The 72,089-nt window shown below is 44.3% G+C and overlaps 2 protein-coding genes and 3 pseudogenes across 4 annotated transcripts; 3 read left to right on the top strand and 2 right to left on the bottom strand.

Annotated features, from left to right (window-relative positions):
* Nucleotides 1-1,767: 1,767 nt before the first annotated feature.
* LOC136494441 (uncharacterized) lies at nt 1,768-10,662 on the top strand (annotated as a pseudogene).
* Nucleotides 10,663-13,543: 2,881 nt separating this feature from the next.
* LOC136541982 (PHD finger-containing protein 5-like) lies at nt 13,544-23,268 on the top strand. Of its 3 annotated transcripts, none has more exons than XM_066534218.1 (4): nt 13,544-13,814; nt 22,131-22,216; nt 22,569-22,688; nt 22,753-23,268. In XM_066534218.1, exons 1-3 carry the CDS (start codon nt 13,752-13,754, stop codon nt 22,657-22,659), a joined length of 240 nt encoding a protein of 79 aa, XP_066390315.1. In that variant the 5' UTR covers nt 13,544-13,751; the 3' UTR covers nt 22,660-22,688; nt 22,753-23,268. The 3 variants fall into 3 exon arrangements, with proteins under 3 accessions (XP_066390315.1, XP_066390309.1, XP_066390302.1); XM_066534212.1 differs by having other exon boundaries at nt 22,569-22,684; nt 22,746-23,268; XM_066534205.1 differs by having other exon boundaries at nt 22,569-22,664; nt 22,746-23,268.
* Nucleotides 23,269-25,730: 2,462 nt separating this feature from the next.
* LOC136494457 (uncharacterized) lies at nt 25,731-28,114 on the bottom strand (annotated as a pseudogene).
* LOC136494450 (PHD finger-containing protein 1-like) lies at nt 27,435-38,739 on the top strand (annotated as a pseudogene).
* LOC136510565 (uncharacterized) lies at nt 32,952-34,939 on the bottom strand. Its single transcript, XM_066504976.1, has 2 exons — nt 33,758-34,939; nt 32,952-33,662 (listed from the first exon to the last, which is right to left on the bottom strand). The coding sequence occupies exons 1-2, from the start codon at nt 34,538-34,540 to the stop codon at nt 32,952-32,954; spliced, it is 1,494 nt and encodes a 497-aa protein (XP_066361073.1). The 5' UTR covers nt 34,541-34,939.
* Nucleotides 38,740-72,089: the final 33,350 nt, after the last annotated feature.

Raw genomic sequence — 72,089 nt, forward strand, 5'->3', positions numbered from 1 at the left:
CCGGTCATGTTGACTGGACGCACCGGTCAGTACACCCCCGAACTCCAGTGGTTAAGAGTTGACCGGACGCTGACAGCGTTCGATCAACACTAACCGAATGCGTCCGGTCACGTTTTCCTCTCACTGGAACCTTACTGATGTCGACCGAACTCTAGACCACCAGCGTCCGGTCACTTGCTGAGCAGCGTCCGGTCAGTAGCCGGAACCTGATTAGCGTCCCGTCAGCATTGACCGGATGCGTCCGATCAGGATTCTCCCTCTTTGGGACCTTACTGGAGTCGACCGGACGCTGGCCCTCAGCGTCCGGTGCCATGACCTCGCAGCGCCCGGTCACTTTTAGACGCTTTCACCTTGGTCAAATGAACTGATCGGACCCTGAGCTAGCGTCCGGTCACACCAGAGCCAGTGTCCGGTCAGTATTTGACCCTCCATTCACTTCCAACTCTCGAACACATGTGAATGAAGTTTGCTCCATTGGATCAAAGGGCTATTGTGGAGCTACCTAGTGCTAGTTTTAACAAGTGTGCACCACACCTAACTCACTAAACTCACCTAGGTCAAGCTACCCGTTCATACCCCCTTAATAGTACGGCCAAAGGAAAAAAACAAAGTCCTAAACTACTCTAAGTGTCTCTCTAACTCCAATCGACACTTAGAACTAGTCCATCCTTAACCTTGTCGTCCATCATTTGAAAACCGAGATGATTTTTATCGTAGGGGCATGAGAACCTTGATTGCTCAATCGATCTTCATTACCGTGACCTAACTCAATTGTTTATGCAAAACATACGTTAGTCACAGTAATCATGTATTGTCATTAATCATCGAAACCTAACTTGGGGCCTAGATGCTTTCAAGCAGCTCGCGAGCTGGCTCGTTAAAATAGTGAGCTAGACTTCCAGCTCAACTCGTGAAAAGGTTAAATCGAGCCAAATCGAGCCAAGCTGAACCGGCTACGAGTCGAGCGAGTTGGCGAGCCACGAGTATTTTGTCCAGCCCTGCTTGGATTGGCCTCTACCTCGACACGAAAAAAGCCTACATTGTCGTATTAATCAACCTCATCAAAATTGTTGCACTTGCACCACCTATTAGTAAATCTCACCAACATCATTCCATGCGAAAATATGCATAAGCCATGTTCGGCTATTTTTTATGTACACATGGAATAAATCAATATACTTTCTCAACCAAAATTTTGTTTATTTCTTTCGACCCCAGATTAATAAACCTTTAAAGTTTTTTAAGTTAAATTCTTTTAAATTTGACAGAATTTATAGTATAGACATAAACATTCTGGCATCAAATATAACACAATCACTATAAAAATACATATCATGATGTATCTAATGATAAAAGTTTGCTATCATAACTATTAACCCTATTTTATATAAGTTATATCAAACTTAGAAAATTTAGACAACTCGCAACTCTGATCTATCGAGGCTGCTAGCACGAGCTGTCATTTCCAGGAAGGGCCTGAGGCGGCCGATACATATTTAAAAAAAACAAAAGAAAAAGAAAAGGAAAAAAGGAAAAGGAAACGAGCAGTGAGAAGGCTTCAGATAATCAGATTTGAGAGGCTTGACTTGACCCAAACCCAACTGGCCGCGCACACGCAGACCCAGCCTTCGTTCGTCGGCTCGTGGCTTCGTCCTCCTCGCCGCGCCCACCACCCCGCACCCCGTCGCCCGCACCACTTGCCAAGGCGCCAAGCCCTGACCGATCCTCGCCTAGGGGTTCCGGTGACCCCCGCCCACCCTACTCGCGATGTCTGACGTCACCTCCGACATCGGCGCAGAGCCGCCGCTCGCCGCCGCCGCCGTCGCCGTCGCCGTCGATGCCGCGCTTCCAGCAGCAGCCGAGCGGGCGCCAGCCGCCCCCGCCCGGCGCCGACCCCTTCGCCTTCGGTGTCGTCGCTTTCATCGGCATCTGCTTCGTCCTGGTGAGTCGTGACCTTTTGGCCTCTCCTACCTGGCTAATCTCGCTGATTTCCACTTGTGATCATTTCCCCCGATCGCGCGTAGGTAGATGCTCAGTCGCGTGCGCGCGCCTCATTGGCTGGTCCTGGGCTCGATCGGTGCCGGTGGGGAACTACTGGGTACTGTCGCGTGGATTCGCGTTGTCCTGCTGTGGGGTCCGGGGTTAATGGTAGGGCGTTGCTTGTTTTCGAGTTTAGGTTTGGTTCATTGGGGATGCCAGTGCTGATCTGGTGAGTGCCTACACTCTGCATAAGTGATGCGCATGGTTGAATTGATTGGGGGCGTTGGGCAGGCTGATATCAGCAGATTATCTCAGTTATCCATTATATTTTGCTGAAAATGAGTAGATGTTTCTGCCTTTTGCCACATTTGTTAGGGGCACTGTGCCTTCTGATACTTCTTGCTGCTCCTAATACCTACGGAGTACATGTTTACCACCAAACAACACACTTTAGCTCCAAACACGATCTATTTGGTCCTGTTGGGGGAATTTTGTATAATAGTTTGGAACTATTGATTGTATGGCCCAATTCATCATTTTCATCTTATATTTCTATCTTCTCTCACAGTATTGTATTCTTGTTTGCCTGTGTTCATCTTACTCCTCTGTGTGATGTTACTTGTACATTTTTATGTTCGATGACATCTGAAGTATCACCTTAGGACTAAACTATGTCCCAAGCAAAGAAAAAAAATCTTGTACTACATGATGTAGTTTGTTGCCTCTTGGGGTTTAAGTTTGGTGCCTTGGGGCTGGAATTGTTGGTTCTGTCAGTGCCCTTCAATGATGACATTGTGTATGCTTGAATTGATTATATTGTTCAATCATTGAGCTGGTCTCAATAATGCATTACATTTGCCAATAACGAGTCAATTTATGTGAGTTTCCATATTTGTTTAGTGGGCTGTGTTTGTAGATATTGCTGATTGTTTTATATCGAATTAAACATGTTAGCAGGTATCTGTCTTGAGTTAATGTCAGCAATGTAATAATTTTTAAGTTCTAAGTATGTCTCTATCACTCTTGAGGCCTTCCTTTTAAGTTTTTATACAATGGTCGAAACTATAGACTGGGGTCTTTATCAAGTTTCTGTTTCATGTCATGTGTTATTGTTTCTATCACTCTTTTTGCCCTTGTCAGTCTTCCTCTCTTTATAGTTTATATTGCAACAACCTTTACTTTTCAATGTTCTATGACAACTATAGAAGAGGAAACATCTTTGTACTTTAGAATGCTTCCTAGTTGGTTTGCATCCCCAGTTTCTCACAAGTGACTAGGTAATGAAATTACCTTCTGAATCATCCTACTTTTTTAATTTAAATACTTCTCTGGATTACATATATTGATATATACACCTACCTGTTTTCAATGCGAAATATATTTTAGTGGTACTAGGTGATAGCTTATGCAAAACCCTCTTCTGAGGCTATGGGGTGAACTTCGCAAGGAACATTGAATTAATACTGTTGCAAATTCACGTTTAGTTTATCCAAGATGTAGACATGCTTTGAATTTGATGCCCTGCCTTGGTTAAACAACAATATGTTCTGAAAATTAATCAATTTTGACTCATATAGAATGCAAAAGGTCAACATACATCATTTTGCCATCTAGTTAAATACTGTTGGCCAAACTTCCTAGTAAAATAGTAGGAGTTTTGCAAGAATAAGTCACACTATCCTGATAGTTTGGACAAAGGATACGTCATAGACTCTGCAAGGTCCTTTATATCCTTTAAGATTTAAGATTTATTATAAAAGATGGCTGCATGTGCTTGTATGCAGGATCACACTACTAAAAAATGTTTAAAGCAAGGTAGTTTCTGCTAAGTAAGAAAATTCATCAAGTTAAAAAAATGGTTCAACAATGTACACAGTTAATCATGGCCTAGTTATGAGCTTTGTTTATTTTCATTTTTGAACAGAGGCATGTGAAGCTAGTGAAGGAACAAAGTTGGGATTGAGTACTAATGTTGTGGAGAATTCTATTATTTTTAGGACAATTCTTCACATCAATCTGAAACAGTATTGCTCAAGTCCTGCCAAGGCACTAGGCACTGAGGGGGAAAAGATAGTTCTAATTGATACCCCCTTTTCATAGGCTATACTGTAGTTTGTCAAAAGCCATCACACCCTCTGACCCTTGCAAGGTCTGTAACCAAGCTCCTGAGACTCTAGTTCACCTCATCTTCCTTTGTGATATGACACATCAATCCTGGGGTTCCCATTGGCATGGACAGTGCGCGCTGCCAATGAGCGAGCTATGGAAATTGTCAAGACCACTGCAAGTCTGCAAGTCCCCAAGTCCACTACAACAAGGTCTTATTCCTTTGCTGCTGGAAACACAGTAGACAATCGTCTTCAAGGAAGAAGCAATCGTCGCTTGCAAGACTCAAGTCAGCATGAAAGGAGGATGCGTAGCTCTGGCAACACTAGCTGCAAGCTGCCGCACAAAAGAAATGTATTTCAGCGATGCTTTGTTTGGTGCAACACATTGGGCCTGTTTGTTTACCCCTCAGCTTATATAAGCTCAAGTGGTCAACAAACACCCAAACTTATAAGCCAGCTTATATAATCTTCCCCCCAGTTTATATAATCCTATAAGCTGCCTTAGACCACCTTATTTCAACCTTTTTCTTCCGCACCTATAAGCTAGGGGGTAAACAAACTGGCCCATGGTCTTCCATGTAACACTCTAACATAAACACATATGTACACTACTACACTATCTTATTAAGTCAAATGATGTATTAATTGTGATATCTTTAGGGGATTAATTTATTTAAAGGTCATTGCTATTCTAAAGTTTACAAGTGCTAGTTGATATGAACAATTAAGGTAGTCAGTTGCATAATGATCTTTTGCCGCTTCACAGTTCGGATTTTTTTTCCTTTTCTTATGCTATTTTTTGTGTTTTTATGGGTGTTTATTTTAATCCAGCGACTGGCATAATTAGGATCACTTCCTCTTCTGCGTTTAGTATGCATCAGTTGGAGTAGCACTCTGAATTAAAAAAACAGAAGTGTACAGTCAATATGTTTTCCTCCTTTCTTTCTGTAATTGAGGCAAAGCAGTACGACTGTACAAGCATATTGTTGATTGTTGACCTCTTTGGTATTGAATACCTTGTGCACTGGTAATATGTAGATTTCACTCTCAGTCCCATCAAGTGTTCTACATCAAGTTCCTGAAGGACATGTTGGGGTATACTGGAGAGGAGGTGCTCTTCTGAAGACAATCACTCCTCCAGGTACTCTTCTTTTTCTTTCTTTTCTGTCTTTTTTCGGTAATGTCCTTCTCTTTTTTAATTTTGTTAGTGCATCTTAATTAACTTTTTTTTTTCATCTGCTTCAAGGTTTTCATCTGAAGCTCCCTTTGATCACCCAGTTTGAGCCAATACAGGTTACACTTCAAACAGACCAGGCGAGTGAGAGTGAATTACACTCTTTTCCCTTTGGCTTCTGATCCTATGTTTCCACTGAAACCATAGTTTTGTTCACCTGCAAACGGTGGCTGCTTGTTTCCCTCATACGGTCATTCCAAAAGCTGCATCTTCTTGTTTTGATCGCACCCTATTTGATTTTCCTAGCTGCAAAATGAAAGATCACTTCTATTTAAGATGAGTTTATGATAGATATAGATTAGTTCACTCAGGATGCTAAACATGAGTTTTATGGTAGACATATTTATGCTGTTCATTATATTAAACCAGGTCAGAGATATTCCTTGTGGAACAAAAGGTGGTGTTATGATCAGCTTTGACAAAATAGAGGTATAATGCTACTCTTCTTTTTATTACAATTCTATATTTTTTTTACAAAGATGACCATCTGCTAGTTTCTGAACTGTTTGATTGACTGTCGTGCGTGCAGGTCGTGAACCGCCTCCGCAAAGAGTTTGTGCATGAAACCCTACTCAACTATGGTGTGCACTATGACAAGACATGGATATATGATAAAATTCATCATGAGATTAACCAATTCTGCAGTGCTCACAGTTTGCAGCAAGTTTACATTGACATGTTCGATCAGGTTAGCTGGTCCTTTTGGTTAGACAAATTTGGCTGTGGATGGACTAGTGCATGCAATATAGTTGACCTTAAACCCACAATTGTAACACACCTTATCTGTTCTGCAAAAATTACAGATTGATGAAACAATGAAAGAAGCTATTCAAAGAGACTGTACACGCTATGCTCCTGGAATTGAAATAATCAGTGTTCGTGTTACGAAGCCAAATATACCTGGTAGTATCAGAAGAAACTTTGAACTTATGGAGGAGGAGCGTACAAAGGTATGCACTTCATGTGACCAGATCATATGCTTAAACTGTACTCTTTAAACACAGTAACTTCTAGTGAGTCACAACATATGCATATATCTAGTGCAATAGTAAGTGATGGTTATTAACTAAATTTAAGTGTTGAATAAATTACTCTAATTGATAATAGGTGTTTCATTTTTCATGATTAACTGAAATATAGGAGTTGCATAATCGAAGCTTGCAAGCTTTAGAAGGTGGTTCCTGAACTTCTTCTTAAGGAACTGACTGCAAGTGCTTCAGTATTAAACTTCCATTCCTTATCTTTTGCTATGGTTTTATTATAAACTTCTGTTCCGTATCCTGTGCCATCATGTTAAAGCTGTGATGTTTAGATCATCCAACATTATGCAAACCATGATATCCATGGACATCTTTGTGAGGCTAACTTCATACTTGAAGATAAAATACATAGTTCATATTCATATGCATGAACTTGTGTCGATTTATAATACTTAAAAGGACTCAAATGTTCATTGTATCTGCTCATGTGTTTTACTTGAATTTATGTATTCTGTACAACATAGGCACTGATCGCCGAATTAGTTGATACTGGAGGCGTGTAAATGTATTATGCGTTCAAGAGACTAAATGGAAGGGTCAGAAGGCGAAGGAGGTGGACAATACAGGTTTCAAGCTTTGGTACACAGGGACAGTTGCGAATAGAAATAGAGTAGGAGTTTTGATTAATAAGAGCCCCAAGAATGGCGTGGTGGGAGTGAGAAGGCAAGGAGATATGATTATCTTAGTCAAGCTTGTCGTTGGTGATATGGTCTTGAACGTAATTAGTGCGTATGCCCCTCCAAGTAGGCCTCGACGAGAGTGCTAAGAGACAGTTCTGGGAAGACTTAGATGGCCTGATTAGAGCTGTATCTAGTAGTGAGAAGCTTTTTATAGGAGGAGATCTTAATGGGCATACAAGTGCAAGTTTCGAGGCAGTTCATGGAGTTGTTGGGTATGGTAGTAGGAATCAGGAGGGGGAGGAAGTTCTGGACTTCACGGTAGCTTTTGACCTGATGATAGCTAACACTTTCTTTAGAAAGAGAGAATCTCATCTAGTGACCTTAGTAGCGGACAACACTTAGCCAGATTGACTTTGTCCTCGCAAGAAGAAAGGACAAACGAGCATGCTTGGGTTGCAAGGTGATACCAGGGGAGTGTGTTGTTTCTCAACATAAGCTTTTGGTGGCAGACTTTTGTTTTCAGATGCATGCCCGTAGGGATAAACAAGCTATAAGATTGAAAGAACAAAGTGGTGGAAACTGAAATGGGAGACGTCAGAGGTATTCAGGGAAAGGGTTATCAAAGAGGGACTCTTAGAAGGAAGAAGGAGACATAAACAACATGTGGGAGAAGATGGCAACCAACATTTGGAAGGTGGCCTCAGAGGTGTGTGGAGTAACCAAAGGAAGTGGAGGCGAGGCTAAAGATACTTGGTGGTGGAACGAGGAAAGTCCAAAGGACAATTAAGGAGAAGAAAGAATGCTATAGACGCTTGTACCATGACAGCAGTGTGGACAACATAGAGAAGTACAAGGTGGCAAAGAAGACTGCAAAGCGAGCTGTAAGTGTGGCAAATGGTAGAGCGTACGAGGATCCTTACCAACATTTGAGTACGAAGGAAGGAGAGAATGACATTTATAGGATGACTAGGGTTCGTGAGAGAAAGACAAGGGACTTCAATCAAGTTCAGTGCATTAAGGATGAAAGGGAGCATCTCTTGGTGAAGGAGGATGAGATCCGACATCAATGGCAAGAGTGTTTTAACAAATTGTTCAATGGTTAGAATACGGACACAACCTTTCAGTTGGATGGCTCTTTTGATGACACTAATAGGCGCTTTGTGCGGAGAATCCAAGAATTTGAGGTCAGAGAGGCGTTGAAAAGGATGAAATGAGGTAAGGTGATGGGACCGGATGGTATCCCAATCGAGGTGTGGAGATGCCTCGGGAACCTAGCTATAGTATGGCTAATCAAGCTGTTCAACAATATTTTTCGATCGACCAAGAATAAAGGGGATATTCAAAGTTGTACTAATTACCGGAGAATTAAGTTGATGAGCCTTACTATGAAGCTATGGGAGAGAGTTATCGAGCATCGCTTGAGAACAATAACGCGGGTCTCTATGAACCAGTTTGGTTTCATGCCCGAAAGATCAACCATGGAAGCTATTTTCTTAATAAGACAAGTTATGCAGCGGTATAGGAAGAAAAAGAAGGACCTACACATGGTTTTTATTGACTTGGAAAAGGCATATGATAAAATACTAATGAATGTTATGTGGTGGGTTTTGGACAAACATAAAGTCCCAACGAAGTATGTCGGGCTCATTAAGGACATGTACAATAATGTTGTGACTAGTGTTCGAACAAGTGATGGAGACACAGATGACTTCTCGATTAGGATAGGACTACATCAAGGTTCAGCTTTGAGCCCTTATCTATTTGCCTTAGTGATGGATGAGGTCACAAGGGACATACAAGGGGACATTCCTTGGTGTATGCTTTTCACGGACGATGTAGTGCTAGTTGATGAAAGCCTTACATGAGTGAATCAGAAACTAGAGTTATGGCGGGAGACTTTGGAGTCCAAAGATTTTAGACTCAGTAGAACTAAAACTGAGTATATGAGATATAACTTCGGCACTACTACTCGGGAGGAGGAAGATATTAGTTTGGAAGGTCAAGTAGTGCCTAAGAAGGATATCTTTCTATATTTAAGATCAGTGCTACAGAGAGACAGGGATATTGATAAAGATGTTAGCCATAGAATCAAAGCAGGGTGGATGAAGTGGCGCCAAGCATCTGGTGTTCTATGTGACAAAAGGGTACCACAGAAGCTGAAAGGCAAGTTTTATAGGACGGTGATTAGACCTGCTATGTTGTATGGTGTAGAATGTTGGCCTACGAAAAGACGACATGTTCAACAGATAAGTGTTGCGGAAATGCGTATGTTGTGTTGGATTTACGGTCATACAAGAAGGGATCGAGTCCGGAATGATGATATACGTGATAGATTAGGGGTAGCATCAATTGAAGAAAAGTTTGTCTAACACCGGTTGAGATGGTTTGGACATGTCCAACGGAGACCTCCAGAGGCACCAGTGCGTAGTGAAATCCTAAGCCAGGATAGTAACGTGAAGAGAGGCAGAGGAAAACCGAAGTTGACTTAGGTAGATGCAATAAAAGGAGACTTGAAAGGGTGGAATATACCCAAAGATTTAGCTTTAGATAGGAGTGTTTGGAAAACAACTATTCACATGGCTGAACCTTGATCGTTTCTGTTGGGTTTTAACTCTAGCCTACCCTAACTTGTTTGGGATTTTAAGGCTTTGTTGTTGTTGTTGTTGTTGTATAGGCACTGATCGCCATCGAGAAGCAAAAGGTTGCAGAGAAGGAGGCAGAAACACAGAAGAAGATCGCACTATCTGAAGCAGAGAAGAACGCACAGGTGAGCAAGATCCTGATGGAGCAAAAGCTGACGGAGAAGGACAGTTCCAAGAGACAGGAGCAGATTGACAATGAAATGTACCTTGCACGAGAGAAAGCACTAGCAGATGCAAACTACTACAGGCACGGGTGGCAATACCATATTCTTTTCAAATTCGTTCTGCTCATGCACGCCTCTTTGTTTTCTTTTTTACTACTAACCGCATTTGGTTTGGTCTGTCCAGGATCTTGAAGGAAGCAGAGGCTAATAGGCTCAAACTGACACCTGAGTATCTTGAGCTGAGGTTCATTGAATCAATCGCCAATAACTCAAAGATTTTCTTCGGTGAAAAGGTATTGACTCAGACCTGCTATGTGTTGTTTTCTTGTGTGGTCCCTCGAGTCATGGGCTGAGCTGTGAACTACTACTCTGCAGATTCCTAACATGATCATGGATCAAAGGTTGCTCAAGAATTACCTTGATGCTGTTCCTAGGAAGGACCATTATGAAATGTAGAAGCGTGTTCCGTGAGTTGGAAGCAAAAGACCTTTTTTTGGTGTGAGATCCCACGCAGTAGATAGGATTCCCACGGAGCCGTTCAGTACATCAGTAAGCCAGAAAGGAGTCATCAGGATCCTCTTTAAGACGAAATTAGCAGTTATGAGATCTTTGGCTTGTTTTGTGTAGTAGTAGCATTAGGGCGACTGGAGCATTCGCATGTGACTGACAGTGATGCAACCAGTGCAAATCCTGTTGGGTATATTTCGTGCTAGTCTTCAAAACTGATGGTCAAGGCCGCTGGGCCCCAAACCCAGGTAGTTTTCTTGAGAATGTTTTGGGTACATGTTACTGATGGGAAGAACATTTAGGTGCACTGTTAGATGCAAAAGTTTTCTCGGTCATAAATGTGCAAGGTTGCTCCCTGACTTCATTATGTCTCTTTCTCCTTGTACACCCCCTGATCGACTGCAAAACACTCGGTGAAACCCATAAAGAATTGTGATTTGCGCCTGTCTACCTTTCCTGTCTTATATGGCTGCCACACAATGCTATGAATCAATATTGATTTGAAGTGGAGGAACGAGTCATGGTCTGGTGGTCTCGTCCATCCATGTAAAAAATATCAGCCCCCGCACCTCTCTCGTGCCTCCGTTGACTCTGCTTTCTCTCTTGCGCGTGCCTCCAGCGCTACTCACTCCCTCTCTCTCTCTCTCACTGTGGCGCGGGCGAGTGCAACGCCCTCGTCGTGGCCTCAGGACAAGCGGGCCACGACAGTGGCGGATGTGGGATGCGGGATAAGGGGGGGCTAAAACAACAGAGATGTTGATTTGCACGAAGATTTAACGGTGAAATCAAGTTTTTGCTACAGTAATTAGCATTGAAATCAAGAAATTAGGGGGGGCTGGAGCCCCCCCTTTGGATCCGCCATTGGGCCACGACACGGAGGCCCAAGCGGCCCTCGACACGGCGGCGCAATGTGTCGACGGCCTAGTCATGGACGGACCAGCGTAGCAGGCTCGGCACGAGTGGCTCCCCAGCGGATCTGGCTCCCTCTCCCAGTCGTGCGAGCGATGCCTCCTTGTCGCGTTGCGCAGCCATCGCTGCTGGCCCCGCGGCGACAAGCGCTGCCGGGCCGCTGCCTTCGGTGAACTTCACGCGCAGACAAGTCTCCATTCTCGCAAGCAACAAGGAGATATTGCGCTGCGCTGAAAGTGCGTGTTACAAGCGTATGTTTGTTTTCAGAGGTGCGTTGCAAGTGCTTCATACGGACGTTGCAAAAAGTAGATCGGGATGTTGCAAATGTTGTAAGTGTTTCAAATGAATGTTGCAAGCGTTTGTTCAAAATGTTTCATCTGTTTCAGGCGTATGTTGAGAGTGTTTCAAATGTTTCATTTGTTTTCAGTCTTATGTTGCAGCAAGTGTTTTCATGTTGCAAGTTGCAAGTGTTTTATCTGGATGTTGCATATGCTGTGGTGACTATACAATGTATGTTGCAAGTGTATGCTTTAACTGTTTTAGATGTATGTTGTAAGTATTTTATTTGGATGTTGCATATGTTGCAATAGCTATACACATATTTCCTCCATCCCTAAATAACAGTCGTTTTCGCTTTCAAAGAAAAAACTTTGACTATATATATATATATATATATATATATATATATATATATATATATATATATAATATTAATATTTATGGTAAAAAATAAAATATCATTAGATAGATCGTTAAATCTATTTTCATAACAAATTTATTTGGAGATACAAACGTTGCACGTATTTTCTACAAATTCAGTCAAACTTTCGACATGAAAACCAAAAGTGACAGTTATTTAGGGACGGGATGGAGTATGTTGCAAGGTTATGTTTTCAAATTTTCACCTGCTTCAAACGTATTTTACAGTAAATGCTTCAGGTTGCAAGTGTTTCAAATAGTTTGACTTTTTAAAAAGCGAGAATTGTATTTTCTTAGGGAGGGAGTAACACATATATCTATATCTAACATTAAAGAGATAAAATTTCTCTCCACCTATTTTTTTCCGGTATGGAAACTATCTCTATTCGTTTTGTCTATAACCCTCATGTTTTATATGCTGGGTTTTGGATAGCTACAAATTCAAATCCAAAATCCAAATAAATCTCTCCTATCCTAAGTAAGCTGAATAGGAATTCCTAATAAAACATAAAACAGATCCGAAAAGATCTCTCCTATATCCTAACAAATAAGCTGTTGAATAGGAATCCTAATCAAATAATTAGCCCAATATGGAGTAATAAATTATGAAGAGTTTCCTTACGTTTCATGTCGGTCCCGTAAGTTTGGCGTTTGTTTTCCTTTTGTTCGATTTTGGTATGGTTTTGTTCGATTTTGGTTCGGTTGCTTTTACTTAACGTCTTCCGTTATTATTTTTCTCTATTTTTATTTATCATTTTTCTTACTTTCCCCATAAGTATAAAAACTAATAATAAATAAATATTATGATACTTAAGCACTTGACCTCTTTTAAATAAATAGATGTTTTCATCACTAAATCATTGATGTGATAAAATATTGATTTAGTTTTAAATAAAAACAATTTTAATCTTTTTACAACATGATATAGCCAATGGTCCAACTAATCAAACCTTAAACTAAAATATTGAACAGTTTATTGTCCAGTTTAGTCTAGACAATTATGCCTCTAAACTTTATGCATGTACTAGTGAAATACAAGACCTACCATGTGAAAAATCAAGAAAGGTCTCCTATTATAATCATCAGTGCATAGACCAGTCCTTGACACTGTCATCAACTTACACCCTACTGACTATATATAATAAAAAATAGAATTATAAAATTTTATGGGTCCACAAAAAAAGATCACTGTAACTCAATATTTAACTGTACCAATGATAGATAGTATGAAATTAAAATTATGATATATTTACAAGTAAATATGTTTGTGCTTTGCGTTAGAGAAAAAAACCTATCAAGACTATATTTTAAATTTGATACATACTTCACAAGACATTGTCGTATTGTTAACAACATTAGCTTATATATTATGGACGTTATAGTCATCTTAAAATAAATTATAGCTTTAAAAATTATCGAAAGGATAAACATAAATATGTATAAGTATTATCCCGGTGCTCATTTTCCATGAATGTTATTTTTTGAAACTATTTTCCATGAATGTTTGATAGACTTTTATCTCTCCCGTTGCAACGCAATAAAAAGTCATATCTAATGTACCGATTCTTAGCATTCATATTGTAATTATAAATCATGTCTTATCACGCAACGAATAATTTTTTTCGTTTCACGCCAAACAACCTAAGCAAACACGCCCTATCCCTCGCATCTTTCCTCTCGTACCAGTGCCAGACTGCCAGCGTGGCCGCCGCCGCCGCAGCTGCTGCTTCGTGCGTCGTGCCTCCGCATCGCGGCTCGTCTTGGAGCTTCACCTAATCCCTGAGGTGTGGCACCGGCGGGTGAGGCATATTGGCGAGGCGGCACCGGCGGCGTTCGGTCCCAGAAGAGATGGCGGGGGGCCCTAATGTCGCGGGCTTGATCGAGGACGATGCGGTCTCTGTCATCACGGAGGTAATCGCTGAGATCTCATGATGGGTTCAGGTTAGGTTTTTGAGCGAAGTTGCGAAATCGGGCGAAATTGGTAGGTTTGGTTCGTGGGTGGATCGAGGGGGAGAGGGGGCCAATCTACCCGATCTCGTAGCACAGTTAGCTGAGGCAGCACCTGCTACATTAAAGTATGGTACAACGGCGCACTGAGCAGAGGGGAATCGATGGTTGTGCATACTGCATAGTGTTGATTTGCTCTGTAGCGGATCCGATTGATTGGTGCATCCCATGTTTAGGCATACAGAGGCATCATAATCTGAAACATGCAAAGGTACCTTGTGCAGCAATCCATTTTGACGACTTCATCATGAAAGAAACATGAACGCAGTTAGCTTGTTCAGCAATTCAGTTCTTAAGGTTCTGTACTGTTCAGTGTTCCTAGTCTAGTAACTGGTCGCAGGCTGGTAACTGTGAGCGGTAACTTAAAGCTGCCTTTTGTTGTTGGGCCAAGCTTGTGTTCTTTTTTTTTTTTTGATAAAGGCCTTTTGTTGTTGGGCCAACTTTTTTGCCTAAAAAGACTCTAACGTCATCATCTACCCGGTGATACCAAATCTTATTCCTGCTCTACACCTAAAAAGACTCTAACGTCATCATCTATCCGGTGATACCAAATCTTATTCCTGCTAGCGCATCCACATCCGATACGAATCATCGATCCTCAACTTGGAGCTCACGCGTATGCATCCTACCCTGATTCCAATACAAAGACCGGACCCACATGTCTGTGTCTGATATGAAGTCCTTGGAGCTCACGTGTCCGCATCCGATTACTGAGGTTCGGCTTAAAAAATATAACTGCGGTGCAACGCACGGGCATATATCCAGTAGTCTATGAAATATCAAGACAAGGGGTCAAAGGTGAAGAGTTGTGAGTCGACCCCTTAGCACAATACATCGACATTTATTTATCACTAGATATATGCCCGTGTGTTGCACTAGGGCTGTGATTTTTTGGACTAGACCTCAGTAATGGGACACAATATATGATCTTTGTGAATCCTGTAACACCCTTGTGTTTTGCATCATGTTAAAAACCACTAAAAATTTGAACTTTTTAAAACTTTACAACAAATTTAAAACATTGACTATTTATTTTCTGCAAAACCACTTTTAAAAGAAAATGTTTTCCAAAAACCTTTGCATCAAAAGTCACCATAAGCATTTAGGTTAGAATATTTGGAGTGACGAAATGATTGTTTGATTGTATGATTTGTTTGCCATAGAGTTTATTTGGCACCAAATATTTTCCTTGGCATTCTCCACCCAAATAATTTCCTTGACCTCTCCCTTGATTTACCAATCTCTCCACATTTCAAATTCCCCTTGAATTCCATTCAAACCATTCAAATGTGTATTTAGTTTATTCTGGGAAAATGAAAAGGAATTCATAAATGGGAAATGAACCCCGGGCTCAAACTTACCTCCCTCCTCTCTGGCCCGCGAGGCCGCCTGCCTCCACTCCCGCAACGGGCCGCCGCTAGCCCAACCGAGCACTCGCACTCCCCCACAGTGGGCCGGCCCAACCCGGCACGCGCCGCGCCGCTCCCACGGCCTTCCCTCGCGCCCACTGACACCGCGGCCCCACCTGTCGGATATGTCGCCTACCTCACGACGTCGACACAAATCTCGCGTCGCCTGCGTCGTCTACCTTCGCCGCCTCGGGCTCGCCGTTACCGCCTTAACCCGGCAAAGCGGATAAGCACAAGGATGTCGCGGACCCCACCAAGACCTCGCCACCTTATCTCGTCCACCACGCGGCAGCGTCCGAGCGCCCAAACATTGCCGCCGCAATGGCCGTGCTCCGGTCCAGCTCGCTACCAGCCAAGCAGTGGATAAGGCCGCACTATTGCGAACCGCATTAGGTTTGAACGCGTGCGCGGGAAGGAGGAGACTTGGCGCCTGCGCAACCGAGGCGTGCGGCGAGAAATATCTCGCCGCCGCGAACCGACCTTGCCAGCCTATAAATAGGCCCGGTGAGTGCTCCCCGACTTCAACCATCAACTCCACAAGCTTCGCCTAGGCGAGGAACATATCATCTCCCCCTTAGCTCCTCCTCTCCCCTCTTTCCCGGAGCGCTAGCCCAATTTCCCCCAATCTGGTTCGACTCAGCCGCCATGGGAGCAACCTTCGAGCTCTCCCTCTCCGGCACGTCATGGCTCAATAGGAGTGGCCAGCTCTCTCCTAGACCCCTCCTCTACCTCCGCCATATCTAGGTCCCTAATGCATATGTAAGAATCATGTCACCTAGTGGCACTCGATAACCGCTTAGTCAAAGATTTTTCCTCTTTATAGTACGGCTATCGATCCTAAACACACTCACACTCTCTATGGTGTCTTGAGTGCCAAAACAAAACCTATTTGGATACCTTTGCCTTGATCAACACTTGTTTTTGTTTTTTCTTTCTTCTTTTCAAGTTGGAGCACTTGATCTTCAAGTTTGGCCACCACCATCACCATGACCATCATCTAGCTCCATCACTTGGTGTGTACAACCCTATCTCAATCACAACACTTAGGAACTAGGGTTAGTACACTATGTTTCATCAATTATCCAAAACCAAACTAGGGCTTTCGCTCGGTGGCGAACTGCTCTTAGTGGCAGGGCGACGCAGAGGGGGAGACCGGGGTGGACAGATCGACCAAATTGATTGAGGATAGTTAGAGTACCCTATTTTTCTTAACAGGAGGTTCATTAGCAGATTAGTTACCATGTCTAGGAAAATTTCTAAACTCTGTTACAACTACATAACGGCTCTCTAGAAGTCTATAAAGCAGTTTCCCAAAATTGATCGGACGCACTCGAACAATAATATTCTAGAGGGGCCCTCCAGAGGTGCATAGAGGATGGACCAGACGCAGCAGTGCCTTCTGAACTAAAGATTTGGCCTCTTTGGTTCATGGCCTGCCATACAACTCAGGAGCCAGACATTCATCTGCACCCAGGCACAGGAAATCAGACGCTTGAGGTTGCACACGTGGTCCTGTTTGGTTGGTGGCTGTAAAAAGCTTCCTAGGCGTCCGATTTTGGATGCCTGGGGCCAGGATTTGTTGTGTGGTAGGCATTTGCCTACCAAGCCTCCAACTAAACAGGCTCAATTCGTGCCCATTTGTTCTTGCATTGCTTTGTAGTTGTAAACATTGACCCTTGTGAATGCCCATGTTGAATAGCCCTTCAAAGTTCACTAGGTTCTACTGTAACAAGCTGTCCAGCTATTTTAATGGATTTAATTTTAGTAGCCGGCAAGCCCCTAGGAACTGCCGCATCAGGTGCGACCTCAGGGGCAGTAGCCTCCTCTGGAAACGCAGCCACGGCCGCCACTTCAGTAGGGACAGCGTCGTCGAGGTAATCGGCAGACTCCAAGTAGAAAAGCCGTTGGCACTGATGACCACGGACATAGGGCTCATCGCAGTTGTAACAGAGCCCTTGGCGGCGGCGTTCCAGCTGCTCAGCCGGCGTCAAGCGACGAAAAGGATGGCCCGGAGCTGATGGGCCAGCCGCTGTTGGTGGCGCGGGCAAGGCCAGAAGGGCGCCTGTGCCTGCTGGTGCTGCCAGAGCTGGACGGGGAGGCGCTGGTAGTCCTGGGCGCTGCGGTGGCCGCACCCCACGCTGGGCTGTGGCCGGCGTCATGGCCTGGGCACGGCGCTCGAAAGCCCGCGCAAGATGCATGGCTGTCTGAGGATCCTTGGGGTCGCGTAGCTCAACATCCACCTTGATGTGTTCAGGGAGGCCGCCCACAAACAACTCCGCCTTCTAGGGGGCTGACAGGTTGCGGGCATGGCAGAGGACAGCATTGAAACGGTCAGAGTACTCCTGGACCGTTGATGTGAAGGGTAGCCGGGCGAGTTCGGACAGGCGGGTGCCACGAACTGCCGGCCCGAAGCGAAAATTGCAGAGCTCCTTGAAGCGATCCCAGGTAGGCATGCCCTCATCTTGCTCGAGGGCGTAGTACCATGTCTGGGCCACGCCGGTCATATGATATGACGCGAGCCAGGTGCTGTTCGAGGCCGGGGTTCGCTGACCACGGAATAACTGCTCACAATGGTTGAGCCAGTTCAGGGGATCCTCGGCGCCGTCGTAGGTCGTGAATTCCAGCTTGTAGAAGCGAGGAGGATGCGTGCCCTGGCCGGCAGCGTGGACTGCTGGCTCGGAAGCGCTGCCCGAGGATGGTGATGCGCTGAGGTGGCCAGGCGGCGAGCTGCCACCGTAGAAGAGGGGACCATCAGCGCCCCCATAGAAGGTCCCATCGGTGACTTGGGGTCCACCGTGAAGGACCACAACGCCGGTGGTGGGTGCTGGAGCGACCCTCATTGTGGCCGCTAGGGCACTCGCCATCGTGTACACCGTCCCCATCGTCGTTGCCAAGGCATAAGACGGGATCGGTGAAGGAGAAGGCGGCATCCGCAGCTGATGGATGGGAACCGGGTCGGTCGGCTGCACGCCCTGGAACGACGACGTCGGCGTCCCGTAACCGGGCAGCTCGTAGGGGAAAACCGGCGGCAGGGAGGCCACGGCCGATTGCGGCAGCGACCAGCTGGCCGGTTGCGGCGGCTGCATGCTGAGAAGGTAGGACTGGATGGCGCTGACGGAGCGGGCAAGATCGGCGACCACCGCAGCCAATTGGTCCGGCGTCGACGACGAAGGTGCAGTCGGCGCTGAAGTAACAGGCAGCGGGGAAGTGGTGACCGTTTCTTCTCAGATGTGGTGGCAGGGGGCGGCAGGGTGGTGGTGGGAGGAGGACCTGACATCGTTGATACCAGATTGATAGAACGTGAGGTCCTACCGGAGTTGCTGCGAAGGTTGTAAGGATGGAAGAGTGGAGGGCGAGGGCCTGGGAAGCGGCGGCGGCGTGTTGGCGCCGTGATGGGCCACAGCGCTAGGGCTGAGGGCGAGAGGAAGGAGCGGCTAGGGCTCTCAAGGGAAGCCGGCAACTTTAATTGTTGCTTCTGCTTAATTCTATCAATAGAGTTTACAAATATTTATATCCCCTTCTATGCAACCTATTTTGCTAAATAACCTATCTGGGATAAATATAAATTGCAAATAGTAAATAAAATCACAAATAATAGGATAATAGAGATAACTGGGCTGTTAGCCCAACTAATCTAGGCGCCATGAAGCCCAGGGGCGCCACCTAGCCTTCTGTTGTGCGCCGGCGCCTGGTATACTGGACGCTGGTCATAACATATTCAGTAAATTGGTATTTCCTTTCTCTTGTCTTGAACAAAGAGGTTTTCACAAGCATTGGCTGTGAATGGATCAAATCGTCATGATCTTGGGAACCCTTAGTATGAAAGTCAATAACATCTATGGTCCCTGCTTCAAAATTGGGAAAGGGGTAGGACAAAGAGACCCACTTTCCCCTTTTTTATTTAATATAGCTGCTGATTCCTTAGCAAAAATGGTAATCTCTGCTCAAAAGAACAACCTCCTCAATCCTCACAGCTCTAGTGCCAGAATATGTGAAGGATGGAGTGGCTATTCTCCAATATGCTGATGACACAATTTTGTGCATCCAAGACAAAAAAGAACAAGCCACCAATTTAAAATTTCTGCTATATCTGTATGTATTCACGTCGTGGCTCAAAATTAACTTTTCTAAGAGTGAAGCTATTATGGTTAGCCAAGATGTTGCCAAATCTATTGAATATGTCAATATGCTGAAACCTTCGGATGCTCTATTCGGAAATGGGCAATGGCCAATAAAATACTTAGGGTCCCTGTTTCTGGATCCAAAATTCATATTGCTGACTGGCTGCCTCTAACTGAAAATCCTCAAGAGATTGGATGGATGGCAAGGTAACTCTCTGTTCATTGGTGGCAGAACCATTCTTTGAATTCGTGTTTAAACAGCATGCCTACTTATACTATGTCCATGTACCTTCTCCCCCTAGCCGTTAGATTTTTCTGGCAAGGTGGGCGGATGAAAAGAAAATACCATTTGGTAAAATGGAAAATTATAACTAACCTAAAGACAAGGGGGGTAGGGATTAAAGATCTTGTTGGAAATAATCCTGTGTGTCTAGGTGCATGCTAATGTCTAGGTTCATAGCATTTACTTTAGCTAAATTTCAGCATGTAGTAATAGAAGGAATAGGCTGATTAGTTGGGTAATATTCTGCATTAGTTAGGAGGCTATCACAGCCTGATTTGTAGCTCACGTTTGGCTAAGTAGAAGAGAACAGAAAAGGCAAAGTCATTCCAGCCACCAAAACCACTTGTTCTCGTGTGTGTTTCTTGTGTTTGAGTTCCTGGTGTCCTGTTAGAGGCGTATCTGCCTTTCAGATCTGAGGAAAATGAGTATGAGTTTGTTATGCAAGTGGTGGTGGAAATTGGAAAATGAAAATGGGATATGGCAGGAGATTGTGAGAATGAAATATCTAGAAGGTAAATGTTTAACACAAATTACTCTCGAAACAAGCAATTCCCCTGTGTGGAATGACCTTATTAAAATCAAACATATATACATATGTTGGGAGATCCATGAGGCTGGGAAATGGAAAATCTATTGATTTTTGGCTGGATACTTGGTGTGGAAAAGTATCCCTGATTCCCTGAAGGATAAGTTTCCTGATCTGCACAAAATATGTACTGTTCAGTAAATGATCTATATATAAAGAATTGGAGATTGAAGTTCTGGAGATGGTTAAATGAAGGTCTACAAGACGAGCTTAGACAACTTCATAACATTCTGTTTAGATACAAAATCAATGATGACATTTATGTTGCTATTTGGAATTGGGAGAGTGAAATTGGTTTATAAACATCTTTGCCGTAATAGCTACGGTCCTCATAATAAACAAATGTGGAAGGCCAAGATGCCTCTCAAAATTAAGATCTTCATGTGGCTGACTTTACAAAACTCAATTCTGAACTAAAGACAATCTCATGAAAGGAAAGTGGAAGGGGGTGTTTCTTGTGTCTTCTGCCCCCAGATAGTCTGCATCTCATCTCTTTTTTGAATGTCCAGTCAGTAAATATGTGTGGAGCATTTGCCTTCACCTTTGGAGTGTCTGTTAGACCATCCTCTTTCACCCAATATTGGCTCAAGATTAAGTGGAGTTTACCAAATGGCAAACAAGTGTATGATGTTGGTTTGGCTGCAATCTGTTGGGCCATTTGGAAGACAAGAAACGCCATCTGTTTTGAAGGAAAGAGAACTAAATCCCCCACGGAGATCATCTGTTTGATTTGCTCCTTGTTAACATATTGGGCATGGTGCAGAGATCCTGAAGTTGGTGGTCCTGCAGTTTCATCAGCAAGGTCAGAAGGAAGATGGAGCAATGTTAGAAGGAAGATGGAGATAACAGCTTCGCGATAACCAAGACAAACAGCCTGCAGTGAGGATGTCTGTTTGGCGTGCAGTTTGGAACGGCCTGTGTGCTGTAACAGCTGTTCTGGGCTTGTAATAAGTCATGGTCTTCATAGCCTTGACGGCATAAATTCTTAAAACTTAGTCAACATTGCTCTAGCCTTAGGCTGTGCTGGTGTTTGGTAGTTTTGGATGCCTTTTGTCTGAACCCTGGGTGTTCAGTACAACAGGCAGCTGGTTTGGTTCTGGTTAAGCACGTACTATGGATTGCTAAACTCTTGTAATTACGTTGCTTTTGTTAATGAAATTCAGTTCGCCCATGGTGAAAAAAAGTTCATCAATGCTTAGGTTTTGCATTTAATTGTTCCCTGCACCCATTCTTTTAGTGGATGTTGTCCGTTCACTGAAACAGCCTTTAAATCAGTCTACTGTGTTGCTTGTTGTTGGACCAGTTCATGTTCTTTGTTTTGGATAGAGAGACGGAGACTCGGAGCTTTATCATAGGCATGCGCAACCAGTTCGAGTTTTGTCTCATGAGGTTGTGTTGGTGAATTGTTTCTGTCAGATTGATCAAAGGATAAATTAGACTATCGTTGTACTGAGTTTTCTTGCATATATGTTCATTGTCAGAATGGTTATTACTGCTCCCTGTTCATGTACTTGCCAGATTGACATTGAAAACATCTTAACACATTTGTCTCAAACAAAGGATTTAATACCCATTCATTCTTGCAGTCTTTTGTAGATGGTAGAAGCCATAACTCATGTGCACATGTCAAATAACTCTTCAAGGAGACCTTTTTTTAATAAAATCTTTGTCAGTCATTTGGTGTCACTCACTCATTTGGTATTCTGCTGAACATCTTTTTCAGTCCTATGATTATGTCTCCATGTCCATGATACGTGTGAAATAATTAGATGGACTCAAAGTTTGTGTATCCAACTGCATGATTTTTTTCCATAACTGCAGGGCTTAGTGGTGTGTGAGATATGTGGCAGTGGCAGTGCCCCTCATCTTATTGCAAACTGCGCTCGGTGCAGTGCGCGTGAGCATTGGTACTCCCTTTCTTCTCTCCTACCTGCCTATTGCCTTTTTCCTTTGTTCTTCACATACAACTAAGCTCTAGGAAAATGTACATAAATATACATATGATCGTCTGTCTACAACATGTGCTGATCAATTGCTAGACACGTTTGTAAAGGATGTTTGGATAGTAGGAAATGATAATAAGAACAGAAGGCTTTGCCACAGATAACTCATGTAAAAGATTGTAACTAAATAAGGCCTTGGGATATTTCCATCTGTTGTTGGTCTGTACAAAATGGCCACTATCTGTAAAAATGGTGAAATGAATGAATGAATTCAAGTTTCTGAAAGCTTTTCTGTTTTCTATTTCCAAAAAAAAAGGTACTGTATGCAGGTGTTGACGTTTCTGATTCCACGCATATGGTTTTGTAATAGATGCCAACGAAAGGCCAACAGGGCACCCAGATCCTAGCCAAGGTAGCGATTTCTGCTTGTTGGTAGGTATGTTTTACGTAGTCCTGGCCTGAATGAAACTCCGGATCACTCACTCCCCTGCAGCCTGCAGGTTCCGGACATGAGTTGTGCACTGGAAGTTGCAGGGATACTGGAAGTCACGAAGCCAAATTCCCTTGATTCTGCCCCGACGGAAGTTGCAGGGATACTGGAAGGTTGCAGCTAGTCTTGTGTGAGAAAATTTGGCTTGCTTTGTGTGGTTGTATTGGCAATTTGGCATCGCTGAAGCAAATGCCCATGTGGGCGTGTGGCTTGGCACCGGTCGCATCAGAAAATGTATGTCGGATATTCTTTCACCGCGAGTGAGCAGTTAGTATTTAGCAGGTAATATCATGTTGTGATTACGACATTGAGTACAGGACAGGAGAGAGAGAGAGATTCACGCCTACAGTTCTTCCGGACATGGAATACGTACGTATTAGCCCTGTTGGCGAACTTATCAGCCCGGCTTAGTATGCGAAAGTCAAAACCGAGTTGGTGCGCTAGTTGTGTCGGTGTAAATGTGATTGATGGAAGTAGCAACCAGGTACGCTGTACTACGTAGTACAGATTCTGGAGGCAAACTTGATGATGGATTGGTTGCACAATATACTAATGAAGTAGAATTTGTTGCAAAAAAAAAAAGGTGGCTTGGCATCGCGAGCTACTCCTGCTACGAGAGCACTATCAGCATGTAATGCGGACCCATCTTCCATCTATATTTAGGAGGGTTAAAAAATATATGGAATGGATTGAGCTTCTCCCACCATTAGGGCGTCCGCAGTGGGCGTTCTTTAGCCGGTTCAATCTAATCATCATGTTCGCTGGATCGTTTCTATAACTTATAAATCGACTGATATTATTTTATTGTGAGAGAAAAATACTATATTATGACTGATAAATATGACTGATACGAACTGATAAATATGACTGATACGATGAAACGAATATAGTGAATAAATGCGACCATAGGACCAAGTCATACACTGCGTACTTGATTCTATGAAGAAGCCGCTCCTATCCAACGAACCCGCTCCCATTCTCTTCTCTCTCTCCTGCGCGTCGGAAGTCGTGTCGGAAGTCAGACTGAGGAAAGAGAGGGGATCGGCAGACAGTAATAAATGGTGGGCCCAATTATAAACTCAGATCCGGTTCTACACATTGGAAACTAAGGGGGTGTTTAGTTTTTTAGTCGCTCCTAAAATTCATGTCACATCGAATATTTAGATACTAATAAGAAGCATTAAATATAGATTAATTACAAAACCAATTACATAGATGGAGGCTAATTTTCGAGACGAATTTTTTAAGTCTAATTAATCTATCATTAGCACATGATTATTGTAGCACCACGTTGTCAAATCATGGACTAATTAGGCTTAAAAGATTCGTCTCGTAAATTAGTTGCAAGTTATGCAATTAGTTTCATAATTAGTCTATATTTAATACTCCATGCATGTGTCCAAATATTTGATGTGACAAGAATTTTAGGAGTTCCTGCAGGAACCAAACAGCCCCTAAATACTAGAAGCCATCACATCACTATGGGACCCACCCAAAGAGCCGACCCCGCATCTATACACTGCGGACGCTCTTAGGCCCACCATTGGCCATGGGGCCCACATGTCGGCCACTCAGACTGTCCATGAGATGATATGGCATACTCTCTTGGTTCTAAAATAAGTGCAAGTCTGGCAAATTAATCTTAAATTTAACCAGATATATAGAAAAAATAGCGATGTTTATGATACCAAATAGACATTATTAGATTAGTCACGTCATATTTTTTTAATAAACCTATTTAGAGAATAGATATAAATGTTGATACTATTTTGTATAAATAAATTTAGTCAAATTTGAGATCAAACGTGCGAGAGAAGGATAGAAACGGCGCTTCACGCCATCGCGGAGGGGGCCAGAAAAAAGAAGCCAGCTGAGGAAGGATTTTGAGAGAATATTCCCTAGTGGAATTACTCCATCCCTAATGTCTACTAACTAAACATCCTAGAAACCGAAACGGAACCGTTCCGCTCTGGTCCGATCTCCAACCAAACGAATCCTAAGTGGCTCAAAAATACAATTTGAAAGTTCATGGAACTAGAACCCTGCTTGAATCTCATGGACTAAAGTTTAGTTGGCTAAAACTAACTTTAGACAAAGGGGTCGTTTGGATCATGACTACCTAATCCTATAAAAAGACTTTCATGCCCCTGGATTGCTATGCCCCACGGTGAACGAGGGAGGAGATAAAAAAGCAGTGATAAAATTGTCTTTTTGTCAGAGAAAGCAAAATTTTAATCCACTTCAGTATACTTATGTGGGCTAATAAAAAGGATAATTTTTTGAGATTTAATCCACTTCAGTAGTTCAGTTGGTTACGCTGTGCTTCTTGGCCCTTCTGTGATCGCAGTGCGGTTTTGGTTGGGGTTTGGAAGGCCGCGCCTTTTGCGCTCTTGCTCTCTCAATCTGTGGCGATGCGAAATCCAACTTGCCTTTTTAGATTCGGTCTAAGCATTTTTGGTATGGAATTGCTCAAAAACCACATATTTCTACGGCCGTAGCTCTTTCTTGGTCACGAGTTGGTTTGCCTCGTTTTTCGTGTCTTTTCAACATCTTTCCTCTGCTTTTATGGAATTATTAGAGCAACTCCAACAGACGTGCTAAAATAAATAGCCAAATTTCATAGTTTAGCTCTTTTGTAAAATATAGAACTACTTAAAAAAAGAAGAGTTTTCCAATAGACTTACTATTTCTCATCTTGTATATTAAAAAATTGCCATGTCACCAACTACCAGAGACCTATTCCTGGCGCTTCACGGGCCTATTCCTTCGGACTCGTCCGCAGCGCGTGAATAGAAGACTGTGCGTTCTGGGCTCCTGGCGGCGACATCGCCATTGCGTGCGTCACCGGTACGAGACGCTGATCTTGGTGGCGACAGACTGCTGCTACCCTATAGGTGTCCCGACCTATCATCGTGTATGTTGCTTTGCTTGATATCAGATGAGTAGATACATTGTTCATGCATACATATATATGTGATGGTGCAAATGTCAAAAGCAACTCCTTTACAAAATAATATAGATAACAAGGTTCATGCAAGAACATTAATCAATCCGATATGTTGTGAACTAAAATGTTTCAGAAAATTAGACATGTCTCACACTATGCCCAAATCTAAAAATTGAAGATCATGGTACTACTAATTTCTAAGCCGTCTTGCAAGTATTTTCTTTCGTTGATCATCGTAGAACTGTTGCTGTCTTGTTGAGATGGTGCTCATATCAATATTCATAATTTTTTCTTCTTCTTGATCCCGCTCGAAATCAAATTTTTCTTTGTCAAGTTTTATCCTTTCTTCCTACAAGGCTAAGGGCTTTTTGGCACATCTCTTGTTTCTTCAACTCCCTCTCCTCTTTCTTCAACTCCTTCTCAACATCCACCTCTTTCTTCTTTGCCAATAAATAATCCAAAGCTTCAATGCTCAAACGTTGCTTTAATTTATGTTTTTCCTTCTTAGTCCCTGTAGGCCTCTCCACTATGGTTATTGTGGTTTGAGTCTCTGCTATAGTACATTGACAGGGTTTGGTGCATCAGTAGCAGGAGTTGATCTGGCAGTGGTCTTTTGCTTTTTGCTGAATGGTTTCTGAGGTCTAGTTGGCTAGCGCCTATTCATCCACTTCGAGTGGTCTTTGAGCTTTTTTCATCAATGTATGTACTGGAAAGTCCTGTGCAATGGGTCGTCATTCTTGTACATAGTTACTATGTTTGCTTGTTGCAATGGAAAACAAAGATGACACATGAGATTAAGCAAAAACATATAGGAAATTAGCATGTGAAGGTAGGTCATCTAACCTTGTCATCAACAGATGCACCACTCTGATTTTGGCCCTCTACCTTCGAAACACAGCCGGCAAATATGTTGCACTCATGTAGTATACTAAACCACCGACTCATTAGAGAGCTTTGTGTGCGATCAGATTCAAAATCCTTATGTGAATGAAAGTAATCATGTATTCTTTTCCAATAGGCATCTTTTGATTGATCGACTCCTCTCAATGGATCCAAACTCACATTTAGCCATGCTGACACTAACATCTCGTCCTCTTTAACATTGAAATTTTTGGACCTTTTTTAATTCCTTTGACCGTAGCAGGGACCTCATCGCGTGGTTGTATTTCATTATGAGGTGGGATATTGTTGGACACTACACCTGGAGTGAAACCTTCCATAATCATGTTGGTCAAAGGTCTTCCTGAATCCATTTCCGCTGTAAAAACAAAACACAATGAACTGAACAAGGAACAAAACACAAAATGTAGTAAAAATTATCGCCTAGTAATTTTCTGCAGACTGAGAGGGTGTGCTTGTCCAGATATACTACAAATTATAGCCTAATAATTTTCTAAAGACTGAGAAGGTGTGATTGCCCAGATATACTACAAATTATAGCCTAATAATTTTCTGCAGTCTCAGAAAGTGTGCAACCAGATCGTATATGTTTGCCTGACTCTTCTGTAAACAAGCAGCTTAATATATTGCGTAAAAAACAGTCATAAGCATTTTTTTTCTTCTCATGCACAGCCAATTAGATGAGTGATCACAAAGACGCTGTACTACTATGTGAAAATTGCACACATTTTTCAGTTGAACAGACGCACTTTAGCTCTAATTCCTTACTGATGACAGAATGATTTAGAACGTTCAGCTGATGAACTCATGATTTCAACACGGACTGCAAACTTGACTCACCAGAGCACACGTCGAGGAATGGATTCGATGCAGCAGCACTGTTGGGTGGAAGGACTCGTCGTCGCTGGCTTGCTTGCGTCGCATTCTCCAACCAAGGCAACACCGGTGAGTCCTGCTCCTCCCATCCTCCTGACGCCGGAGCAATGGGGAGTGAATATAGGGCAGCGCAGTTGGGATCTCCCCGGCGCACGTACGGCGGAATCTCTCCATGAGGATGTTGCGACATCACGACGAAGAGGAAAAGGCCGATTCCGAAGGGAAGCAAACAGCAGCTCCGGCGGTTAATGGGGCGACGGCGGCGGCGGCAGGGGAGTGGAGGAGGCGATGGACGACTGGGAACCAAATCGAGCAGGCCGGGCCTGTGATCCCCACGATGGGAAAGTGGCTGCGGGGGAGGGGAGGAGGCGATGGAGCTGAGGACCGAATCGAGCACGAGCGCGGGAAGGATTGCGCGTGCGATGGGAAAGTTCAGCATGAGCGTGGGAAGGATTGCGCGCGCGGGCAGGCACCATGACGAGCGATTTCGGCAGATGGCTAGCGAGCGCGGCGTGCTATCTATGCCGAGCGAAATTCCAGGGATAACACGTTTGCTATTTTAGAAAACCATATAACACACCTATTGGAGCTCAATTTTTGTTGTAAAATTCCAAATATAGCATACACACCAAGGATACCACATCTGTTGGAGTTGCTCTTACTGGTGGTCTATCGTGCAGTTTGGTCTAGTTTGTGTTGTGTATTGTTGATTGTGTTCATCCTGTTAATGTATATGCAATCTGAAGCAGCCTTCAGATCGATCTCACTGGCTTCTTTGCTACTATTGGTCCAATTCTTGTTAGAGAAACATGAACTCGTTCAATCTTAGGTGGCCTTGCTTATTGCGTCCACTTGTTTATCAATTCAGTGCTTAGGTTTGTTTTCTTGAATGTTCCATCCTGTTAATGGCCAGTAATTGCAAGTGGATGCTAATATTAGTGTATTATGTTTGTTGTTACTAGAGCAAGCTCGCATTCTTTATTTAGGAAACTTCTGATTAACATTTTTAGGGCACGGATAGCAGGGGCTCAAAGCTTCACCAGAGTCATGCTCAACCAATTTGATGTTCCTTCCATAAGATTCTGTTAGTTGATAGTCTCTTTCAAATAGGCCAAGGTGAGGATAATTGCTATGTGAAAATAATGATAGGACAACGGTTGTTAAGAGTGCTACCAATGGCTTGCTATTATTGTACTTTCATTAATATATATCCTCTGCAGTTTAACTTATGAAACCTCTATAAACACCATTATTCTTGATAATGGAGTTAGTGCCCATTCACACTAAAAGTCCTCTGCCGATAATCCGTAACTTGGCTGGACATGTGAGTTAAGCAACCTTAGTAATTTTGGAAAGCTGGGATTTCCAACTATTATTTTATATCTTTGTTTATGTGCAGCTAGTTTAGTGCATCTGAATTAAAATAGATTTATTATAATGATATGACCGACTTGCTCAAGGATTTAATTTTGTTGGACGGCAAAGGGAGCCCTTTATATTTTCTTGGACAAAATCATGTGTTTTCACTCTCTTCTTTTCTTGTTGCGTTGTATATTTCTTCCTTCTTAGGATTATGTCTCAAAGATATGTGTGAAATAATTAGATGAACATGGAAATTTTTGTATTTGACTATACAATATTTCCCCTTTCATGCAGGACATTGAGGTGTGTGGGGCATGTGGCAGTGGTAGCAACTCTCATCTTATTGTAAAGTGTGCTCGGTGCGGTGATTATGAGCACTGGTACTCCTTTATATCTCTTCCCTGTATAGTTTTAATTCCTTTATTTTTCACATCCTAAGCGCTTGGAAGATGTACATATACATGATCATATGCCCTGAATTTGCGTATGCTTTTGCTTTTTCAATTGTTTGAAATATTTGTATGTAAGGATGTCTTGAGAGCAGAAACCAGTAAGTGAAGTAGATGATATCTGAATGTTTGGTAGTGATTGGAAACCAGTATGTCTTCTTTGATAGATAGTCAATGCAAATGTTGTTTAATTAGGACTGAAACTTCCTTAGCTGTTCTCCAATGTGTTATTTCCATTTAATTTTCTTTTTTTTTTTCAATAAATCCATTATTTTTTAATGAAGGTGTAAATTAATCGAGCTATATTCTTGAATGTGGAAGGTTTTGTTTAGCTCTCTGAAAGTGTTTCCGTTTTCTATTTGAAGTTATTGTATGAAGGTGGTGGCATGGGAGACTCCACGTGAATGGTATTGTGCCAAATGCCAGGAGTATACTAATGGTAACGGAGGCCCAAAACCTAGTCAAGGTAATATATTTTTCACTGTTCTTGATCACTTATCTCACTTTCACGATCATCAATTCTACTCTGCTAGTCTAATTTCTTCTACAATCATGGTGAAGGTGGGCAAACTGTGCTCCAAAGGGAAACTCTCAGTCACAACAATGTAGTGCATCAAATAAGTCCCAAATCTCCGAACAGATTGTCAAGGGCGTCGTGCCTTAGGGTAGCTGGCCCTCGACTACGGAGCTCGTAATCTCCTGCCGTCGTCATCTAGGGCTGAGGTTTTGCCCCTCGGCCGGCTAGGCTTAGTTGGAGGAAGGTGAGAGAGAGATTAGATGGATAATAACTTGCTTGCTTTATTCCTTGTCCACGTACATGGCTAAATAGGCCTTGAGCCTAACAACTAGGAGCTAATTACTCCTCAATCTTAGAAACCAATTTGATCTCTCTTTCTATTCCTATCCGCTGATTGACACGGCCTGCCCCGCATGGCCTGAGGCCGACGGTTGTGAGCCAGCCGCGCGTTCAGTAGCGCGATGGACGTCTCGGGCGCGCCGTTTCCTAGAATAGGAGCGGCCCCACATGACATCTCTCCCCCCCTTGACCAGCAGCTCGTCCTCGAGCTGGAACACTGGATGCTTGTCGCGGAAGGAGTCCAAATCTTCCCATGTAGCCGACGCAACAGGTTCGCCCTTCCACTGGATGAGCACTTGACGCACCCCACGGGCCAGTCGAGCGCGCACCACGCGTTTCGGCTCTGGCTCGACGGCACCACGCGTTCCGGCAGAGGAGGTGGTGCAGCTGGTGGCTCGCCCACCCACTTCTTGAGGAGGCCGACGTGGAAGACATCATGAAGCTTGGCGCGTGGAGGAAGAGCGAGGCGGACGGCTACTTCATTGATGAGCTCGGTGACGCGGTAGGGCCCAAAGAAGCGAGGCTGCAGCTTCCCTTTGGGCGCCTGGGATAGAGACGCGACTGGGCGATGGCGAAGGCGGAGCAGGACCCAGTCGCCCACGGCGTAGGAGACGTGACGGTGCTGCTTGTCGTAGTGGAGCTTTTGCACAGCTTGGGCTTGCTCCAGCCGGTAGCGGACATCCCCCAGGAACTCCGCGCGTTCGGCCATTGTCTTGGCCACAGCAGCCACTCGCGTGTCCCCCGGCTCATAAGACCGGATGGTAGGAGGGTCGCGGTCGTAGACCACCCGGAACGGCGTGTCGCGTAGTGACGTCTGGTATGCCGTGTTGTAGGTGTACTCAGCCCACGGCAGCCAGCGAAGCCACTGGCGAGGGCGGTCGCCGGTGAAGCAGCGAAGGTACATGGCGATGACGCGGTTGGCCCCGCCTCTGTTTGGCCATCCGACTATGGATGGAACGCTGATGTCATGTGCAGCTTGGTACCCATGAGCCGCATAAGCTCCTTCTAGAACACAGAGGTGAACACCGGGTCGCGGTCAGACACTATGGACTGCGGCATCCCATGAAGTCGCACGATGTCGGTAAAGAACGCCTGAGCCATAGACTCCACCGAGTACGGGTGGGCGAGGGGGATGAAATGGCAATACTTGCTGAAGCGATCCACCACCGTTAAGATGACGAACTTTCCGCGTACACACGGCAGCGCCTCAACGAAGTCCAGCCCGATGTCTGCCCAGATCGCCGTCGGCACCGGCAGGGGAAGCAGCAACCTTGCGGGGTGAAGATGTTCTGACTTGTACCGCTGGCACGTGGCGCAGGCACGCACGAAATCCTGGATGATGCGGCGCATGTCGGGGAAGTGGAAGTCCCGGCGAAGGCGATGCAAGGTGCGCTGCACCCCCTCATGGCCGTCCTCGTGCACCGCGGACAGGAGCTCGGCCAGGAGAGGCGATGCTGGTGGCACGTACAGCCGGCCATCATTTGTCACCAAGTCGTCAATGAGAGCCCAAGGCGCTCCTCGTGAGCCCGCAGTAAGCTCGTCCCGGAGGGCGACCAGGGCAGGGTCAGTGGCCTGAGCCTGACGCAGGCGGTCGATGTAGTCGAAGCGCGGCGTGGAGACGGCCAGAACGACGCCGTCATCTGTGTCGTGGCGGGAGAGAGCGTCCGCCACCTGGTTCAGCGCGCCGGGCTTGTATTCCACCGTGAAGTTGAACCCGAGCAGCTTCCCGACCCAGTGGTGTTGCGGGATCATGGCGAGGCGCTGGTCGAGGAGGAACTTCAAGCTGTAGTGGTCCGTACGCATGGTGAAGCGACGTCCCCATAGGTACGGGTGCCAGTGTCTAATGGCATGGACGAGACCGATGAGCTCTCGCTCATACGCGGCGAGGGAGCGATGCCGTGGGGCCACCGGTCGACTGAAGTAAGCGATGGGGTGCTTGTCCTGGATCAGCACAGCCCCGAAGCCGTGGGTGGACGCGTCGCACTCGACGACGAACGGCCGTGCGAAGTCCGGTAGCGCCAAGACCGGCGCCGAGGTAACCGCGGCTTTGAGGACCTAGAAAGCCGCGGCGGCGGCGGCGCTCCAGGTGAAGCCGTCCTTCTTGAGCAACGTCGTAAGTGGGGCCGCGATGGCACCGTAGTCGTGGACGAACTTGCGGTAATAGCCCGCAAGGCCCAAGAACCCCCGCACCGCGCGAGCCGAACGGGGTTGGGGCCAGTCGGAGACCGCCTGCACCTTGGCGGGATCCATGGCGACGCCGGCGTCGGAGATGACATGCCCCAGGTAGGCAATGGAGCGTTCGCCGAAAGCGCATTTGGAGCGCTTGACGAAAAGTTGGCGCTGCTGTAGGACAACGAAGACGGCCCGCAGATGGCGCAGGTGATCGGCCCACGATGCACTGTAGATCAAAATGTCATCAAAAAATACTAGTACGAAGCGCCGAAGGAAGGGCCGCAGCACGTCGGCCATCAGAGCCTAGAATGTTGCTGGGGCGTTGCACAACCCGAACGGCATGACCAGAAACTCGTATAGGCCGTCGTGGGTGTGAATGCCGTCTTGGCGATGTCGTCGACGCGCATGCGGACCTGATGATAGCCCGAGCGAAGGTCGAGCTTGGTAAAGAACTTGGCGCCGTGGAGCTCGTCTAGCAGCTCGTCAACGACGGGAATGGGGAAGGCATCCTTGATGGTGATGGCGTTCAGAGCGTGGTAGTCGACGTAGAATCGCCACGAGCCATCAACTTTCTTGACGAGGAGGACGAGCGAAGAGAACGCCGAAGAACTCCAACGAATAAGGCCTTGGTGCAGCATGGCGGCGCACTAGCGTTCTAGTTTGTCCTTGTGTGTCGCCGGGTAGCGGTAGGGGCGCACCATGACCGGCTGCGAACCCGGGACAAGAGTGATGCCGTGGTCCCAGGATCGGATCGGCGGCAGGCCATGCGGCTCGGCGAAGATGTCGTCGAAGGACGCGAGCAGCTCGTCCAAGAGGGTCGTTGTGGTAGTGGTGGTGCGGACGGTGGTGGCCTCGGGCCCGGGGACCCCCTGCCAGCAGACGGACTGGCCCTGCCACTGGAATGTCATGGTACGGGCACCAAAATCCCACAGGACAGGGCCCAGCGCCGCCAGCCACTGTGTGCCCAACACCATGTCGTAACCTGTAAGCGGCATGACAAAGAGATCGGCGTGGAATAGATCGCCGTGGATGGTGACCGCGGCCCGGCGGATGACGCCAACGCAAGACACACGTTCGTCGTTCACCACTGTAGCCGTGAGGCAAGGACGCCGTTGGAGGGGTAGACCGGTGCGCTGCGCCGCGGACTCGAAGATGAAGTTATGAGTGGACCCCGAGTCCAGAAGCACGATGAGTGGGGTGCCTCCCAGGTCAACGCCGAGCTGCATGGTGTCGGTGAAGCGGACGCCCGCGATGGTGTGAAGGGAGAAGAGGGGCGACTCCTTGTCAGCAACCGCCGATTCGGAGGATTCCGACAGATCCTCCGCGTCCTCTACGGCGCCGTCCAGTAAAAATAGGCGCTTGCAGACGCGGTTATGACCGCGAACTAATTTTTAATCGTAGTTGTAGCAGAGGCCCAGCCGGCGGCGCTCTTCCTGTTCGGCAGTGGACAGACGCTTGATCGGCCGACCCTCCACGGTGAGGGTGTTCGGGTCAGGAGGGTTGGCCCCCGGTGGTGCAGGCAGTGCCAGGCGTGGCCAGCAGGCCCCTTGTCGCAGCTCGCGGGGCCGGTGCCGCGTACTGCTCCCGCAACTCCAGCTTGCGAGCGAGGCTCATAGCGCACGGCGAGGGTTTGCGGATTGTGGACCTCGACGTCGAGGCTGAGCGGCGGCTGAAGGCCCCCGGTGAAGAGCTGGACGCGCTGTTCCTCGTCGAGGCGGCCAGCACGGGGGAGGAGCACTTGGAAGCGGTCCTGGTAGTCCGCGACGGTTCCGGTGCGCTTGCATGCGGCCAACTCGTGGAGGGGGTTGGAGCGCAGCGGTGGCCCGTAGCGGAGATGGAGAAGGTCCTTGACGCGGTGCCACGAGGGGATGCCCTTGTCTTCCTGGACCTGGATGTACCACATCTGGGCGCCCTCTTCCAGGTTGTAGGAAGCCATCCACACCTTCTCTTCCTCCATGATCCGCTGCTGGTGGAAGTAGGACTCGCACCGGTTGATGAAGATCAGTGGATCGGACTTGCCATCATAGCGCGGAAAGTCAAGCTTCTGGAACCGCGGCGGCCGATCCTGATGGTGTTCGCCAGTCCCGGACTTGGAAGATGACGACCACGAGGAACGCTCCTCGCTCAGGCGCTTGATCGCCTGGGAATTGGCGTCGACGGAGGTCTGGAGCGACTTTAGGGTGGCGGCTAATGCGTCCAGGGTGGCCTGAAGGGCGGCGTTGGGCTGTTCTCCCATGACGTCGGCTGGAGGTGGAGTTGGATGGGCGGAGACAGCGTGAATCGATGGCGGCGGCGAGACAGAGGACGGCACGGCGGCTGGTGGTGGGGATGGCGAGGTGGAGCGTGTAGGCGAGGATCGTCGGGATCGTGATACCAGGTTGTCAAGGGCGTCGTGCCCTAGGGTAGCTGGCCCTCGACTACAGAGCTCGTAATCTCCTGCCGTCGTCGTCTAGGGCTGAGGTTTTGCCCCTTGGCCGGCTAGGCTTAGTTGGAGGAAGGTGAGAGAGAGATTAGATGGATAATAACTTGCTTGCTTTATTCCTTGTCCACGTACATGGCTAAATAGGCCTTGAGCCTAACAACTAGGAGCTAATTACTCCTCAATCTTAGGAACCAATTTGATCTCTCTTTCTATGCCTATCCGCTGATTGACAAAGCCTGCCCCGCATGGCCTGAGGCCGACGGCTGTGAGCCAACCGCGCGTTCAGTAGCGCGACGGACATCTCGGGCGCGCCGTTTCCTAGAATAGGAGCGGCCCCACATGACACAGATTTGGAAATGCTACAGTGAAGTTCATCTCTTCTGAAGAAGTGGCATTATTGAGTATAGAGAGAGGCAACCATCTTTTAGGTCAAGATTTGCTGTGTCGCAGCTAAGCAAGGCATCATCTCCTCCAACTACAAAACACTTGTCCAATATGAATTGTGTATCCCCAAGCAAGAGTGATACAAAAGTGCAAGCCCTGAAACGATGTGCTGATGCAAGTCATAGTCAAACAAAACTTGAGAATAGGTCATATTCTGCTATGCAGCAAAGGCAGGTTCATCCTGCCTCTCCTTCTAGCATGAAGCAGCCATCCAATATGAAGTTGATATCCCCTGGTAGGAGTGACATGCAAGTGCAAAACCTGAAACTATGTGCTGCTGCAAGACATGATCAGGCAAAGATTGATGACAACCCATATTTTGCTATGCGGGAAAGTCAACTTCATTCGGCATCTCCTCCGCATGTGAAACAGTTGTCAAATATGAAGTGCATATCCTCCAATAGGACTGCTACACAAGTGCATGCCACCAAACGATCTGCTACTGCAAGTCATGATCAAGCAAAGATTGATGACATAAACATGGATTGTGAAGCAAGATCTGGTGGTTTCATGCCTATAATTCATAAATGTAGAACAAGTGAACCAGTTAAAGTAAAAATTGACTCCCTGATTGAACACAAAGGTACAGAAAAGAAGATAGTGAATGCAGAAAAAGGAGAAATTAACTCTCAGACTGGGCTTGAGCCTAGGGAAAAGGGGACCTTATGCGCTTCAGGTATATGGCTATAGAAATCTACTTTTATTTTGGTTGTTCAATGTTTCACGTCTCAAAAAGAATAGCACCATGACATTTCAAAAGGGCTCAGTTTCGATATACATTTAGTTATGTGCCACATTTAGATTTTATTTAGTTCTGATGTGACCTGAGGTTTGAGTACACTAAAAGTGGCTGTTACTGTTCATTTCCAATGTACCAATAGATGAAGATACTGGGTACAAATCTGAAATGGGGAGTCTGAACCAGAACAAAGACGTGATTCTCGTCATGGGTTCAACTATGGAGTATTCAAGACGCCCAACACCTACAAATTGTTGGAGGTATGTCTCAAGTATCTACCTTTACCATCATTATGGAATTTTTCTAGCTTCAGGAATCAATTAACTAGACACGGTTTCTTAATGATATGGTTGTAGCTGCCACCAGCTTCCAACTGTTTCAAGTGAATATGTATGGGTAAATTCCCGCGGCTTTTGTTTTCATGGGCAATGCTTCCATAAATTACCAAATTATACTTTTGTCGGGAAATAAATTCTAGATATTTCACAATCAGATTTAGATTGCTGAAGTTTCTCTGCAAGTAGCATTTTCCATAAATTCAGGACAAAACTCAGTATATGTTTTCTGGTCAATTCCTGACAGTTTACCGATTTGACCATGACTTCCTTGATACAACAATGTATTCAAGCTTGTGTTGTTCTGAGTTGATTACTATATCTTGCTGCTACCTATGTTTTTTCATAAAAGAAAAATGCTTCTCTTCTATGGTTGTGGCAGTTGACCCTAATTTCATATATATAATGCTTTATTTCTAATATTTAGCTTTTGTTTGCTCTTTAGGGGATGCTTTCATTTCTGTGCTGGAGAAAAGCTAAATCTTGGTGAATTTAAAGCCTACTTTCCATCAAAAGTGTCATCCAGAGTTAATGATATTGTCAAGATGATGCCCACTGATCTACAGCTGGAGTTATTACCTCGAATGAATGACTGGCCAAAATCTTTTGAGACTATTAATCCAGTTCATGAAGACATTGGCGTGTTCTTCTTTTCTAATAAACCTGATGGGTAGGGTTTCTGTTGGTTCCGGTACACTGATACCAACATTTTCTGACATATATGCTCTGAAATATATTTTACTAAGTCAGTAACTGCTTTCAGATATTCAGTGATTTTGTTCCTCACTTGCTTTGTAGGTGTGAAAAGATACACTCTAATCTAATAGAAGCTTCCAGCAACTATGTTCTAAGGGCATATATTCATGACATAAAGTTGTTGATATATACCTCGGAAGTGCTTCCCCCTGATTCTCAGTGTTATTAGTTCAGTTTTTCTGTTCCCTTTCGTGCAAGAAAATAAACCATATCAAATTCATATTATGATATTTTAATTTCTACCTTGATAACAGGTATAGATGGTGAGAATTACTTATGGGGGCTTTTTGTCAGATCAAAGGGAAAGAGCTATCCTTGGCGATCTGGTTCAACCACTACATGATCTGCTTTCCCTGGGCATGGTAGTAAAGGTATATGACCAAACTGTAAATTATGTTGCCTGAGAAAGATATGGCTGCTGGTGCTTTTGACACAATTTTGGCTGTTGCAACTTTTGCTTCCATTGCCTGGTTGATTATTCTTTCTTCATTGTTGATGCACTCATCTTTCTTCATTCTTGGTTTGCCTAATTGGCTTGGATATTCTTAGAGCTCAACTGTGACATTGCTATAGTTGTAGTCTACTGAGTGATTTGTTTTGCCCTGCACTGGAAAACGATGCTTTAATAAAATGGAAAGTATAACTACAAGCATGCTCTCAAGTACTTTTCAAATTCATTTGATCTCTGTAAAAGGACTGTCATGATAAAACCTGGTGAGGGTTTTGCATCTGATGCATCCCCTTACTCAGATTGTGTGTGAAAAGATTCATATTAAAAATTTTAAATACTGTTGCCCTGCACTATTTCTTTAGCAATTTTGTTATTTAAAAACTGACAGCATCATGAACTTGCGAATTGGTGGTTTAGGGTTACTGATGCATGGAGGGAAGTTAAATCTCTGCAACCCACTGGACCTCTGTTATGTTATCTGATTCCAATAGCTGCACTACCTTGTGGAGAAGAATATGATTTTTTTTCTATTGCCCAATTTCACTTGTAGTAATTCTATATCTTGATAAAGTTGTGAAGCGGATGTCTTCCTCCATCTCAATTCATTTGGTCAAAATGGTTCCACACAGGTAGTCAAATCCAGAGATGGCCAAGTGGATGCTCCATGACATGTAGCAGGTGGCATCTTCATATGATGTGCAGTCATTACATTTTCTGTACCCATCTGATTCTGACCTTATGACTGAAGCGAGGAAACATGCAGCCTGTTCGGCTGGAGTGAAACGATCGTAAATTTTCAGCCGGAACAGTATTTTTCTCTCACATAAATCAGCCAGCAGTACTTCTTCACGAACCAGCAACGAACTAGCCCAGCCAAACGAACAGGCTGATGCAGGCACGAAGCCAGCGGTGGGGCTAGGGGGGCTCCAGCGCCCCTATCGCTCGCGAGCAAGCGAAGCCCCGTAGAGCCGTCGTCTGAAATTTCAGCTGTAGATGTACAAGTAGGAGGGGCTGAGATTTGCTGAACCTCTTTTCTTGCTAATTGCCGTTGTTTAGCCCCTCCTAAATTCTTTCCTAGCTTCGTCCCTGGGCTGATGAGCTCCATGATTTAGGAGGATTCCACCTTGTTGGTCTATGGCAATTCATGCCTTTAGTTCAGATGCTGAAACTAGCTCCTGTAAGATCAGTCTAACAAACTCTTGCAGCCTGCAACTTGCCCTTGAGATACTGTATATTGATCGTGAGATACTGAAACTGACGATTGTAGGGTGCTGCGGTGTAAGATGTGTAAAAACAGGCATATATGATATATGATTCTAAAGCTGTCTGTGCAAGTCCAAATAGCAAGATGCCCAGATGTGTTGCTGCTGTATTGGTAGCTCCACGGATAAATTGATGTGAGCTGCAGTCAAATGTGCTTGTTTTCTTTCTTTGTTTCCCTTGTTTAAAATTTTCAAGCCTTTTCCGGCCTGCTGGGTAAAGCAGAAGTTTTTTTTTTATCAGTGAAGCTTTTTCAGTGCTTGTTAACATTTCAAGCTTCATCATAATTCAAAATTTTCAAAGAACACGAAACCAATGAATGGTCGGCACCTCACCCCCATGATTGGGCATGCGGCTGTCCAAATTGGAGCGGATGGTTTCCACGAGAGTGCCAACGTCATCTGTTTAATTGTAGCGGGTCCTGCCAATTATTTCGTGACTCCAAATCTTGAAAACAAAATAGAATGCAGCCAAAAATTTATGATATGCCAAACTTTGGTTTTGACTTTTGTTGGCACAGGTACAGGTTCAACTTTGGTTCTATTTGTTTCTGTTTATATATTGATAAAAAATGGAGAGACTAGCGTCCGGGCGCCCGCGCTTGCTGTCCGCCTGTTTTCAATAATGATACCCTCAATGCGTCCAGCCTGTTCGGTTGGCTGGTTCGTATCGTTGCTGGTTCGTGAAGAAGTACTGCTGGCTGGTTTGTATGAGAGAAAAACACTGTTTCGGCTAAAAAATTACGATCGTTTACGACAAGCCACAGCCAAACGAACAGGCTTGTATGCAGCTTCGTGCTTCGCTTCGCCTCGTGCTCTGCGCCTGCTGCCCGCCGCACGCGCTTGCTTTGCTTCCCGCATGCACGCGGAGACCGCTGCGCCCGAGGGGATCACCTTCACCTACGCTCCCTTGTCGTGCCTGCTCATGAAACACTTGCAACATAAATCATTTGTTGCAACATAGGTCCGAAACAGATGAAACATTTACAACATACGTTTGCAACATATGAGTATGGAATCTGCAACATATGTAACATCCAGATAAACCCCTTGCAACATATGTTTCAAACAACTGAAGCATACACTTGTAACATACGTGTATAGCCAGTACAACATATGCAACATACAAATAAAACGCTTGCAACATACGTTTGAAACAACTGAAATATTTAAAGCATACACTTGCAACGTTGTAGGGTCGAGATAGCGGACTAAAGGGAGGTGAATAGACCTTTCTAAAATTAATCGCGTCGGATAACCGAGATAAATGTGGAATTAAAACTAACGGTCTAGTCAAGACTACACCTCTCTGTCTAAGTTCACAAGCACTTTATAAAAGATTCTAAAAAGCAACTAAGATGTCAGGCTAGCTAGAGCTCTCCTAACCAATTCTAGAAATAAGGTCACACAAACCTATGTCACTAGTACTTCAAGCACCGGGGAGCTCCTATCCCATTTTATCCTTAAAATCGGGTGTGACACAAGGGTTCGTGGGGTTGGCTGGGTGGTCACCGCCACCCCTAGGGCGGTGCCACCGCCACCCTGTCCGATGACCTAACTATTGGAATTTGACCGTTGGGGAGGGCACCGTCGTGTTCGGTGCCCTCGCAGAAACCAACAGCTTTACTCCAACGGCTCTATTTGCACATCAGGCACTGCAAGAACCTACCCATAAGTGAGGGTAGCTCAATGACACGCTCTACTAGTGTTGCTCTTCGCGGCTCCCGCGGGGTGAGCACGGTACCCCTCACAAATCCTCCTCCTGAGCACCGCACAATCTTCTCGCGTGCTCCAATAGAGTCACAAGCCACCAAGCCATCTAAGAGGTGGTAACCTCCAAGAGTAACAAGCACCACCGACTTGCAACTCGATCACCTAGTGCTACTCGATGCAATCGCACTAGAATCGCTCACTCACTTGATCGGATGATCACTATCAAGCACAAGTGAGTTAGAGGGCTCCCAAGCACCATCACACAAGCCACCAAAGCTCTAGTGTGCTCAGCAACCTGCCCAAGGCCGAGCTCCACCTCTATTTATACCCCCAAGACAAATAGAGCCGTTGGAGTAAAGCTGTTGGTTTCTACGAGGGCACCGGACACGACGGTGCCCTCCCCAACGGTCAAATTCCAACGGTTAGGTCATCGGACAGGGTGGCGGTGGCACCGCCCTAGGGGTGGCGGTGACCACCCAGCCAACCCCACGAACCCTTGTGTCACACCCGATTTTAAGGATAAAATGGGATGCAAAATCTTATGTGCGCCCAGAGATCAGTCACACACATAAGCCGACAAATTATAAATAGTATCATCACAATTGTTTATTACATCACGAATAATAAGACAGAGTCCTTACATAAATATAGTAGAAGCATAAAGAAAAATCTCTTGCAGAAGCTCCATATCACAGGGACGTCAACTAGTTGACCACAAGTCTAGTAATCCTCAGGAAAGTCGTCATTACCATAGCCATCTGTTACCCATGTGGGATTTTTATCCAAATAATGAAAATAAACAAGCGTAAGTGCGTGTCATACTCAACAAGTGTAACATAGGGTTCATGAGGCTCAAAGGCTTGATACAGGTTTAACAACATTTAGCTTTTAATTGTCATAATTTTAGCATAAGAGTAGCAACAAGTTATTTTAATCCCATTGTAAACACATGATCAATGTAAACAAGAATAATGAATAGCATAAACGGATAATTCTTAGCGATCATCTATTCCATAAGGGTTCCAAGGCCGCTCATGACCGTGAGCACGGCTGATATACCAGTTTTACACTCTATAGAGGTTGTACACTTTTATTGTGTCATGATACCCATATGCCCGGGTTAATTACTCCCAAAACACTTCCAAGGTGAGCAGACAGGGTTCACTATGAAGCCTTTCAAAGGTTCATCTAACAAGTTAGGGCCATTAGATTCACTCATCAAGCAGATATAGGAACCCTCTGTCGAATGACACAATTCCATCACGGCTATACACATAAGAGTAGAGGTTGTCCTATACCCGATTCATTAAGACATTCTTACGCTAATAAAGGTAACCACTAACAAGCTAGAAAAAGGTTCTCATACTGAGCTAAAGACAAAGCCATGTAGCCCTTATAGTTGTACTGTAAGTTCCAGATGATCACTTATAGATAAGTCCTTAGGGAGAGGTATCTGAAGCATTTAGAAAGTAGCTAAACACTCTAGCCCCCTGTTTCCAAGTTGCTAAAAAGCCATGTTTTAATGTTTATTGCATATACCATTAGTCAAGTTGCAAGATCATGGTTTAGTTGAGCACTAGCAAAGCTACCAAATGCATATCCCATAGGAGACAAGGTATAAGTTCAATTCTAGGGAATCCCTATCAAGGTGACACATGCAACATGAATTAAATGTATTAAAGTTGATAGGAAACAAGAATAATTCCATGCTATACTTGCCTTGAACAAAGTGTTCCTGCTAATCCTGCTCATCAAAGTAGTATTCTTGATCACCCACGAATTGCTCACTATCTATACTCGATAATCACAGCAACATACAAGCATCCAGAAGCAATCATACATAGCAAACAAAGACTATAGATTAGAACAGTACACCAACAACATAAAATCAAGATGAAAAGTTTATAAAACGATTCTACATCTCTCTATAAACACACATATGTGAATATCACAAAAATCGGAGCTAAAACAAAGAAGTTACAAATTAAACAAGGTTTTCCTTTAATAAAATAATAGATTAAATCTAACCTCGAATTTTAAAAGTTGAAAACACACTTAATAGTAGTATGAACATGTAGATTATGCAATTATGAACCTAACGCAACTTGAATGGATCAAATCGGAGTTAAAACGAAGACTTTATGGCTAAAACAAAATTTGTGGCAAAACTGTAAATAGATGGAACTTGATTTTAGAATTTAAATTAATAAAATCAGATTTTAAACCAAAACAGGGATTGTGGGCATGAAAACAAAGAAATACAGGGGCTCTTTAACAAAATTGCAGGGACGGTGGGTTCTATTTAGATAAAACTAAGGGGCTCTTTAGCAAATATGACAGGCGAAGGGGTATCTTTGAATCTAGGACATTGATCACATGATGGACGACTACGATTAAGTGGGAGGGAGAGAGAGAGAGCATGACTAGCCGGAGAAAGGCCAATGCGGCGGCTACCATGAACGGCGGCAAAGAGCTCGCCGGAGTTTGTCGATTTTGACATTCCGGGCATCATCGGACATAGGGAAAACACAGGGAGAGAGAGAGAGGAGATGATGGTGAACTCACCTAGATGGAATACCAAGGTGGGGGACCAACGACGATGCGCGGCGGTTGTGTAGAACCGATGGCGGCGACGGAGCTTAGGGTTGTGGCTTTGCTGTGGCTCGGAGCGAGGGCGGCGGCTTCGGCGTGGCTGGATGGAGGCGGCGGGTGCATAGGGGCGCTATTTAAGGGGGAGCCGTGTGTGGGGTGCATGCCAGGACGTGGCATGGTAGAGGAGGACTTAGCGGTGGGAGCAGTGTTCGTGCCGAACATGAGATGGAGGAAGGAGACGATGCCGACCGGTGGGCCCAGCATGTCAGCGGATGAGAGCGTGGGGTTTGGTTGTTAGCCAAACAGAGAGGGAGAGGGGAGCAACGCTCGTGGCTGCTGCTGGGCCGACTCGCTTACTGGGCCACGGGGGAAGAAGTGAGGTGCGGTGGGAAAATAGGCCGAGCGGGAAAGCTGGGCCGCTCGGGCCAAAATAAGAAAGGAGAGGAAGAATCTTTTTTTCCAATTTCATTTTCAATTCCAAATACCAACCAAATTCAAATCAATTTGAAGTTTGATTTCAAACCGCACAATGCAAAAAAATAATATGCAGCAACATGAATGCATAAACATGTATGTAGACCTATTTTTATTTTTATTTTAATAAAGTTATTATTTTTCTAAATTTCAATGCTAAAAAAATGCATAATTAAATCATTTTCTCCTATTTTAAAACCATGCAAATTTTAGGTGTTACAATTCTACCCCCTTAAAATGAATCTTGTCCCTGAAATTCGGACGATGCTTTCTCAAAAAGCTGCGGGTATGTTTTCCTCAAATCCCCTTCTCTTTCCCAGGTAGCCTCATCCTTTGTATACCGATTCAACTGAACCTTACATATCTTTATAACTCGGCTCCTCGGAACTCTTTCTGCCGTCTCCAAAATCTTTATTGAAAATTCCTCATATGTAAGATATTCCTTAACTGTAAGCTCCTCTAATGGTATCTGCTCCTCAGGTATACATAGACACTTCTTTAATTGAGACACATGGAACACATCATGTACACCCGACAAACTCTCAGGTAATTCTAACTGATAAGCCACTTCACCCCATCGCTCTAAAATCTTGAAATGCCCAATATACCTTGGTGCTAACTTTTCTTTCATGTTAAACATTCTCACACTTCTCATTGGTGATACTTTTAGGCAAACATAATCTCCTATTTCAAAAACTGATTCTCTTCTCCGAGTGTCTGTGGCGGAACTGCCCAAAATAACGCACTTACGGAGGCGCTTGTCTTCCACTAACACTAAGCACCCTAAGAGCGAGCTACATCGGGCGGGTTTCGTCAGGCACACCCCAAGGGAGAGCTTGAATAATCCACATTTCCCCCCAAGGATCCAATAATGAGAATGAGTTACAATACTTAGTTTATTTCATACATCCAGAGTTCTCAGAAATATATTATTACAGTACTAAATTTAGAGTGCAGAAATTTAACAGCGGAATAAAAAGAAACATCCATCGATAATATATAAGGATCCATCTGTGCCCACCAGAAGAATCCTTCACACAATGGCTATGCCTCAAGTAGTACATGCAACAGGGGTAAATAAACCCCGAGTACACAATGTACTCGCAAGACTTATCTGACTAGTGGGAATAATTTCCTGACTCCAAGGGTTATGATAAGCTTTATGGTTTGCTGATTTCCTTTTTGCAGAAAGCAATACTAATAGTGAATCCTTATTTATGTTATTGTTAGCAATCATGATTAATTCATTACCTAGCCATTCTATGTAAGCACCTATTCTACTTTCAAGCAAGGGTTGAGCAAACAATTCCATTTCATCACCTTTCCACTTTTAGTTCTTGCTACGGTGCTAGGGTTTAGACAAGTCGTACTAACATGGTGGCAATTCATGAATTAATGTGCCTAGCTGGGTACCCCAAAACACATGCCCTGCTTGTACCCTAGACACAAATAGGACCAACCCACCACTCTCCTATCAAGGGGTCCAGGTCTCCATCCAAACTTGGACTCCAAGCCCCCGCTCCTAAATCCTAGACTCAGTGCGGTGCTTAGACCTCCACCATCCCCGCCTCTAATCAGTCGGTCCAGAAAGAGTCAAAACCCACGACAAGAGAGCAACAAGCTTTCCCTACACCCATACCTAAGTATATGCTCAGGATAATAAATCTATGACTTGCCTAGCGTCCATTGCAACAGTCGGTCCTTAACCGACACAGACAGGGAAAAAGTATAACCAAGCTATGCCCCATTGCTTGCAGGACACAACCTCTTACACCCACCAATACCCAAACCATATCCCTGCCTGGTCTCCATTTTCCTTTCCACCATTTTATCATGAGTGATAATAATCACCTATTGTGAGTAACGATAGGTTACTCACGCTACCGAAATCCTGAGCATAGAAGCTACTCGACCTATACTAGTATGACTCATAGGTAGATATATTTATGCATGTAGTTTCCATAAAATGCCTATAACGTAAATGCACATCATATATATTCAGTGATAATTCAAAATAAGGGTTATGCACCGGGGCTTGTCTTGGGTAGGCGGTGTGTCAACAAAGTTAGCAACGAACGGCTCGGGGGCTCCCTCCTATACAAGAATCTCCTCCTCATACTCTATAATCTCCTCATAGTCCTGTTCATCCGTAGGCATGAACTCTACCAACTCGTTATCTATATGCATGAAATGATGATGCAACACTTAGTAATACGGCAACAGCAACTCTTAAAATACGAATACACCTATCAAGCTACTAAGCTAGTTCTACCGACTAAGGTGCTAAGTTACCTATTGTTACCACCAACAAGTATGAAACATGGCACGTACTATCTTAGCAACTAAAGGCATTCTTACCCTTAATACTGATTTACTATATGTATACTAAAACAAGGAGTACTAGCTACTCTATTTATCAACCTACTCAAGGGCTACAAAAATTATAGTGAGTACATAATAATCTAATGAACCTATTGTAAAAATTTCATGGCTATACATAATAATCTAATGAACCTACTGTAAAAATTTCATGGCTAAAGCTATCACTAATTTGCCACAAAAAATCCTACAAATATTAAGCTAAATAATACTAAGCTCTCCTAAATGAATTAGTGAATCTATCATTATCACATATAACTATAAACTAACTACACCAACAGCTAGATAGCATTTTTGTGAACCTAACAAATTTTGTTTCACTATTTTGGACATCTACAGAATTTACTATATTTTTTCAAAGTTCAGCTCAAAACTAAATTGAACAAACCTTTACTAATTCACTAGAAAATGTAAAACCGAAATCCACCACGCGGCACACGAACGAGCGGCGTGGCCCACTCCCATGCATCATGTGCGCACACGCAGTACACCAACGCAGCCCACGTGCGACAGTGGCCCATGGAGGGGAGACCCACGCGTGCACCGATGCTTATGCAAAAGAGCCCTTGGCTTTCAACTAAATGGACGCACAGTCCTTTCTACTATTTCACTCTCTCTGACGCTCTCACTAACCCCCCCCCCCCCAACTTACTTCAAATTCTTATTTCAATGTCCCTGGCCGGAACATATTAGAGGCCATGGCATCTTTGGCCAAACGCCGACGATCATGGACCTCCTCGACAGCAAACATCACCACCGTGACACTCTTCGTCACAAGCGTAGTCGATAGAGGTATAAAACACCACGATTGGTGCCACACAGAGGCATGGCCATGCACCATGGTGGGGTTTGGCCATGATGACACTAACACCCATGAAAACATCTAGCCCAGCGCTACCATCACTACCTAGCCTCCATGCCTAGAGTACTGATAGCATTCTAGTGGTCCTAGATATACCCATTCTACTCCCAAACGAGCCGACCACGGACACAACATCTTCACCAGATTCACCGGTGGCGACCACTCGCTCTGGCGAGCCCCGGCCTTAACCGATTCAACCATCTACCCTAGGAGTAGGAGGGCCTCACCAGACATGTGTAGGATGGCTTGGATGAAGTCACAAGGCTCGATAAGGTGGTTGGCCACGTGCGCGGGATTGCTCTAGTTCACAACAAGCGCGGCGACGATGTCCTTGGTGACTCACTGCATCCTTGGTGAAACTGTTTCATAGGAGATGCAACCAAGTCAAGGAGACACAAAAGCACCGCTCAATTGAGACAAAGGGGCAAGGAACGACGCCTTGGCCGAGCACCCACCCCAATGGCCATGGCGGACTGCCACGAGGGAAATGCTCCGTAGTACCTCACTAGAGGATGAAAGCTCGTCGGGTCGACTCTATCATGAGCTAACCACCAAAGCTAGTTGGGTGCATGATTAATTGGACAGAGGTGGACGGTGCGAGGCCAATTAGGTGGACGACACCGTTCGGTCTTAAGGGGGTCAACGGCGGGGGAACCTCAAATTGAAGCCGACACCGTACGGCTATAGTAGTGGCAGGGTTGGCGCGAAGCTAGGCTCCAATTCAAGCTCTAGGCATGCACAATTACATGGATGGGGCCAGGCTCTATGGGTTGGTCTTGGTGTGGCTTGGCTAGCCAGCGCGACGCCATTCAAGGTGACTGTGATGGGAAGCGTGGTGTGGCGCAGCCACTAAATGGAAGAGGACAATGGTTCGATGGATGATGGCTCCACATGTGCGTACGAGGCCAGCACAACGATGTGCGACCACATCGCTTTGACTCGCAAGCCAACGATGGCTAGGCCACATGACGGCACAACGGGCACGCATAGCAATGGCAACAATGACGCGATGCAAGCTGTAGAGACCCGACTGAGGGACATCATGCTGCCTCAGTAGGATGCGTCCGACAGCGGATAGGCGCACATGGGGAGGTGACTCAGCCTCAGCAAGTAGAACCCCACTGGGATGATGACAGCAATTGGGTGGGGCCACGATGTAAGCGGGAGAAGGAGATAGCAACACGGTGACCGTGCACTGCCAGTGAGCCCACCGAGAACATGTTGAGCATGAATTTTAAAGCCTCTAATCCTACCACAAGGTTGTCTCTCGACCTAAACCCACTTCATGATGATCAAGAGGACACATGGGGCTACTAAACCAAGCTAAAACATCATACCACTGCTTAACCCAAATTCCCTACAAAAATTGCCAAACTCGGCTTTGTCACACTGCTTCCCGACTTAGGAAATTCGACTAAGTCTCGATTGGATTCGCGTCGGATTCGATTTCCAAACTATTTGGTATGCTAGCTAGTGAATTCCTTTTGCGACCTCAAGTATTTCATCATCACCTACATCGTTTGTACTTCTAACCTTACTAAAATTCCGTATATATGTTCTATAGCATTTTTGCTTAATAAAAATTCATTTAAAACCCTAAGTGACATAACGCGACATTGAATGTAACTTCCGTTTCGCATTTTCGATGAACGTTTTGGGTCAAAGAATTTGATTTACACACTATATTACATACACTATCACATAAACATGATGCCCATACAGTGTTTTAGCAAATGATTTATAGTGTAACACCGAGGGTGTTACAAATCTACCCCCCTAAAACAAAATCTCGTCCCGAGATTTCATGTGCCTAGTGTGGAAAAGGAGATAGGGATACACTTCAATGTAAGCAACTACCTCAGTGACCAGAAAGAAGGTGGGGATAATGCTCTAGGATGTAACTTTCTTGCTCCCACGTTGCTTTATCCTCCAAGTGGTTTTGCCACTAAACCTTGTAGAACTTGATCACATGGTTCCGAGTCACTCTTTCTTTCCCATCTAGGATCTTAATAGGATGCTCAATATACGTCAAGTTAGGTTGGAGGGGAAGCCCTTCAATTTCCATAGTTTCATCAAGTACCCACAAACATTTCTTCAACTAAGATATGTGGAACACATCATGTACCACCGATAAAATATCTAGAAGTTGGAGACGATAAGCAACTAGGCTACACTGCTTCAAAATTTTGTAAGGACCCATGTATCGAGGAGCTAGCTTGCCATGGACACCAAATTGATGCACCCCTCTCTTAGGAGACACCTTGAGGTACACATAATCCCCAACTACAAACTACAAAGGCCTTCTTTGCTTGTTCGCATAAGCTTTCTATCGGCTCTGAGCTACCTTCAAATGACTCTAAATAATGCTGACTTGCTCTCAAGCTTCTTTGATGAAGTCAGGCCCAAAGTATCCATGGTCTCCCACTTCAACCTAGTTCAGTAGTGTCCTACATTTCTTCCCATATAGAGCTTCAAAGGGTGCCATGCGAATGCTTTCTTGATAGCTATTATTGTAGAAAAACTCAGCTAAGTTCAAGCATCCGTCCCACTTCTCCAGAAAAGAAATGGCACAAGCTCTCAACATATCTTCTAGTACTTGGTTTACCCTTTCTATCTAGCCATTAGTCTAGGGGTGATAGGCTGAACTATGGAGGAGACTAGTACCAAGACACTCCTAGAGTTGCTCCCAAAAGCGAGAGATAAAAACTAACCCTCTATCAGAAACAATAGTAAGGGGGACTTCGTGCAGGGTCACAATCCAGTCCAAATACAACTCGGCATACTTTCTAGCAGAATATGTGGAATTCACTAGGAGAAAATGAGCTGACTTGGTAAGGCAATCCACAATGACCCAAATAGAGTTATATCCCTTGATTGTGCGGGGTAAACCCACAATGAAATCCATGGAAATATCTTCCCATTTCCACCCAGGAATGGACAAGGGCTGTAAATATCCTAGAGTACGCATGTGGTTGGCCTTAACTCTCCCACAAGTGTCGCACTCCATGACGTTCTTGGTGATGTCCTGCTTCTTGTTGGACCACCAATAGAAGTGGCGCAAATCATGGTACATCTTGTTGCTGCCAGGATGGATAGACAACTTGGAATAGTGAGCTTCATTCAAAATATTCCCTCTAATCTCCTTATTTGATGGAACCATCAATATGTTCTTGTACCTTGCTACCCCTTGCTCATCAATACTAAACTGAGGACCATGCCCTTCGGCAATCAATTTCTTGATGTGAGGAATTTCTAAAGTGCCTTGCCTTTGCTCCATAATAATCTGCTCAAGTAATTCTGAGACTAAGGCAATGTGAGCCAGCACCTCTGCATGGTTGAGAGACAAAGGTGTTTCTTCAACCTAATATGACTTCCAGCTCAAAGCATCAGCTACCACATTGGCCTTTTTTGGGTGGTAATGTACCTCCAAGTTATAATCCTTGATCAATTCCAACCATCTCCTTTGCCTTATATTTAACTCAGACTGAGTAAAAATATATTTGATGCTCTTATGATCTATAAAAATGTGTACTTTGTTGTTCAACAAATAACGCCTCCAAATTTTTATAGCGTGGACCACAGCAGCCAGCTCTAAATTATGGGTGGGATAATTCACTTCGTGCTTTTTCAGTTGGCATGAAGCATAAGCTATCACACACCCTTCCTACATAAGCACATGTAACACCCTCGGTGTTACGCCTTAATCAAAATACTAAACCATGTCATGAGCATCATGTTTATGTATTATTGCATGTGATAAATGAGAAATTAAATTTTATTGCACTAATTCTCAAAGTGAGCTCTAATTTATTCCTTGTCCAAGTTGTCCTTCCAGCACGTCATCTCTCTCCACGTGAGAGCTCCATAGCCACAAAGTCAGATGATAAATTATTGTCATTCACTAATTATTAGCATACCAATTGGCAAGATTTATATCTCCATCAATCTCGCGACGCGCCACTGTCATCTCTCGTTATTCATCTTCTTCCTAATCCCCGTAGCACGCACAAGGCACATGCTCTGCTTAGCCCACGCAGCACGCGCACCGCGACAACCGATCGTAGCAACAGTATCGCACACGCTACGCTTTAATATCACTCACAAGCTTAGCCCGCTGAACACTCTACTTGCTCACTGCTCAGTTACTTTACAAATAAAGGTTGGACACCTTTCCACGCGTCAGTGCTGCAGCAACCCAGAATTAATATAGCACGAAGAAAGCACCCCCCGACTCGACGTCGTCTCTAGTTGTGGGTCGTGGAGGACTTGTGGACTCTGCGACCGGCGGTGCATCTCATCTAACCGCGTCGTCGGAGAGCATGAACCAGCTGCATCTGCATGCTAGTCGTACGTACGTTGCTCAGCCATGACGTATCTTATCAGTACGGCAGTACCAGTACATTATTATTATTTCAGACCGTACTTCACTGACCAGTGACCACCAATAGATATAATGTAGACCTGATAGATTTGATAGTGACCTCGTACTAGTTTGAAAACAAAAGTGGATGAAAATCGTGGCCCTTCCCGTTCCCTACGTCTACGCAGTTCTTCACACAGGACGGGAGTACTCTGCTCCTACAGCACACACAGACACACTCGTCATGCGCCGACCGGCCACTCGTGGCAGCAGAGGTAGCGACCCATGTAGTACGATGTGTGTGTGTATATATATATATATATATATATATATATATATATATATATATATATATACACACACCATACCATGCATGGGACCCGTAGATCCATCGAGGCACCGTTCTAATCGCACAGCATATAAATTAATTAGTACCTTCTCCTCAAAAGTAATTGATAAACTCCTGTTCTGCTGACACTGACATTGTCGATTGACTGAAACCGAAAGGAAATGGTACGGTGTGCGCAACAGAAGCATCTGTTTTCCTACGCCTACCTAGCACAATGCATTGCATGGTCATATCAGAACTCCATCACCGCAGAAAAATACTGTTCACTGCGGAACACTGTTCATCCGAGTCTTGCACGTCTTACACGTCGTGCACAGTCACCGTAGAAACACTGTTTGCCCATCCCACACGCATCCGTTGTCAGCACGGTAGCTGTATGAGCCTGACCTGACCGTGACCGCCTGCAGCGGGCTGCCCTCTCCCTCCCCGCGTCTGCTGCCTTTAAAAAGACACGCCGAGCTATTCTGCCTGATCATTCACTTCTCTCAAATCAAGTAACCAGCATCTCACATCCAATTCATTGCTTCGTGTTCTACCATTTCCAAGAACACGTAAAGGTGCGAAAGTTGGTTAATCAAGCTGAATGGCCTCCTCTAATAATATCATTTCTTCATCTCTAGAGCTCATTTGAATTTATTTGTTGATTGTAAAATAAATTTTGTTAGATTCCTAAATCCATGATCTATCTGTTAGTGTAATTAGTTCATATAGTTCAGTGATACCTTTAGGGTTACTTTATTATTTTGAAATGCTTATTATGGTTATTTAGAGAATGAATTTTTTATGATGCATGGTAGCTAGTGCACCTTGTTTTATTATATATATAGTAAATTGATATTAACAATAAGGATGCCTTTAGTTGCTAAGATAATACATGAAATGTTTCATACTTGTTTAGTGGGAATAATAGGTAACTTTGCGTATTAGTCATTAGAGTTAGCTTAGTAGCTTGGTAGATGTATTCTTATTTTAAGAGTTGCGGTTGCCTATATATTAATTATTGCATCATCATCACTGCATGCATATAGAGGACGAGCCACTGGAGATCGTGACATTCGGCGAGTAGGAGTACGACGAAGTCATCGAAGAGTACGAGGAGATCCTCGTGCAGGAGGACGTTCCGGAGCCACCCGTCACTGACTTTGCTGACACCGCGCCTGCCCAAGGCAAGCCTCGGTGCATAACCCCTATTTTTAAATGATCTGAATATATTTATATGATATGCATTTACGTTACAGGCATTTTATGTAAGCTACATGCATAAATATATCCACCATGAGTCCTACTAGTATAGGTCGAGTAGCTGCTATGCTCAGGATGTCGGTAGCGTGAGTAACCTGTCGTTACTCGCAAATAGGTGTTTAAACTGTGATATCATGATGAAATAATGGAAAGGAAAATGGTGACCGGACAGGGATGTGGATTTGGTACTGGTGGGTGTGAGGGGTTGTGTCCTACGGCCAACAGGGCATAGCCCGGTTACACTTTTTCCCTGTCTGTGTCGATTAAGGACCGGTCGTTGCATATGACTCTAGGCAAGTCACAGATTATTGTCCCAGGCACATACTTGGGTATGGGCGTAGGGAAGGCTTGCTGCTCTCTTATCGCAGATCCGGCTCTTTTCGGACCGACTGATGGGAAGAGGAGGTGGTGGAGGTCCTTGCACCGCACTGAGTCCGGGACTCGGGATGTGGGGGCTTAGAGTCCAAGTTTGGACGGGGACCTAGACACCCGGGATAGGAGAGTGGTGGGTTAGTCCTGCTTGTGCCTGGGGTACAAGCGGGGCGTGTGTCTTCGGGGCACCCAGCTGGGCACATTGATTCGTGAATCGTCGGGTTATCCGGTACGGCTTGTCTGTGGTTTAGCACCGTAGTAAGAACTAAAAGTTGAAAGGAGAAGAAATGGAACTGATTGCTCAACTCTTGCTTGAAAGTAGAACAGGCTTATATAGATTAACTAGATAAAAACTTAATACGGCTGATGATAATAATGTATCAATAAGGACTCACTATTAGTATTGCTTTTTGCTAAAAGAGAACCAACAAACCATAAAGCCTAGCATATTCCTTGGAGTCGGGAAAGTATTCCCACTATCGGATAAGTCTTGCGAGTACATTGTGTACTCAGGGTTTATTTACCCCTGTTGCAGGTGACGCTTGAGGAGTTCCTTGTGTGGAGGATCCATCTGGTGGGCTCAGACGGAATCCTCGTTATCTTATCGCTAGATGTTATCTTTTAATATTCCGCTGTTTGTCATTCCGCACTCTATATTTGGTATTGTAATAATGTACTTTTCAAGAAACTCTAATGTATGAGATAGACTTGTGTTGTAACTTGTTTTCATTATTGGATCCTTGGGAAAAATGTGGATCTTTCGGGTTCTCCCTTGGGGTATGCTCGATGGACACCGCTCGCTGTAGTTACTTTCGAGGTGCTTAGTGTCTGATGGAAGATGAGCGCCTTCGTAAGTATGCTATTTCGGGTGGTTCTGCCGCAGCACACATCCCAACCCCTTCTTCGAGACATCACAATATACATCAAAAGGTCTATCAATATCTGGTTGGGCCAAGATAGGAGTAGTGGTAAGAAGGTTCTTCAAAGCTTGGAAGGCTTCTTCACAAGCCAGGCTCCAAACAAACTTGGCATCTTTCTAGAGCAGCTTGGTCATCGGCTAAGCTATCTTGGAGAAATTTAGGATGAAGCACTGATAATATCCAGCAAGACTAAGGAACTAACTTTGGAGAATTCCAATTTAGCACATCTTGCACCTTGCTTGGATCTATAGAAATACCCTCCAATGTCAGAACATGTCCCAAAACTGCACTCGATCTAACCAAAATTCACACTTACCGAATTTGGCATACAACTTGTGTTCCCTCAATCGAGTCAGTACTATTCGAAGGTGTTGGGCATGCTCTTCCTTGTTCTTGGAATATATCAAGATATCATTAATGAATACCACCACAAATTTGTCCAACTCCGGCATAAAGACTAAGTTCATGAGATACATGAAAAATGCAGGAGCATTGGTGAGACCAAAAGACATGACTAGGTATTTATACAACCCATACCTAGTAGAGAAAGCTGTCTTTGGTATATCTTATGGCCTAATCTTAATTTGATGATACCCAGAACGAAGATCAATCTTGGAGAACTCTTTGGCACCAGTTAGTTGATTGAACAAAGTATCAATACGCGGTAAATGATACGTGTTCTTAATGGTTACCGCATTGAGAGGGTGGTAATCCACACACATCCGAAGAGTACCATCCTTCTTCTTCACAAAAATGGTTGGACAACCCTATGGTGAAGAGCTAGGATGGATGAATCCTTTTTCCAATAACTCTTCTAACCGTTTCTTCATTTCAGTCAATTTCTTCGGGGCCATGCGGTACAGGCGTCGGGAGATAGGGGCAGTGCTAGGCTCTAACTCAATGGAGAATTCTACATATCTCTCTGGTGGCAACCTAGGTGGATCTTCAGGAAAGACATCTAGGAACTCATAGACCATAGGAATAGAGGCAAGATCAGGAGAGGCTTTAGCATGAGCAGCAACAGGTAAGACTAAATCTAAGGGCATAAGAAGAGACATCCTATCCTCAGAAGAAGGAAGCCATAACTCCACAACTCTCTGCTTTAGATCCAAGACTACCCCATATACATGCAACCAGTTTATTCCTAGAATTGCATCAATACCTTGCCTAGGCAGCACCATGAACTGGAGACGGTAAGTGCGAGTGGCTAATACTAAGCCCACTGTGTCCATCCAAGTATTAACGCACAACTGCGCACCCGGAGTACTGATTCTATAGGCAAAAGGTATAACCATAAGAGGTATATTATGCCGGTGTGCAAATCCCATGCTCATGAATGAATGTGATGCACCAGAATCAAACAACACATAAGCTAGATGTGAATCAATGGTGAACATACCAGCCATCACCGGTTCATTTTGCAATATCTCCTCTGCCTCCATGAAATTAACCTGTCTAGAGTGACTAACTAACATTTTCTTCTTAATAACTATCCGCTTGATTAGCCTAGAGTTAGCTGAAGGCTAAGCAGACTAGGTCGGCTGGTTTTGTGGACACTCCCAGGCATAGTGGCCTTCCTTGCCACACTTGAAACAAGCACCAGGCTTGTTCCCCTATCCCAAACGAGGTGGGACCTGCTGTCCCTAGGGCTTCTAAGGTTGCACTCGTTGAGTAAGTGCACGATACTATGTGGAAGGAGCCTAAAAGGTCTGCTGAGGCTGTCGAAATGAATGCCCACCTGAAGACTGGTAGGGCACCCGCCTGACAACCTATACCTTCTGTGCCTGGGGATGACTAGAAGACCCAGTAGTCACACTGCAAGCCCTCCATGGCAATAGCAGCATTCATCATCGCCCCAAAGGTTTGATAGTTCCCAGTATATAACTCCTACAAGATCCACGAGAGGCCACAATAAAAATGGTCTCTCTTCTTCTCATCGAAATCAATGAGTCCCAACATACTGCGATAAGTGGTTGAACTTGTTGACATAGTCCATCACAGACATGCTTCCTTGTCGAAGGTCTAGAAACTCTGTCAACTTCCTATTTAGAACACTAGTAGGAATATAATACTCTCTAAAGGCCACAGTGAACTCCTGCCAGGTCACACGATGATCCATCGGGTGTATGGCATTAAATGTGTCCCACCATGCACTAGCAGATCCCAACAGCTGTTGCGCCGCAAAGCGCACTTTCTGCTCATTAGTTACGGTGAGCAGCAGAAACTTTTTCTTTAGAATGCGAAGCCAATGCTCTACATCTAAAGGCTCAGCCATGGGTGTGAACATGGGTGGGTGCGTCTTCAATAAATCCTGATAAGAGCAGGGTCCCTCAGGACCGTGGGCACCACCCCTGTTCCCACCATTGCCTCTGTGGCCTCCACGGGCAAAGCCACCGATAGCCTATGCCAGTAGCTCCATGGCACAGGCTGACTCACGACGAGCAGCCAACATCTCTGCCATCATCTCCTCATGAGTCATCAGAGGTGGTGGAGGAGGAGGAGCCAGACATGGAGCCTCATGGCTCTCCCCGTTGCCATTCCCATTGCCTCGTCCACTTTCACCTTGGCCTTCTCCAAGACCATGGCCCGCTCCGGCACTGATGCTCCCACGACCGGACCTCAGGTTCATCTATAACAGATAGGAACCAACTATTTAGGACAACCCTCCAGATCAGGAATAAGAGATTAGAGAAATGATAAGACATTTATTGAAGCATTCTTTTACTTATCCTATCACTTCACTAATTCAATTTATATGTGTAGGGGGGAATTTAGTTTTAGCAAGATTCTCTTATCATGATGCATGCATCGGCCTATATGTTCACTCAAGCCAGAATATAGCGGCATTCGCAAGAATTTTTTGGCACATCGCACACTCACTTTCCGTATGCTAAACAATCCTTACGCAGCATAAGTTAGTGTACCTACAGAAAACTGATTAGATAAAACCAGTGCCGCTATCCTAGATAGACCATATTGCTAGGGCTTATACTTATTTATATAATTTTATCACATCCTACTTTTCACAACCTTTTGTTGGTCAAATTTTTAGGTTTTGTAAAAGAGTGATGAAACTCGTAGACTCATTATTAGCTCTGGTACCAACTATGGCAGAACCACCTGAAATAACGCACTTATGGAGGCACTAAGCACCCTGAAAGCGAGCTACATCGGGTGGGTTCCGTCAGGCACACCCCAAGGGAGAGCCCAAATAATCCACATTTTCCACTAAGGATCCAATAATGAGAACGAGTTACAATACTTAGCTCATTTCATACATCCAGAGTTCTCAGAAATATATTATTATAGTAGCAAATTTAGAGTGCAGAAATTTAACATCAGAATAAAAAGAAACATCTATCGATAATATATAAGGATCCGTCTGTGCCCACCAGAAGAATCCTTCACACAACGACTACGCCTCAAGTAGTACCTGCAACAGAGGTAAATAAACCCTGAGTACACAATGTACTCGCAAGACTTATCCGACTAGTGGGAATAATTTCCCGACTCCAAGGGTTATGATAAGCTTTATGGTTTGCTGGTTTCCTTTTTGCAGAAAGCAATACTAATAGTGAATCCTTATTTATGTTATTGTTAGCAATCATGATTAATTCATTACCTAGCCATTCTATGTAAGCACCTATTCTACTTTCAAGCAAGGGTTGAGCAAACCGTTCCATTTCATCACCTTTCCACTTTCAGTTCTTACTACGGTGCTAGAGTTTAGACAAGTCATACCAATACGGTGGCGATTCATGAATCAATGTGCCTAGCTGGGTACCCCAAAACACACACTGCGCTTATACCCTAGGCACAAGCAGGACCAACCCACCACTCTCCTATCAAGGGGTCTAGGTCCCCATCCAAACTTGGACTCCAAGCCCCCTCTCCTGAGTCCTAGACTTAGTGTGGTGCTTAGACCTCCACCATCCCCGCCTCCAATCAGTCGGTCCAGAAAGAGCCAGAACCCACGACAAAAGAGCAACAAGCCTTCCCTATGCCCATACCCAAGTATGTGCTTGGGATAATAAATCTGTGACTTGCCTAGCATCCATTGCAATGGCCGGTCCTTAACCAACATAGACAGGGAAAAGTGTAACCAAGCTATGCCCCGTTAGCTACAGGACACAACCTCTTACACCTACCAATACCCAAACCATATCCCTGCCCGGTCTCTATTTTCCTTTCCACCATTTTATCATGAGTGATAATAATCACCTATTGTGAGTAACGACATGTTACTCACGCTACCGAAATACTGAGCATAGCAGCTACTTGACCTATACTAGTAGGACTCATAGGTAGATATATTTATGCATGTAGTTTCTACAAAATGCTTGTAACGTAAATGCACATCATATATATTCAGTTATCATTCAAAATAAGGGTTATGCATTGGGGCTTGTCTTGGGCAGGAGGTGTGTCAACAAAGTCAGCAACAAACGGCTCTAGGGCTCCCTCCTGTACGAGAATCTCCTCCTCATACTCCTCAATAATCTCCTCATAGTCCTATTCGTTCGCAGGCATAAACTCTACCAACTCATTATCTACATGCATAAAATGATGATGCAACACTTAGTAATACGGCAACAACAACTTTTAAAATAGGAATACACCTATCAAGCTACTAATCTAGTTCTACCAGCTAAGGTGCTAAGTTACCTATTGTTACCACCAACAAGTATGAAACATGGCACATACTATCTTAGCAACTAAAGGCATTCTTACCCTTAATACCGATTTACTATATGTATACTAAAACAAGGAGTACTAGCTACTCTATTTATCAACCTACTCAAGGGCTACAAAAATTACAGTGAGCACATAATAATCTAAAACCTATTGTAAAAATTTCATGGCTAAAGCTATCACCAATTTGCCACAAAAATTCCTACAAATATTAAGCTAAATAATACTAAGCTCTCATAATGAATTAATGAATCTATCATTATCACAGATAAGTGTAAACTAACTACACCAACAGCTAGATAGCATTTTTGTGAACCTAACAAATTTTGTTTCACTATTTTTAGACATCTACAAAATTTACTATAATTTTTTAAAGTTTAGCTCAAAGCTAAATTGAATAAACCTTTACTAATTCACTAGAAAATGAAAAACTGAAATCCACCGCGTGGCCTGCGAGCGAGCTACGCGGCCCAATCCCATGCATTCCGCACATGCACGCATAGTACACTAGCACAGCCCACATGGCTCGGCCTACATGCGACAGTGGCCCATGGAGGGGAGACCCGCACGCGCGCCGACGCTTATACAAAAGAACCCTCGGCTTTCAACTAGATGGACCCATAGTCCTTTCTACTATTTCACACTCTCTCTAACGGTCTCACTAACCCCCCTGACTTACTTCGAATTCTAGTTTCAAAGTCCTTGGCCAGAACTTATTAGAGGCCACAACATCTCCGGCCAAACGCCGATGAGCACGGACCTCCTCAGTAGCAAACATCACCACCATGACACTCCTCATCACAAGCGCAGTCGATAGAGGTATAAAACACCACGATTGGTGCCGCACAGAGGCATGGCCATGCACCACGGTGGGGCTTGGCCGCAGTGACACTGACGCTGGTGAAAACATCTAGCCCAGCACTACCATCACTACCTAGCCTCCATGCCTAGAGTACTAATAACATTCTAGAGGTCCTAAATATACCCGTTCTACTCCCAAACGAGCTGGCCACGGACACAGCATCTACACCATGTTCACCAGTGGTGGCCACTTGCTTCGGTGAGCCCCGACCTTAACCGATTCAACCATCTACCCTAGGAGTAGGAGGGCCTCACCAGAGATGTGTAGGATAGCCTAGATGAAGTCACAAGGCTCAACAAGGTGGTTGGCCATGTGCGTGGGATTACTCTGGTTCACGACAAGCACGGTGACGATGTTCTCGGTGACTCACTGCACCCTTGGTGAAACTGTTTCATACGAGAGGCAACCAAGTCAAGGAGACACAAAAGCACTGCTCAATTGAGACAAAGGGGCAAGGAACAATGCCCTGGCCAAGCACCCACCCCGACGGCCATGGTGGACCATCGTGAGGGAAATGCTCTGCAGTACCTCACTGGAGGATGAAAGCTCATCGGGTCAACTCCAATCATGAGCTAACCACCAGAGCTAGTTGGGTGCATGGTTAATTGGACAGAGGTGGATGGTGTGAGGACAATTAGGTGGACGACGCTGTTCGGTCTTAAGGGGGTCAACGACGGGGGAAACCTCAAATTGAAGCCAACACCGTACAACTATAGTAGTGGTAGGCTTGGCATAAAGCTAGGCTCCAATTCAAGCTCTAGGCGTGCACAATTACATGGATGGGGCCAGGCTCTGTGGGTTGGCCTTGGCGCAGCTCGGTCGGCTGGTGCGACACCATTCAAGGCGACTGTGATGGGAAGCGTGGTATGGCGCAGCCACTAAATGAAAGAGGACAACAGTGCAACGAATGATAGATCCACATGTGTGTACAAGGCCAGCACGACGACATGTGACCATAGTGCTTTGACTCACAAGCCGGCGGTGGCCAGGCCACGTGACGGCGTAGCGGCGCGCACAACAGCGGTAGCGATGACGCGACGCAAGCTGCAGAGACCCAACTGAGGGACGCTGTGCCACCTCTGTAGGACGACCAACGGTGGACATGCGCACATGGGGAGGTGACTCGACCTTGACAAGTAGCACCTCACCAAGATGGTGGCAGCGACTAGGTGGGGCCATGGTGTAAGCGGGAGAAGGAGATAGCAGCACGGTGTCGACGGCCGAGTAGGGGGCAGCAGCCAAAGGTAGGCGCCGCGGTAGCCAGGCCATAGCCTAGCCATGGTGGCCTTGGCTGCTAGTGTGGGCAAGGCCAGCATGGCAACACTAGAACCGCGCGTGGTGATCGCGCACTGCCAGTGAACCCATCGAGAACATGCTGAGCGCGAATTTTAAAGCCTCTAATCATACCACAAGGTTGTCTCTCGACCTAAACCCACTTCATGATGACCAAGAGGACACATGGGGCTACTAAACCAAGCTAAAACATCATACCACTACTTAACCCAAATTCCCTACAAAAATTGCCAAACTCGGCTTTGTCACACTGCTTCCTGACTTAGGAAATTCGACTATCTCGATCGAATTCGCGTCAAATTCGATTTCCAAGCTATTCGGTACGCTAGCTAGTGAATTCCTTTCGTGACCTCAAGTATTTCATCATCACCTACATGGTTTGTACTTCTAACCTTACTAAAATTCCATATATACGTTCTATAGCATTTTTGCTTAATAAAAATTCATTTAAAACCCTAAGTGACATAACGTGACATTGAATGTAACTTTCGTTTCGTGTTTCCGATGAATGTTTCGGGTCATAGAATTTGATTTACACACTATATTACATACACTATCACATAAACATGATGCCCATGTAGTGTTTTAGCAAAAGATTTACAGTGTAACACCAAGGGTGTTACAGTGTCAGCATAACTCTTCTATCGAGATTGTGCCACTCTCAAATTATCTCTAATCATCCTTACTTGCTCTTCTACGTCTCTTAAAACATCTAGTCCGAACACTTGAGTTTCTCCCATTTGATTCCAAAACAACGGGGTTCTACACTTTCGTCCATACATAGCTTCGAAAGGTGCCATATTGAGACTCTTCTAATAATTATTGTTATATGAAAACTCTGCATAAGGCAAGCTCTTGTCCCAACTTGTACCATATTGCAATGCACAAGCTCTCAACATGTCCTCTAATATCTGATTAATCCTTTTAGTTTGCCCATCGGTCTGAGGGTGATACGCTGTACTGAAATTCAACTTTGTTCCCAAAGAACTTTGTACTTGTTGCAAAAAATGAGACGTAAATTGAGTACCCCGATTAGACATAATTTTCTTGGAAACTCCATGTAGACATACTATTCTTTCCATATATAATGCAGCCAATTGGGGTCTAGTATAGGTAGTCTTGACTGGTAAGAAGTGAGCAACTTTAGTTAACCAATCCACTATCACCCAAATTGAATCATAACCTCTCTGAGTGCGTGGTAACCCCACAATAAAATCCATATCAACTTCCTCTCACTTCCACTCAGGTATCTTCATTGGTTGTAGCAATCCTATAGGTCTTTGATATTCTTCTTTGACTCTTTGACAGGTATCACATATAGCAACATACTTAGCAACATCTCTCTTTAGTCCATACCATCAACACTTCTCTTTCAAATCCAAGTACATCTTGGTACTCCCGGGGTGAATAGAGTAAGCAGACTCATGTTCCTCATGAAGAATTGCATTTCGTATAGCCTTAACCTCTGGTACACATAGTCTTTTTCCAAACCACCAACTCCACTGCATTAGTGACGAAACCTAAGTTTAGTTGCTTAAGTTCAGCACACAACTCACTTGACATAGGTGTCACTTGCACCTAATTGGCATAACTCTTCTTGCTAAGAGCATCGACAACAACATTCGCCTTTCCAGGATGATAGTGTACTTCTAGATCATATTCCTTAATCAAGTCCAACCATTGATGTAGTCTCATATTCAGGTCTGTCTAAGTGAAAATGTACTTCAGATTCTTATGATCAGTATAGATATCACTCTTATGTCCGATAAGATAGTGCCTCCATATTTTCAGAGCATGAACCACTGTTGCTAACTCCAAATTATGAGTAGGATAGTTTAGCTCATGCTTTCTCAACTATCGGGATGCATAGGCCACTACTCTTCCTTCTTGCATAAGAACGCATCTGAGACCTTGATGAGATGCATCACAATAGATCGAAAAGTTCTTGCTCAAATTTAGCAAAACCAATACTAGGGCGGTAGTTAACCTCTTCTTCAATTCCTCAAAGTTAGCCTAGCACTTCTCGTACCACACAAACTTAGCATTTTTCTCGAATAGAGCTGTCATAGGCTTGGCAAGTTTAGAGAAACCTTCTACAAACCTTCTGTAGTATCTAGCCAATTCCAAGAAACTATGAATCTCTCCCACATCGGTTGGTGGTTTCCAATTCAACACATGTCTTACCTTGCTTGGATCTACTGCTATTCCACCATTAGAGACAACATGACCTAGGAAAGAAATTTCCTTCAACCAAAACTCACACTTGCTTCGCTTAGCATACAACTTGTGTTCTCTAAGCTTTTGTAAGACCAACCTTAGATGTTCAACGTGCTCTTCTTCCATTTTGGAGAATACCAATATATCAACGATAAATACCACCACAAACTTATCCAAAAACTCCATGAACACCTTATTCATTAAGTACATAAAGTATGCAGGCGCATTGGTCAAACCAAAGGACATAATGGTGTACTCATACAACCCATACCTAGTAGTAAAAGCTATCTTAGGTATGTTAGTTGCACGAATCTTTAGTTGATGATAACCAGAATGAAGATCAATCTTAGTGAAAACACAAGCACCTCTCAACTGATCAAACAAGTCATCAATTCTAGGTAGCGGGTACTTGTTCTTGATAGTAACCTCATTTAGTGACCGATAATCAACACACATTCTCTAGGTACCATCCTTCTTGTCAACAAATATAACCGGTGCTCTCCAAGGTGACGAACTAGGATGAATGAAACCTTTCTCCTATAACTCCTTTATTTGTTTCCTAAGTTCCTCTAATTCATGAACCCCCATTCTATATGGACGCTTAGCTATAGGTGCAGTTCTAGGTAATAATTCAATAATAAACTCAATGTCACGGTTAGGTGGCATACCTGACAAGTCATCGGGGAACACATCCAAAAACTCATCCACTACTAGGTCCTCATTGACGCAATCATCAAGCTGGTTCACTGTGGCTATCGGCTACTTCTGCACTACAACATGGATACTGATTCTATCCCCATTCGGTGTGGTCACAACAACTACCTTCTCCTAACACTGAATCACTGCTTGTTGCTACATCATCCAATCCATACCCAAAATCACATCAATACCAGATGTTCTCAACACAATGGGGCTCACTTTGAACTCTACCCCCTTAAAGATAGACTAGTTGGAAGACAACGATAAGAAGCTTGCATACTACCTCCTAGTGAGTTTACTAATATAGGATCTTTCATGGCACATAAGGGTATGCTATGCGTTCTAACAAATGCTTGTGATATGAAAGAATGTGAAGCTCTAGAATAAAAAAGAACAGTGGCAGGAGTGGAATTGACATCAAACGTACCGAGCATGACTTCTGGTTCCATAAGCACCATCTCTATAGACACATGGTTCACCTTTCCCATGTTGGGTGCTGGTTTCAGAGGCATTCCTTTTGGATTACTATGCTGACCCTAGGGTGTTAGCTAATTCTACTTTCTAGAGCAATGGTTAGCATAATGCCCAACTTCTCCACAATGATAGCAAACATTGGGGGTGCTAGGTGCGCTGGTCTTCATGGGAGTGTTGTTAGACGTTCCCTGGTGTGGTGTCTGCTGGTCACTCTATTGCTGGGGACGTTGATTGCCATTCTGCTGCTGGTACGGTGGACACTGCTGGTTTGGGTTGCGCTGAGGGTACCGACCATGATTCCACTAATTGGGTGGTCCCTGGTACCTTTGCTAGAAGCCTTGCTAAGGGTTGGTGTGCAGACGAGTATTGCTTCTAGAGGCCTATCCCTAAAGCCTCCTCTTCTTAGCATCCATCTCTTTACACTTATGTCAGTAACAATGGCGCGATTCACCAGCATCTAGAAATTGGGGTATGTATTGAACATAAGCTAGAGTTGTAGACCATCATACAGACCCTTGAGAAAGCAGCATTGCTTATCAGCATCATCAGCCACCTCATTCAGAGTGCAACATGACAACTAAGCAAATTTGTCATGATACTCAGCTACAGACATAGATCCCTATTTTAGAGCTCTGAATTCCTCCTGCTTGAGCTCTATCAATCCTTCAGGTATGTGGTAGGATCTAAAATTCTCTCTAAATTCCTGCTAGATGATAGGAGGAGCATTAGTGGGACATCCATACTTGAATGCCTTCCACCACTCTTGAGCTTCTCCCTAGAGTTATCCTAGTGCATACAACACCTGCTGGTTGTCATACTGTGCTATGTTGAGTTGCTTTTCCACTGTATGTAGCCAATCATCTTCTTCCAGTAGATCAGTGGCATGAGAGAACACCGGGGGCTACCCTTCAAGAATTCACCATGCTTGTCACGCGGCGCTCCACCAATTGGTTGATTCTGCTGGTTCTGCACCAGAGCATGCATAAGTTATGTCTACACTGTTAGAAGCTGCTCTATAGTAGGTGGCGGTGGTGGTGGTGGATATGGGGGAACACCTCCATGGCCTTGGCCTCTTTCTCTTCCAGACATTTGACATTCAACACAGATATTCAAAATTTAGAGATTTTCAAGTTATATGCACTTATAGAGATATAGAATACATTCTGAAAATTTTTTGGACGAGTTCCAACATTATCAGCTTGATAAAATAGTCATATCTCGAGTTCCAAATATCCAAAAGAGGTGTGCTTTATATGGTTGGAAATATTAAGAAATTATCTACAACTTTTATTCAGACCACATTCCCAGATTATGTCGTTAGGTTACTAAAAAATAGAACACAACCAAAACTATTCTAGGTTCCAGACTGCGCAGAAACTTCAACTTAAAACAACTATATCTCTCAAACTAGATCAGGTATATGGGTGATTCCAGAGGCATTATAAATATACTTAAGTCTAGTTGTTCCCATAAAAAATCATAATTTTTTGGTCAAGTAGATTTAGATTGGCATTGAGACAAGGGCAGACTGCTCTAAAAAATAGATCCGAGAGAACATGATGTACCAAACCCAACTATTTATTTATTGACTCAAACATTAATATTCTTAACTATGAAACATGCGGACATGCCCACAAAGTTTCAGCACTCATTACAAAAATCCAACTCACACATAAACATAATAACAATCCAACTAGGCACACCAAAAATCACACCGCACTACTAGACTCGACTTGACTCAACTTTACCCGTGCTACTAACGTCTTATACATAGAAAGGACTCCAACACCTATGGGTGAAATTTATGGGGAAGCTCCTTGTAGATCCTTAGCAGGTTGAGGCACACCCTTTGCTCATTAATCACTTGTTGGCACCTCTTAAGAGTCTCCTACTATGCCTTCAACTGATCTTTCAGTCACCGAATCTTCCCTACTGACTCCCAACCAAAGTGTACCATCACTTGAGTAGTTGGATCCATGCCCTAAGGGTCCATCATTACCCATTCCAATTTAGGGTGTTGGCAAGGTAGGAATTGATATTGGTCCTCCTTCATATCCTCAAAGCGGCGACCACGGAGACCCATGTAGGCTTCAGCGGCTGCATCTTCTATGCCATCTTCCATGGTGGTATGACGAGCATGATGCGAATAGCTTGCATCCAGCTGATATGCTTCCTTCTCTTCATCTCTAATGGAGATGCACACCCTAGTCTTCCAATAAGTGTCCTCTAGAGGGTGTGTATGTTCATTGCAGACATACTCCACAGCTGCATCCCAATCAGCGTAGTAGGTCTGAAGAATTCCCATAAGTTGGTGGTGCGAGATGTAGGATTCACACCCCGGCTTGTACCAGATCTTTGTAGTCCATCCCATGGCAGGGGTAGGCTGATCTTCTTGAACGGTGTCCTCCTCCTCCTCAGACAATACAACAGCCTCCACTTCTTTGGATTCTTCTTCTTTGGGCTCTTCTTAGAATGGCTCAAGTGTAGGTGTAGGTCAGCCTAGAGCGGCTCTAGGAGCTCTTTGGACTCGACTGGACGCTGCATCTCCCATGTCCGGTCATTTTCTAATAGTGCATCCGATGCGTCGTGTTAGAGCGTGTCAGAGAGGGCCGTTGGACAGCAACAACTACTTCGTTTGAATGGGACACGTGGCGGTCAAGTGGTGACTAGACGCGTCCGGTGCGCACGACCTGCACGTTCGGTTGTCTCAAAAAATGCCTAGTGAAGGGGTAACGACTATTTTAGCTCGTGAGGCTATAAATAGAAGTGTTGGTCAGCCTTTGGCCAATTGTTGAGCACACTAGAGCCTTGGTGGCTTATGTGGTAGTGCTTGGGATCCCTCTAGCTCACTTGAGCTTGATAGTGTTCATCTGATCGAGTAAGTGAGCGATTCTAGTGTGATTGCATCGTGAGGTTGCATCGAGTGGCACTAGGTGATCAAGTTGTAAGCCAGTAGTGCTTATTACTCTTGGAGGTTGCCACCTCCTAGATGTCTTGGTGATGGTCTCCGTCGAAGCCCACAAGAAGCTTGTGCGGTGCTCCAGAGAAGAGCTTTGTGAGGGGCATTGTGCTCGCCCCGCAGGAGCCACGAAGAGCAACTCTAGTAGAGTGAGACACGAAGGGCGACAAGTGGTTCAGCCAGGTCAAGTGCTAGAGCTTGTGGTAAGCACTCCATATGGGAGAGTATGACTTGCAGGTCACCACTAGCAAGAGGACCGGTGGCAACCTTGGAGCTTGTCTCAACGGGGACGTAGCGTGTTGGCAAGCACATGAACCTTAGGAGAAAAATCACTGTGTCAACATTGTTCTTCCCGTTGGTTTGCAATCCCCTTACACAAGCTTGCAATTACTTTCATATACATTGTGCTTGTGTAATTGCTTTTGTAATTAGTTAGCTTATGTAGCTCACTAGTTACCTTCTTGCTTGTGTAGCATAGAAGTAGCTCCCTTGTGTGGCTAATTTGGTTTGTGTAACCTTGTTAGTCACATCGCTTAGTTTGTGTAGCTAAGTATTTGCACTCTCTAATTTGGCATTGGTTGCCTTGTTATTGAGCATTGCTAGTGAGCTTAGGAGCTTTGTGCTTTTGCTTACTAGAATTGTGTAGGAGCTCCCTGGTGTGTAAAATACTAGTGGCATAGGTTTGTGTGACCTTGCTCCTAGAATTGGATAGGTGAGCTCTAGCTAGCCCAACAACTTTGTTGCCTGATTAGGATCTTTATAAGGTGCTTGTGAACTTTGATAGAGGGGTGTAGTCTTGGCTAGACCGATTGTTTTAATTCCGTATTTGTTTCGGTTAGCCGGCCTAATTAAATTTAGAAAGGACAATTCACCCCCCTCTAGTCCACCATCTAGACCCTACAAGTGGTATCAAAGCAAGGTCTCTCATTTGTGGTCTTCACCGACCCGAGAGGATGGTGACTTATGGGCTAGATGTTGATTGTCCACACATTTTTTATGGGACACACTTTGCACGGTGGAATAATTAGATGATATGCAATTTTAAGTTTATTTGCCCTCAAATGTGGTGGATGGTAGATGTAGGCTTTTCTCATGTGTTGGATGAAAATAATCTAACTCAAGCACAAGAGAAATGCCTAGATCTCGACACCCAAGCTATTGACATCATGTATAGATCTTTGGATGATAGCATATTTGGTGCGATCATTGACATGAAGACCGCTCATAAGATTTGGAGTTATCTTAATGAGAAGTATGGGATGGTCTTTGATGATGATGATGAGCCCAAGAAGGAGGCACATGAGATGTTGAGCATAGCCACAATTCGGTAATTGTGGAAGATTGCTCCACCTCATGGTCAAGTGATGATGATGTTGATCATACCACAAGATCACTTGACAAGATTGATGATGATACCACAAGTGATGCCAATGATGATGCTACTCCATGCACACTTGATGGTGATAATGATGGATCATGCTCGGGCTATGAGAGTGATGTTTCTTCAAGCTCTCTAACTACATCACATTGTTTCATGTCACAAGGTGACACTAAGGTATCTAATACAAATGTGATTGATCTTGATTCATATGAGGAGCTTCTAGATAGATATGGTTGCATGATCAAAGCTTTAGAAAAAGAGATGGCTAAAACCAAGAAATTGAAAAATGAAAACTCTTTTCTAAAGAACACATGTGAACAACAAAAGCATCTACTTTATGTTACTACTTGTTCACATGAGGAGCTAAAATTGGCTCTTGAGAAACTTAGTGTTGCTTATGATAACTTGGTACAAGACCATGCTTTTCTCACTAAGGAGCTTTCCAATGGAAAAACTAAAACTAGTGAGAGCTCATCACATTTGTCAATTGATCAATCACATATTGTTGCTAACCCTTGTGATGTAGGCAAGAAGCATGCATCCATCTCTTGTGATGATTTATTGGATATGCCATGCTCTTCACATATAGATGCTTGTTCTACTTCTATGTCTTGTGAAACTAACCTTTTGAAGGAGAACAATGAGCTCAAAAATGAAGTGAAGAAATTGAGTAACAAGTTAGAGAGGTGCTACAACTCAAAAGTCACCTTTGAGTACATGTTGAAGACTCAAAGAAACTATGGTGACAAGTGTGGCCTTGGCTTCAAGAAGAAGATGACAAAGGGCGAAAGAAAGAGAGAAAGAAAGATGAAGAAGCTACAACAAAAAAAGCTCTCTCATACCATGTGCTACCGGTGTCATGAAGTGGGACACCTTGCAAATGGTTGCCCTAACATTGAGAAACTCAAGAAGATAAAAGAAGAAGAGAGGCTCAAGCATGTGAAGTACTTCAAATGCCGCACTTGGGGTTATCTTACCTCAATATGCCCAACCAAGCAATTGGTGAAGCAACAAGTGAAGCCTTAACTAAAGCCACAAGTTGAGCAAGAAAAGACACCCTAAGTTCAAATCAAGACCATCCATGAAGATGGTGGTGACTTGATGATGATGAAGAAGAAAATAAGAAGGGGAGGAAGAGCAAGGCATCCAATGCTTATTCAAGATGCCAAGATGATGAGCAAAGATCAAGAGAAGAGAGATTTGACTTACATCAAGTGATATACATGTGAAGATATAGGACACTTTGCCTCAAAGTGTTCTACCAAGCTTGAGAAGAAGATTCAAGCAAAAGAGAAGAGGCAAGGCAATGAGAAGCACAACATGAGCAAGGAAGAGAAGGCTCAATCAAAGAGAGTGCTACTCATGCCAGGAAAGGGGACACATGGCACATTCATGTCCCCTAGGTAACATTCCTAAGCCTATTTCAATTGACAATGATTCTATGCTTAGGAAGGATGATAATGGTACCTCTATGGTTGCTATTACAAAACAACCCGCTACTCATACTAAGGCTTTGCCTAAGTATGTTACTCCTAACTTGAGAGGACCCAAACTTGTTTGGGTACCATCAAAAAGTGGATGATTGATTGTAGGTACCATCGGCATTGGAGACTTGATTCAATTGATTTCATATTGATCATCATATGTTGAGTCAAGTTATGAAGCCTAGTGCACATCCAAATCCAATGCCATGATAATTGAGTGAAGTTCAAACGTGCTACATCATACAAGTGCTATAATTCAAGTTGTTGGTGATCCATTGGATATATTTGATGACTTGCAAATATTTGAGTTGAAGCTTGCTAGTAAGATGATCATGAGCTAATCAAGGTATATCTCTTGTTGATCATTTCATTTTGGTGCATATGAGTCGATTGAATTGGATAAATATGCAATGTTGCTTGCTATAAGATGATTGAATGGATAATTGCTTGGTAATCAAGTTTGGATTGATTTGTATTGGCTAAATTCATGAGATGACTTTTAGTGAGTGGATTGAATGGATTTATGTCTTGTGAAAGTATTCAAATAAGTTGGTTTCAAGTTTGATTGATATTTGATGAAGTATAGCTCAATAGTTGAAATCTGACCTATAATTGAGAATCTGAGCTAGCTGTGATCTTAGCCATGTATGAGTGATTAAAACTTATTGGATTTGCATAAAAATTGGTGTATATGCTCTAGACTTATGGTATAAGATGCTGTACAAATTTCATGAGAATTGGATAAGAGATGCTTCGGTTTTGGAGTAGATCTTGGCAGCTATAGTGCAGTAGTTTTTAGCATATAACAGTGGTGCAAAATTGAAATCTGGTAGCAATATAGAAGTCAAATAAAACTCAAATTTTTAAAGCTGCTAGATAACTTAGTGAATCACATCTCTACCAAATTTCATGGTATTTGGATTTGCACTTTGAGAGATATGTATTTTTTTGAAGAGTACAGAATCTGCCAGAAAAGTGACAATTATTGGATTTATTTGGAGTCACCTTGATTAAAAGGTCCTCAAGTTGAAACATATTTATAAGTAATTGAGGCACCTAAGTTTGATTTTGAGATGATCTAGAAGCATGATAAGCAAAGAGTACAAAGACATTTAATTATGAAGTGTACTTTGCACACATTCGGTACTCAAATTGAAAGATCAAGATCAAACTTAAGATGAAGATGAAGTTTAAGTTCTAGTGACTATTGGAAATCAATTTGGAAGAAAGAAAATGACTTAAACAAGTAAAGGACTTAAAGAAGGAATTAAGGTTACTCATCAAGTTAAGTCCATCACTTGGATCAATCAATCTAGTTATTTCAAGTGAGTGTCAAGAATGGTTCTTGGAGAGAGGTCACTTCTCCCTAAGTGTAGGGGCTTATCGTCTATGTGTAGGTAAACCAAGTGTGGTACTTAGAATGCCAACATGGTCAAGAATGGTTCTTGGTGGTTCGATGGCTAATTGGTATCACCCGCCAAGCCCGCACGTCGGGCACCGCCAGAACCTACCCACAAGTGAGGGTAGCTCAATGACATGCTCTACTAGTGTTGCTCTTCACGGCTCCTATGGGGTGAGCACGGTACCCCTCACAAATCCTCCTCTGAAGCACTACACAATCTTCTCGCGTGCTTCAATGGAGTCACAAGCCACCAAGCCATCTAAGAGGTGGCAACCTCAAAGAGTAATAAGCACTGCCGGCTTGCAACTCGATCACCTAGTGCTACTCGATGCAACCTCAGATAAACATGGAATTAAAACTAATGATCTAGTCTAGACTACACCTCTCTATCTAAGTTCACAAGCACCTTATAAAAGATCCTAAAAAGCAACTAAGGTGTCAGGCTAGCTAGAGCTCACCTAACCAATTCTAGGAACAAGGTCACACAAACCTATGTCACTAGTACTTCAAGCATGGAGGAACTCCTACACAACTAGTAAGCAAAAGCACAAACCTCCTAGGCTCACTAGCAATGCTCAATAACAAGGCAACTAATGTCAAATTAGATAGCACAAATTACTTAGCTACACAAACTAAGCAAAGTGACTAACAAG

The sequence above is a fragment of the Miscanthus floridulus genome, chromosome 1 (genome assembly GCF_019320115.1).
Source record: "Miscanthus floridulus cultivar M001 chromosome 1, ASM1932011v1, whole genome shotgun sequence".
Classification (NCBI taxonomy): domain Eukaryota; kingdom Viridiplantae; phylum Streptophyta; class Magnoliopsida; order Poales; family Poaceae; genus Miscanthus; species Miscanthus floridulus.

Coding starts and splice junctions, on each gene's coding strand:
- LOC136541982 (XM_066534218.1), top strand. CDS start 13,752: ATGGCGGGGGGCCCTAATGTCGCGGGCTTGATCGAGGACGATGCGGTC. Junction 13,815..22,130: donor CGGTCTCTGTCATCACGGAG/GTAATCGCTGAG, acceptor CCATAACTGCAG/GGCTTAGTGGTGTGTGAGAT. Junction 22,217..22,568: donor TGCAGTGCGCGTGAGCATTG/GTACTCCCTTTC, acceptor CCAAAAAAAAAG/GTACTGTATGCAGGTGTTGA.
- LOC136510565 (XM_066504976.1), bottom strand. CDS start 34,540: ATGGGAGAACAGCCCAACGCCGCCCTTCAGGCCACCCTGGACGCATTA. Junction 33,663..33,757: donor GGAGGGTCGGCCGATCAAGC/GTCTGTCCACTG, acceptor CGCGTCTGCAAG/CGCCTATTTTTACTGGACGG.